This window comes from Ascaphus truei, chromosome 4 (assembly GCF_040206685.1).
Source record: "Ascaphus truei isolate aAscTru1 chromosome 4, aAscTru1.hap1, whole genome shotgun sequence".
Lineage (NCBI taxonomy): Eukaryota > Metazoa > Chordata > Amphibia > Anura > Ascaphidae > Ascaphus > Ascaphus truei.
The window spans coordinates 27,824,834-27,890,780 of NC_134486.1; the positions used below are offsets into that span (position 1 = coordinate 27,824,834).

At 42.4% G+C, this 65,947-nt stretch overlaps 1 protein-coding gene across 1 annotated transcript; it reads right to left on the minus strand.

Moving 5' to 3' along the window:
- Nucleotides 1-25,406: 25,406 nt before the first annotated feature.
- Nucleotides 25,407-60,494, minus strand: CAPN14 (calpain 14). The gene is made up of 22 exons (XM_075595461.1): nt 60,387-60,494; nt 50,998-51,311; nt 50,170-50,239; nt 49,499-49,617; nt 47,822-47,958; nt 46,890-47,064; nt 45,645-45,710; nt 45,445-45,530; nt 44,022-44,096; nt 43,143-43,303; nt 41,964-42,127; nt 41,543-41,554; nt 39,353-39,558; nt 38,707-38,746; nt 35,878-35,940; nt 35,286-35,343; nt 32,862-32,926; nt 31,961-32,029; nt 31,073-31,151; nt 29,764-29,880; nt 27,496-27,551; nt 25,407-25,801 (listed from the first exon to the last, which is right to left on the minus strand). The coding sequence occupies exons 2-22, from the start codon at nt 51,229-51,231 to the stop codon at nt 25,775-25,777; spliced, it is 2,079 nt and encodes a 692-aa protein (XP_075451576.1). The 5' UTR covers nt 51,232-51,311; nt 60,387-60,494; the 3' UTR covers nt 25,407-25,774.
- Nucleotides 60,495-65,947: the final 5,453 nt, after the last annotated feature.

Here is a 65,947-nt window from a genome sequence, read left to right on the forward strand (position 1 = left end):
CCTTATGCAACGCTATTGGGACTGTGTAGTTCCCTTTCAACCAAGGGAACTTCAGTGATTGTGAACACAGGGTGTAACCTGAGAGGAGTTCCTGACATCACCAGCCCCTCTGCTGCAGTCACAGAAAGGATTTTTTATCCTTACATGCCTGTTTATTTCAGCTACATTGTAAGTAGCCATTTTTCTTGCGCTTTATTTATATGATAAAATTTACTTCACTATATTGGCATTTTCTCTTTTATAGATCATATCTCGTCCTGGATTCTTATAAGGATATTCTACGTATTTATCCCACAGGTGTTAGACATTTAACCACCTGTTGTCTCTGATTTGCGCCTTTTATATTTTGTCTTTTTATATATACTTTTCTCCTTCCCACCCCCCCATGGAAGATATGGCGGCTACGGTGTGTGGTTGGTGCATTACCTGTGGCTCACAGGAGGCCTGAACCTCCGCCGCTGGGAGCCTGGGGTATACCTGATACATCTGGTTACAGCGCCTCCACCTGCAAGGGATCCCAACGGGGTGGGATAATCCTCTTACAGGAACAATATCAATAATATACACACTCAAGTATATACTAACAACCTTTACTGAACACAATAATAGTGTTACCCTGTACTACACAGTAATATAGGCCCCAACCTGATACCACCAGTGAGTGTCCCCGAAGTACATTGGGTGCAGGCACCAATACCCTGATCTCCTTTTTCCCAATGTAAAGGCCCACCCAAAGTGTTGGAGATAGCACTATCCCCAGCACCCGGGTGACGCAGAAGAACAAAGAGGATCCGTCTGATCCAACGTTGTCATCCGCGATGGCGTCCGCCACGTGGGGAGAATTTCGAACCTTCCCGATCCTTTCTCATTTACTATTTTTGTATATATATATATATATATATATATATATATATATATATATATATATATATATATATATATATATATATATATATATATATATATAGCAACTGTAAATATTCCTGTATAATCATTTGCATGTCTTAGACAGGTCTGCAACCCTGTCTTTCACCATTATCGCCCAGCACACAGCACTTCCACTGCAGCAAGGGATTCTGGGAAATGACATGCAAATGAGCACACAGTGTCACCTTTTATCTCATGCTCACATTACATGAGCAACCCTTAGCCAATGCTAAGAAAGGTCCCACTGGGGGACCGAAACATCGGTTTTTGTGTCTTCTATCAAAAATAGAAAATTCATGATTTACTTACCTGCGTGCTGTCCCTTGATGTCGTGTTGCAACCGGTATCGTATGGTCTATATATATATATATATATATATATATATCACATTGTTTAGTGAACAGAGTTTTTTCGCAGCACAATTTCTACCACTTCCGATTTTGTTTTACGTGGTACTGCAGCATGTCTACGGTTACTACCCTGACTTCAACTTCTTTTCCTATCTATTATTAACACTGTCTCGTTCTCTAATACGTTCTCTTCCGTTTCCCATTTCTTTTCATGGACTGTACGTGATTAAAATAGTGCTGAAGCAGCACCTCTGTGAGAAGGAGTGAGTGGCACCTTGTGGCGCTTTTACAAATAGCACTAGATTTATTTATTATTTATTTATAAAATATTTTACCAGGAAGTAATACATTGAGAGTTACCTCTCGTTTTCAAGTATGTCCTGGGCACAGAGTAAAACAAATAATACATGGTTACAAATACAGTTACATAAATGAACAGGGTATACATTATGTACAAGACATTGCGTCTTGTAGAACGATTAGAATGAATTGTGATAATGTGGCTACAAATGTTTTACCCGATGAAGTATTTATGTATGTATGTCTTTATTTTTATAGCGTCATCCATGTACATAGCGCTTCCCAGCCGTAATACACGTACCGTGTAATGGGAATAAGCGCCTCATACATAAACTTAGGCATTAGGAAAAGGATCCCCTGACCCAAAGAGCTTACAATCTAAGTGATAAATAGGGAGATCTTACAGAGACAGTAGGAGGGTGTTGGGGTAAGTGTGTCTGCAAGGGGCCATGTAAATATCAGCCAGCAGAGCTACTCGTATGCTTCATTAAAGCGTTGTGTTTTAAGATAGATCTTGAAGGTGGAGAGAGAGGTCGGATATTGAGGAGAAGGACATTCAAGAGGTGTGGGGCACCAATTCCTCTCCCTGCCTAGCTGGACTGGGGAAAAACTAGTTTCCAGAGGTGTGCTTCAGTAAACCAATAAAGCGCCATACAAATCACCTCATGTTCAAACAGGTTTTCTTTTTTTTTAATGAGGTTCTCTACGGTATTGACTGAGCTTTCCATCAATCCGTTTGATTGAAGCAAATTTTGCAAAGAATTTGGGTGACAAAAATCACAATCTCTGGGAAAATTGCCTAAATTCAGCACTAGAAAAAGGAATACTTCACCTGGTATACAGTACCACGTCTGGCCATTCTGCCCTCAATACTAACTTTCACAGATTTGCTGTTAGTATTGCCTAGTGTGTTCCTGGATACGAAGAACAATTATTTGCGATTATTAAATAGTCTTTTGAGTTCCAGGTAAATAAATCAGCACTGGTCCTCTGATTATACGTGGAACAGGGCTCTGCTGTTGTTGCAGATTGTATTTCAAACAATGTCTTGATTAATTTGCAGCCAATACATCACTTGTCCTGCTCTTTTTTGCCCTTTACTCTTAAACCTAATTGACTCTCATGGACCTTTTGCAGCATTTCTTTTTGCAGGAACATTACAGTTGTATTGCCCTTGAAAATTATTTATTTTATCGCTGAAAGTTCTTGTCTGCAGTTCCAGTAGTCTCTTAAATAGCTATTTCCTTTTTTTATCAGGTCACCTGCAAGGACCATTAGTAATTCATCCTTCTCTTTTTCCCGTTTGATTCTTTGCAGTTGGTGGTTAGCTATGGCGATTGACTTTACAATGACCAACATATTTGTTTCCCTGTTTCTGATGTCCGCTTTTTGTTTATTGATGGAGTCACTGCTCAGGAAAGTGCATCTGCTATAAACATGAATTTACCTGGTATGTATGTTGAAAATAAATCATACGGTTGAAATGTTATGATCATTCCTTGAATACTTAAAGTGCAGTCATTTTAGTGGTTTACCAAATAAAGCTACAGGGGGTTGTGATCTGCTTCTATTCCCAGTGTATGGCTATCTATATTAATTAAATTGTTCACAGGCACACAACTTTCCTAACAGCTCCTTCTCAATCTTTACATACCTCGATTATATATCAGTTAATGATCTCGAGGCTTAAGGTTTGGGTTGTAAAGCCACAAAAGAGGAAAGCACAGTATACTGCACTCAGTCAACTGATTGTATAGTGAAAATAGGATAACATTAACTTTTGATTAATAAGGTATAAAGTAAATGCCAAAGTAGAATATAAGTACAATATTTAATGCATACAATTAATCAAAAAATATATACAGGGGTAAAATTGTGACAGGATCCAGGAATAATAAGGAATACGCCATGGTTACCAACAACCATTGTGCTTCTGGACAATTACTGCACACAGCCCGATTGTGATGGATCTGCTTTCCTGGTGTATAAAACTTCAACACTGGCTCCCGCACAAATCACTGTTTCAAAATGTCCTCCTACTCTGGACCCCATAACGATTCATTTTTAGTTTGAGAGTGTCTTCAAGTCATGAAGTCTTTCCAAGGTAGTTCACCACCTAGGAACTACTGAAAATCCTTCTCTGACTGCAGACGAGTCGTCATTTTAATGGCTGAGACTTTTCTTTTAATGGAAAAAGGAGGTAAAAGCCCAACCATGAAAAACAACCACGAAATGGAAAGAGGTTTCATGGTTCTTCCAAAGAGACAAGTAGCCACCCGTCAATATAATGTAGATAATCTGAAGAATCTCCTGGCACTCCAATTATTGATGTCTTAATAACGAATTTTACATAATCAAATAAGTTGTCGTATTGGTTGTGCCTTTAGGGCTTCTTTGTTTACCGTTACATAATTAAAAGATCAATGTTTTGACCTTAAAGGACTTTCATCATGGTAACAAATAAAAGTAAGAAAGACCCCCTATATACCCTACACCCCCTCTCCCAAGTGCAGAGACTGTGATCGTGGTGTTTTAACGTGGTGACAGTCATTGTGACACTCCCAGTGAGTGTGATCTATGCGGCATAACCATGTACTGCACCGACACACTTTATTCGAGCAAATACCCAGTATGTACCTGGCAGATACCTGGAATGCGCCGCTCCTCACCTCTGACAAGCCCCGTTGCGTTTGCCTTCCCAGCCTGGGTTCATGCCTGGCTGACGGGCGGCTGATCTGTTAAATGATAATGATTAGGATTTAATAGGCTGCAATGCTTCGCGTGTCTACCAGATGGCATAAATTCATGAATTGTAATGCAGTATATATATATATATACTGGGCAGTATTGCAGCCAGCGGGAATAAAATGCTTCAATCCCTGCCTGGAAAATAACCCAATGCACTCGGGCAGAAAACAGTCACAAACCTCAATACACCCGGGTATACCCGAATTCGTGGGACTAGCCGAGCTCGAATAAAGTGTGTCGCCAGTGTACTACATTATTCCTATTGTGTAATCACGCTGTGTCGGCATCAAGATGTCATGGAAGGGACCGCCGCTTTATTTGCATCAGAAGTCTACAATCATGTTAATCTTTAGTTGTACCCCCAAATAACTAAGCGATCCATGGAGATGGCAGGAAAATCAAACGCAAATACTGATTAAAATTAAACCATGTGAACACACTGGTGAAAATAAGAATAATACATTTATACAGTCCTCTTAATAAGTGCTGCTCCAGAAGTGCATGTGTGTCAGTCAGTGTGTGCATGTATGTCAGTCAGTGTGTGCATGTGTGTCAGTCAGTGTGTGTGTGTGTGTGTGTGTGTGTGTGTGTGTGTGTGTGTGTGTGTGTGTGTGTGTGTGTGTGTGTGTGTGTGTGTGTGTGTGTGTGTGTGTGTGTGTGTGTGTGTGTGTGTGTGTGTGTGTGTCAGTCAGTGTGTGTGTGTGTGTGTGTGTGTGGCAGTCAGTGTATGTCTCTCTCTCTCTGTGTTGTGTGAATGTCTCTGTGTCGGTCAGTGTGTGTATGTGTGGCAGTCAGTGTGTGTATGTGTGTCAGTCAGTGTGTGTGCGTGTGTGTCAGTCCGTGTGTGTGTGTGTGTGTGTCAGTCAGTGTGTGTGCGTGTGTGTCAGTCAGTGTGTGTGTGTGTCAGTCAGTGTGTGTGCGTGTGTGTCAGTCAGTGTGTATGCATATGTGTGTGTCAGTCAGTGTGTGTGCGTGTGTGTGTCAGTCAGTGTGTGAGTATGAGTCAGTCAGTGTGAGAGTGTGAGTCAGTCAGTATGAGAGTGTGAGTCAGTCAGTGTGAGAATGTGAGTCAGTCAGTGTGTGAGTGTGAGTCAGTCAGTGTGTGAGTGTGAGTCAGTCAGTATGTGAGTGTGAGTCAGTCAGTGTGTGAGTGGGAGTCAGTCAGTGTGAGAGTGTGAGTCAGTCAGTGTGTGTGTGTGTGTCAGTCAGTTTATGTCTCTCTCTCTCTCTCTCTGTGTTGTTTGAATGTCTCTCAGTGTTGTGTGAATGTCTAGTTGTGTTGTGTTGTGTTGTGCCCCCCTCCCCCCTCGCATGCAAATTCTGCCCCCCCTCCCTCCCCTCGCACGCAAATTCTGCCCCACCCCCTCCCACGCAAATTCTGCCCCCCTCTCCCACACAAATGCTGCCCCCCCCTCCCACGCAAATTCTGCCCCCCCCCTCCCACGCAAATTCTGCCCCCCCTCCCCTCGCACGCAAATTCTGCCCTCCCCCCCTCCCCTCGTACGCAAATTCTGCACCCCCCACCGGCACGGGCATGAGTGACTGAGCCCCTGTGCCGCGCGGGTTGCGCCCAGGTTTGTGCCGTGTGCCAGTGGAGGGCTGAAGGACTAGGAGCGTGTGGGGGGAACGACTCCGCTGCCAGCCGCATCTGCGCATGTGTGGCGTCTGTTAGTGGCGCCATCACAACTGCGCATGCGCGGCATGGCAGCGGAACAGCGGCCGTTAGGAGCGGCGGAACAGTGGCCGTTAGGAGCGGCGGCTATCGTCGCCGCATGTCAGCAACCGGGTGTGGGGGTGTGTGTGTGGGGGGGGGGGTGTTTGGGTTTGCGGCGGCGATTAGGTCCCCACATGTGACAGGGGACGTGTGAGCGGAGTGGCGTCCATTACGTGACGTCACTTCCGTTTCACAGATGGTGGAAGATATTAATTATCTGTCAGGACATATTAAAGCCTGTCTTCCTCTAATACAAGGGTGCTCAACACCCATCCTCAGTCTTTGACTGAGCCTCTGATTGAGCCACCTGTGCTGAAGCTGGGATGTCCTGAAAACCTGATCTGTTGGGGGCTTGAGGACTGGAGGTGAGCTCCCTACTCTGATAGATCTCTAAGATCCTTGAAGAATGCTTCAGTTGGATCATAGAGCAACTTATAAGTTGGCTTAATAGGGTCTCACCTATATATATTTAAATAAAGAGCATGGAATGCCAACTGCTGCTTTGTCTTCATACTCGTACCTTCTTTAAACTGAAAGTTATTGTAAATATCCAATACTTCCTTCCCAACAGCATGTAAAAAGGTGGATGATTTCACTTTATCATCTGTCTCCGAAGCTCCAATGGTCACCAAATACTGTTCAAATCTCTCCCTGAACTTTTCCCAGGTCTCTGCAGCTCTGCCAGGCCGCTGCATCACTCCCCGTGCCTCACAGCTACTGTAAGCATTATACCAACATCACCTTTTAATAATGCTGTTCATCATGAGGGGTCTTTTGCCTTATACAATGTACATATCTTAACAGTGGTTAGATTGTAAGCTCTTCGGGGCAGGGACTCCTTTTCCTAAATGTTACTTTTATGTCTGAAAGCGCTTCTTCCCATTATATGTTATTTGTATTATTTGTTATTTATATGATTGTCACGTGTATTACTGCTGTGAAGCGCTAGGTACATGTTCATAACTGGAGCTATATAAATAAAGACATACATACATACATACATACTGTACATACTGTATATACAGTGGTGTGGGTGTGTATCCCTACAGTATGTACTGGTGCTCAATGTTTGTCTCTTTGTGTGCTCTGGCTAAGTAAGTATTTTTGTGCTTTTGTGTGCTATGATTCAGTGGGTTCATGTGTGTATTTGTGTGCTGGCGTTCAGTGTGTGTGAGTGTGTATATTTATGTAATGGGGTTCAGTGTGTGTATAGGGCAATGTGTGTGTGTAATTGTCTGCTGGAGTTCAATGTATATGAATCTATGGTGTTATTCATTAAACTGCATGTGTGTTTTCGATACAAACTTTCCAGTATCACAAACAACCAAAGTACATAAGTATAGTGTGTTCTTCATTAACCTGTGAGTGCTGATCGAGCCACTACACCTCAAAATCTCACCTCGACTTCAATAGGAGTTTCTATGTGAAAGAGCCTAAATGGGCACTGTTGAAGTCTAATGAATAACTTGGATGCTAAAAATACTGTATGTACTGTATGTACTGTATGTACTTGGGTTGTGTCTGTGATATTTGGAAGCTTGGGTCTAAAACACAAGATAATTACAGTAAAGCAAGCAAAAGGGCAGCTGTGTTTTGGTGAATCGTGACGAGTTTCTTTCTTTGGTCTTTTCAAGTGTTGAGAGATATGAAAAACTACATTTATTTCAGTGTACTCTGTCACAAAGTTGAAATGAAAGGCGTAAATTACAGACTATTTCTGTTCCTATGTTACTGTTGTCTGTAGCCTGGGCATGGAAGACACTTTTGTAGAGATCAAAAAGAAAAATATTGATTAATAACAGATTTTTTTCTTCACCTTGTTTGAAGTTCATTAGGGATTAGTACCTGTGACTGTGCAGTCTTGGGGTCCCCTCTGTCACCTCGTTTCACATGGGGCACCACTAATAAAACAGATGTTGAGCACTTTGAGGACATGAGAAAAATATTTTTGCTGAGAATTATTATCAGCAAACAAACAGGCACCTATAGATGGTAGAACCATTTACCGTGATGGAAAAATGGGGGATATTGGGGCAGGTTTAGGGGGAAATATGAGGAGCTCAGTTTTAGCAATATTAACTTTAACGTGCCATCCAAGTATATAGCCAGGAAACAATCAGAGACGTGGGACTGGATTGCAGGTTTGAGGGTCGGGGGTGGATAGATATATCTGCGTTTGGTCTGCATAGAGATGATGAGACCACCAAGTGATAATGTGTAGAGAGAGAAAAGAAGCTCCCAGAACAGAGCCCCGAGGTACCCCAACAGACAGATCAACAGAAGACAAAGACATGTTAGCAACACAGACCGAAAATATGCGATGGGAGAGGTAAGATCAGGAGCAGGATAGCGCTTTGCTGCAGATACACTCTGAAAATCCTGGTCTGCATGTCTTATGTTTTAATCCCAGCTGTGACTCTGCAACATTACCCTATAGTCAATAATCACTGACTGTTCTGCACATTTTGGGTGGCTAATTTGCTAATTCCTCTCTGTTGATTGTTTTATGGCACTAAAGCACATTTTTAGTAAGTGGTTCTATGCCATAAGACTTCTTCCACTGCTGGAAGACATTGAAGACCGTGCCTTCAGTTGCTGGGAAAAGGGGTTATGGAGTAGCACCGCTTACTAAAAATGGCCCTAAATGTTCACAGAGCCATACATTTATGTAATGCATCAAAGAATAGTGTAAAGATGTTTAAAATAAAAGAATTAATATAAACATAATGAAAACCATTCTAGAATGTTACTATTTTATGAAATGCAGCCATTAAATTGTCAAAGGCATTATTTTGCATCCCTAGGGGGTGATACTTCTGCTAAGAAAATCAGTAGCTCAGCTAATTTTGCATTGCACAATGCCAACCAAAGCACAAAGCCGTATGTGCAATGCTGACAGAGGTACAGCGACTCTACATGCTTGTTCATGCTTCATTACCTGTTATCTTTGTTAACTCAATCAGTACTGCCAAATAATTCATGGCATTGCTTTTCAATATGTTCCAGTACCAAATGCATTACGTCTAGAATACATGAATAGATTATGCCTCCATTCTTCATTCATTGCCAAAGGACACGGAAAGCAATCCCCAAACATGATCATTAACTCGTGGGGATATTTCAGTTACGAGCACAGGGATGGTGAGTATATAACGGTAGCATCTGCACAAGGAAACATGTTACATAGTTACATAGTAGATGAGGTTGAAAAAAGACATATGTCCACCGGGTTCAACCTACTGTATGTTAAATTTAAATGACAGATATTTATCCCATATTTGTATGTAGCGCACTTTCCCCCACACTATGGGAGATATGGCGGCTAGTGTGTGTGGTGCGTTACCTGTGGCTCACAGGAGGCCTGAACCTGCGCTGCTGGGAGCCTGGGGTGTGCCTGATCCATCTGGTGACAGCGCCTCCACCCGTGAGGGATCCAATAAGTGTGGGATAACCCCGTCACAGGACACAATATAAGAAATACACACTGGTATGGTATAACAGGTTTACTGAACACATAAGAATAATAATAACAGAACCACTCAGGCCTCGCAGGGCCGTACCTCCCCACAGTGCCCCCAATCACCGTATCCACACCCCGTGCCCTGGGCACCAAACCACTCGGTGTCCACAGGAGTCAACCCACCCAATGTACGTGTGACAGTGCTGCCCACAAGAAGTGTTACTATTGGTGCAATTGTAGATAGGGATACCTGCCAGGTGCTCCAGCACCTGGTATCACCGACAGAAGAGAACAGTCTGTCCCACGCCGTCGACGTCATCGAAGACATCCACTTCCACATGGGGTAGAATCCGGCTGGAGTGTCCCACCGTGATGAGAGTCTCTAGCCTGGTGGTTGTGGTCCGGTCCCAGATCACAGGCCAATGCAGCACTCTCTGGGCACTTGCTTCACGCTTGGTACTATCAGAGCTAAAGGGTAGCATCCCTATCTGGGGCCTTCCCGGTAGCACTACAAGCTGGTAGTGATCGGGGCCTAGCTGGGAACTGAAGGGGGATATTCTGGCCTAGTCCAGCGGAGCACTTCTCCCTGGACTTACCTTTCCCTTTGCCGTCCTGCTCCCGACTGACTAGCATGGTCTAGTGCGCCAAATGTATCCACTTGCCTCTCCGACAATCTAGGGATCCTATTGGCCATAGCAGCCCATGTGCTGTGCAGCCCCTGGGGCTGCTGGAAATTGTAGTCCCTGCTGAGCCTGAGGAGTAATGGCCGCTGCTCGCGCTTGCTACTACGCATGCGCGAGGTGCACCAACATGGCCACCGCAACTCTCGGAGTCACTGCAGATGCGTGAGCCTCCCTAACATGGCGGCGCCCTGCAGCGGCGTTCGCCGCGGATCTCCGGCATTCCGCTCGCCCGGCTTCAACCTCCCTGCATCAGAGGTAAGAGGGGGGAAAGCAGAGGAACCAGAGGGGACCTGGTTACATGTATTACAGTATATTGATCCAGAGGAAGGCAAGCAAAAAAAACTGTGAAACATCATGTAATGATAAATCTCATAAGGGGAACAACTGTATTCCTTCAGGACTCTAGATTTATCACTGAATCAACAACCTTCCCATGTTTACTTATTTCGTACTCTATATCCCTGTATACCTTTCCTTTAAAAAAATGCCCAACCTGTGTTTGAAGAAATCTATTGTATCTGCCATCACAGTCTCCATGGGTGATGAATTCCACATTGTAACTTCCCTTACTGTAAAGAACCCTTTCCTTTGTTGCTGGTTAAATCTCCTTTCCTCCAACCTTAAGGGATCACATAGTGTCGTTTGTACTGTACTTGGGATGGATTTCCGGTACCAAGTTAGCCGCCATTGACGTCATCAGCCCAGCGACCAAAATCGCTGTAGTCAAAAGATTTTGAGATTTACAGAGACAGCCGCACCATGTGACTGGCAGCAGCCAATCACATAGCAGATCTGCCTTCCCCATGCCTCCTTCCTTCCTAAGAGAGGAACGTTGGAAACATTTGTCACCAAATTTTTTTAAATAAGCCATCTTGTGGTGAGCTCATGCGTAGTGTGACAACCCCTTCAGGCTTAAAGCGTTCTGCACCATAAGTAATTACAATACTGTTTGTAGTTTTTATTAGCACATCAACCTGCATTTGAGACAGGATGTTACAGTGGGTGGCAGGATGTTTGCCTCCACTCCAGTGTCAAACTTAAATTGTATTTCTTCCCCGTGTACTATGAGTGTCGTATTACAGTACCTTGAATTTTATGATAGTTGCAACAAACAAAGTCACCACAACCGTGCTATGTTTGCCATTGATTGGGTTGGGGAAATGATTTGTCTTATTGCATTTGTTACACTCTGCACCATATGCATCGGTGGAATATTCTGCCATATCGACTGCATGGACTTTTATGAGTAAGTGGGTCACGTTGCTCACTTACACCTGCACTGTGCTGTGCTGCTTGCTTTGTCTCTTGAGTTTTAATTGGCATAGCATGTATGCAATTTCCTATGGAGGCCGCAGCATTGCTGTGGTCTGAGTCCTCCTGATTTCCTCCTGATTTCTTTTGTCTGGCACATTCCATTGTTTTTTTTTTTTAAAGTTAGATCTCTAGATTCCAACAATTTCTCTGCCAGACCTAGAATATCTACTATTCTAAAAGGGATCTTGTCTCTCAGGCACTCTTCTGGAGCTTTGAACTCACGGTGAGCGGCTCTTTGCTTTAATTCAGTGATAAATTTGCCCGTGCCCTGACTTTTCACATAGGTGCCTGGTGCCTGGTGCCTTTCAAAAACAACATTTATTTTGGGTTCAAAGTAAGCTTTAAATGCCTACATCACTGTTTGAAATAAATGTGCTTCAGTCCCTGGCTGTGCAATCCTTATTATATTATACCCCTTCAGTTCCTCTTCTCCAATAGTGTGTTATGATACATCCATTTTCATCCAGCCCTGCAGCCATGAGGTATTAATGTAATATTTGTGACCATCTGCCCCAATTATCCACTTATTTCCGGTCATACACATAGCCAGGGTTACGATATGTGAAGGGGCGGCTGGTGCAAGGCAGGATCCCAGTGGCCTGAACAGCAGGGCAGGTAACCAGCAAGGATTAAGGCAGGCAGCAAAGGTTTGTAGTGGGGTTCACATGACTACAAAAGCTAAAAACCACTGTCCAAGGCAGGTAGCAATGGTTCGTAGTCAGGGTTACACGCAGAGGTTCAAGGCAGGCGGCAAGAGAAATAGGCATGCTCACAAGCAGAGGTCCAGTAATAGCCACAGAAGATGAAACAAGGACATGGCCTATAGCTGGACTTGAGCACAGACTGCAACAGGGACTGCAATGGGTACAGGTAATAATGACCAGTATAAACTGGCACTGAAGAGACAGAAAGGGGAGGTTTAAATAGCCAGGCTGAGAGACAAGAGACAGGTGCAGGGGGTCAGGTTTCAGAAACAAAAAAAAGATATCCAAATACCAGCTCAAGGTTACTTATAAGTAATGGTATTCAATAAAATCTAGTACTAGATGGCGCACGTGGAATAGTTGGATATAAAATTATAAAAAGGATCTGAAGTAAATGTCTAATATTGTAATCAAGCCATCTGATAAGGGCAAAAATGTTGTCTTCCTTTCCAAGGAGCAATATTTGAAAGAAAATCTGAGGTTATTGAGTGACACCAATGGCTACAGAATTGTACATAATATGAAATATTTAGGAAGAGGCTTAATGATATCTTATCAGTAACTATGAAATCTCAGCTCCTGAATAAAAAGAATATATGGAAGTTAAAATGTTTATTCCATACGAATAGTTCACAAGAACTTGGTCTCACCTTCCGGGTAGGCCAATAGTCTCCGTAATTGGGTCTTTATCTGAACCGATATGCTGCTGTTTAGATAAGGTTTTGCATCAATTAGTGGTTACACTTCCCTCATATGTTCAGGACACGAGGGATGTGTTAAATCGTTTATATTATGTAAATGTGAATGTTAACTGTCTCCTTGTCACCCTAGATTTGGAATCGCTCTAATTAAGCATTATACACGATTGTGGCATCATTGCTGTGGGCTCTTTCCTAAGATGCTTCCATTTGATCCCACATAATCTTCTGGCTTTAGAGTTATTGGAATTTGTCTTGAACCATAGTTATTTTACTTTTAATGGCAAGTTTTACATGCAGATGAGAGGCATGACAATGGGTGCTTTTTGTGAACAAATGTATGCCAACCTTTATTTGGGCTGGTGGGAGCAATATTCTGGTTTTCAAGATACAATGTCAATGTATACTGATCACATACAATTTTGGATTAGATACATTGACGATATTTTGTTACTATGGAATGGAGGACTAGACCTATTACAAGAGTTTGTTGAAAAATGGAATACCAACCAGTTAAATTTAAAGTTAACTATGGATAGAAACTCTCAATATATTAGCTTTCTAGATATATATATATATACTGTATATATATATATATATATATATATATATATATACTGTATATATATATATATATATATATATATATATATATATATATATATATATTGTGACATAGTCCAAAGATGTTAGGCAGCTTTCTGCCCCATTTTAGAGCAGAAAGTGCAGGAATAGTTACAATTGATCCGTTCCACAGCTTCCCATTAACTCAGGCAGCTGGATGGAAAATCCAGACCACAGATTACCATGGCTCTAGTTCTCCCTCACCTGCTCTTCTAATCACATGCACAGGTATTTAGAGCAGAGAGGTTTTGCATTTCTCTCTCTCTCCTTGGAGCCTGGGGGCTGGGGGTGTCGCTGCTCCCCTGCATCCAGTATCGGGGTTGACGGCCCCTCCACGTATCACAGTACCAGAGGATTTGCCTGGACTCCACGAACAGATAAGACAAAACAAATGGTTACTGCTGTTGCTAAAAGACTGTACTGTATCTTGTGACCCTAAATGAGAGAGCATTGTTTTAAGCTGGGGAACCAGTTTAGTTGGCCAGCAGCTGTTAGAGAGACTGATTCTGATGTGTAGTTAGATCCCTGAAAGGGATAGGATTTGCTTATATGATTTTGGTTTTATTTCTTGAAATAACAGTGTGGGAAATATTGTAACACTGAAATGTGTGAACTGCTGAATGAAAGTATCTGAGTACCTCTAACCTACACATGTTAAAGCTGCAGTACCTTAATTGGATGAAAATAAAGCAGGCAGAAGCCTGAGTTAAGCAGCATAATACTTTGCATGATCCTGTTTGTTGTATAATTAACCCTAGAAGACTGTGTCGGGAAGAACCCAGACAGACGTCAGCACTACAAAAGAGGGGCGTTTGTCACATATGGTGGAGAATGCGGGCAGACACTAAAAAGTCTGTGGGTTTGCAAATAAATGCGGGGGTTTAAAATGGCCGCCGAGCTGAACTAAAGTACAGATGCTATGAGTGAAGTCTGTCCCACTGTGTATATCAGTTGTGCTTCTAGCATACACAGAGAATGTGCGAAGTGTGGATGCAATAGCACCCTGAACCCAAACAGAAAACCAAAATGTTTTGCTGAAAAAAAAAAAAATTTGCATCTAGCAAGTGCTGTTTGTAAAGCTAATGCCTTTTGCTGAAGTGAGTGAATTTGCAGCTAGCAAGTGCTGTATGCAAGTTGCTGAAGTGAGTGAAATTGCAGCTAGCAAATTGTCCCTGCCGGGTTTCTAAAATGGCCGACGTGAAATGTTTGTTGTGTAATGTACGTAACCATACAAAACAGTGTCCCTTCAGGCCATACTATGATCACGACCCTGGAGGAGAGCCGTACCCACAGATGAATTTAGTATGCGGGGCCTGTCGTGAAGTAGGTCACATGGAAGATGTGTGCCCCAAAATTTTCAAAGACAAACAGCTGCAAAAGCAAGCAACGCCCTGTGAGTGCAAGCAAGATGTGGAAGCTGATAACAGTGAGTGTGTGCCCAGTACCACTGATATCTCTGGAGCTAATAAAGCAAAAAGAAAGAAAACTGTTCCTCAAGTCACAGGGGAAGTGAACGAGCCACTTGAACCTGCACTGTCAGGACATGCGTCAGAAAGGCGCCGAGATGAGCAACAGCCCATAGGGCCTGGCGCAATCGTCCCAGGAATGACGACACGCCTAGAGATGACAAAGGCTACTGCTACCATCATAGGCAGAGAGCCAAGCGAATCAAAGAAAACAAGAACTGACTGGAAACTATGCTATGAGATGTCCCAGAAAGATGTGCAAAACTTCATCACAGAGTTAGGGGTTTCTCGGCAAGAGGCTAGCGCGCTTAAAGCAGAGCTGGAACTCTCACGCCATGAGGTCTACGCTCGCAGCACAGAGCTGTGTACATTGAAGGAAACCTATGAGAATACCCTGAGTAATTTAGAGACTGTAAAAAGAGAGAATGTAAGTCTGACACAGAAAAATTCAGACTTGACTGACCAGATCAGTGAAGGTGATGAGAAGCTTCACCAAGCAGAAAAAGTGGAGAAGCAATTGATCCAGGAAAAGTTAGAAATGCAGGAAGCACTGCAGAATACAGAATCAGCGGCGATCCAGGCGACACAAACTGCAGAGCTCAAAAAAATGGAGGCGCTGATGCAAACCCAGAGCAAGCACCAGATAGAGGTGAAGACCCTGAGGGAGGTCTGGCACGATCAGGTTGAAGAGCTGCAGAAGCAGATGGCTGAGCGCGAGATACAGTGCGCCAAGAGAGAGGAGATCTCCGTCCGTCAGGTGGTCTGCCTGACATTGCGCTATGAAAGCGAGATGGCCGATATCTACAAGCAGCTGGACCACACGGCAAATGAGGGGGCCCGGCTGCAGCTGGAGCTGGACAAGACCCAGAAGGAGCACCTGCAGCTGCAGGTCAAGAATAGAGAAAATGAAACAGAGTTAAACGTCTCTCTGAAACAGATGACGGACATGGGAGAAGCGGCTAAAGTGGTTCAGTCGGGCTATCAATCCTACCTCCTAACCAAGCAAGCTGTATGTTCCTATACGTGTATCTTCAATGCTGTTGCAATATTACGATTTGCTATAAAGATGAAGTTGGAGAAAGAGATTCCAAGGCTAAAAGAGACACGGTCACAAAAGGAGACCAGGGAACGTAAACTCAATGCCCTCACTGATGACAAAGAGGAAGGAGAAAGAATTGACTTTGATTGTGCTGCTGTTATTCCAGAAACAGATAGGCACCCTCCTGAGAATATTCTCCCTGATCTGGGATTCAAAAATCCAGATCCTCAATTTCATTTACGTTGTCCAGAAGATTATCAAACTAGTGGACACACCCAGGACACCACAGAAGATGTTTTAGCCAAGTGGGTGGCAGTTCCTGAAAACACAAACTTGTTGATAGATCCTGATGACGTGGTTAATATGGACTACGTTTGTACAGAGGCAACTAGGTCTCCAAAACCCAAAGGCCTGGTAATGGCCACAAAAGGGAAATCAAAGATTGAAAAGAAAAAACAACGAAGGTTAACACGGCGCCTGAATAGTTCCATATCTCACCAATCTGGACCACACTGTGGAGCCAAGGAGAATCCGGTCCAAGGGTCTCATCAGAAGCTAAAGAAACAGTCCAGTCATTTGCAGGTTGCAGCGGGCTATGAAATAAAGTCAAAGGATGCAATAGACTGGAAGTCAAAAAAAAAAAAAAAAAATATGTTTGGGGGAACTGACCGATTTTTTTTTTTTTATTACACGTGTGGACTATGTCACGGACACTTAACTATGCAAATAAGCATTTTGTCAATATTACAATGTTATATTGGTTCTCTGTGTTGAAAATGTAGCTAAACTACAAATTAATATACAGGGTTGATGGCCCTTAAGATTACAAGGCTGTAGTATAAGAAAAAAAAAAATATTGGTTGCTTACAATATGAAAAAAAAAAAAATAAAAAAAAAATGCCCTTTTCGGTTGGTAAATTTATAATGAGGTTCATATTCTAGAGTAGAAAAACCCAGGGAGGTAATAGAAATTGTCTGGTTTTGTGAATATATTTAGCAGATCCTGGGTTGTAAGAATGTGTGCTAGACATTTATTTTTCAAAATAGTTCCCTAATAGAGAGCAACAAAAAAATATGTTTGCCAAGTATAGTCTCTTATGACGAAACCTATTGTCCATAATTGCCGTGGAAAAAGTTCATATTCGTGTCATGTGAATACTTAATGTTATACTGAGGAGTTAGCTCAAGTATTTCAGGTAGGACGCTCACCCCAGTGAGGTCCATGGCCGCTCACCCCAGTAGGTGTGAGCTGGGGAGGGGGATATGTGACATAGTCCAAAGATGTTAGGCAGCTTTCTGCCCCATTTTAGAGCAGAAAGTGCAGGAATAGTTACAATTGATCCGTTCCACAGCTTCCCATTAACTCTGGCAGCTGGATGGAAAATCCAGACCACAGATTACCATGGCTCTAGTTCTCCCTCACCTGCTCTTCTAATCACATGAACAGGTATTTAGAGCAGAGAGGTTTTGCATTTCTCTCTCTCTCCTTGGAGCCTGGGGGCTGGGGGTGTCGCTGCTCCCCTGCATCCAGTATCGGGGTTGACGGCCCCTCCACGTATCACAGTACCAGAGGATTTGCCTGGACTCCACGAACAGATAAGACAAAACAAATGGTTACTGCTGTTGCTAAAAGACTGTACTGTATCTTGTGACCCTAAATGAGAGAGCATTGTTTTAAGCTGGGGAACCAGTTTAGTTGGCCAGCAGCTGTTAGAGAGACTGATTCTGATGTGTAGTTAGATCCCTGAAAGGGATAGGATTTGCTTATATGATTTTGGTTTTATTTCTTGAAATAACAGTGTGGGAAATATTGTAACACTGAAATGTGTGAACTGCTGAATGAAAGTATCTGAGTACCTCTAACCTACACATGTTAAAGCTGCAGTACCTTAATTGGATGAAAATAAAGCAGGCAGAAGCCTGAGTTAAGCAGCATAATACTTTGCATGATCCTGTTTGTTGTATAATTAACCCTAGAAGACTGTGTCGGGAAGAACCCAGACAGACGTCAGCACTACAAAAGAGGGGCGTTTGTCACAATATATATTCATTCGGATAGTGGGGGTAATAACCCACCCCACCAAATAAAACGAGTGCCGTTGGACAATTCATGAGGATCAGACAGAATTGTTCAACTGATTAATACTTTGAGACAGAGGCTACTAAAATAAAGGCAAGATTTAAAGAATGTGGGTAGAGCAATAGGTCTATTGATAGAGCCTATAGAAGAACTAAAGCTGCAAAACGTGAATATCTATTATAGGACAGAGTAAGATTGGGAAACAAAAAAATTATGTGGTACATTTCATTGGCACGTATAATTCACAATGGCATCACCTCAGGAATATCTTACAAAAACATTGGCAGCTATTGCAGGAAATAGAGACATCACTCCCTTTTTAGGTGATAGATCAGTTATGACTACTAGAAGATCTGTGAACCTGAAAGACAACCTGGCACATAGTCATTGCTCTGCATCAAGATATCTGTCTTCTACACAAGGAGTCATGGGTACTTTTAAATGCAGTCATTGTAAGGCTTGCCAATTTGTACAAAGGAGGACTTCGTTCAGAAATATTAGTAATGTAACATGGTATGTCCCATTATACCTCTCTATCCCCCACAGTGTATCTGCGATGTAAGTCCCTAGTATGTTCAGGGCCTTCATGGGTTAATCTATGGGCCATTGACCCCCTTTCTGTCCACTTGTAAGTGATGGAAGTAAGGTGGTGACTCATGGCCTGTGTAAGTCTATCAGTGATGGGTACAGTACATGAGCCCACCCCTTTCTGAAGATAACCAGTGGGTGTAGCAAATTTATATCAGTATTGCTCCCCTGCGAAGGTGAGAGCATGGGCTGTCAGACTCTCCCATTGCGTGGATGAGCTGGCCCACCCTAGGCCAAAAGGCCTGGGGACCACCAAGACTCCAGGCCCCATACTATCGGGGCAAGCACCAGCCTGAAGTCCTGGACGTTGGACCTTAACAACTGTGCTGTGTAAAGAGCTGCTGCAGCATGTCCAATAAATCTGTCTGTTCACTATACCTCTGCCTGGGTGTCAGTTCCTGGACAGGAGGGTTAAGGAGTGTTGTGGTAGGAGATGACATCCAGTATCCCAGGAGCCCATCATAGCTGGAGGCGCTGAACCAATGAGCAAGAACCCAGAGACCACCATAAAGCCTGTCCTGTTGCCCCTTACCATCGCGGCTACTCAGCTCTCCTGAACCAGCAGGTATGCCTCAGCACCACAGTAATTCAGTCATTCTCTCGGGGGGGGGGGGGGGCATAAGTTACAGATAGAACATTGAAAGTCTATAATTATATTAATTGTAGAACTAGTGCAGTAATTTAATTGATGTCCTGCAGTTCTGGGAAAAAATACGTAGGAAAAGCTGGACGTGAACTATGAGTCAGGATTTTGGAGCCTGTTAGGGACATTAACAAGAGAATCAATACCCCAATTGCAAGACATGTTACTGAATATCATGAAGGAAATCCAAAGAATATTTCATTTATGGGAATAGATTAACATCACACTAGGGATTAGTCAGGGAGATCTGGATAATGCCCTGCAGAGATATGAAGCAAATCGATTTAGCAACTCGAAAGGCAAACACCCGTAGGTTTAAAGAAGACTTGTCTTCGCTGCCTTTTTGTGATTGAATGTAAATAGTTGCTGTTTTTAATCTGCTAAAGTGTATCTTTTAGTATTTTTTATTCTCATAAATATAGACTCCTCCTGCAAAGACTATAAAGAGTACATCTGGTGTAGTCTACTCACCCCAGAAGGAGTACGCAAGTACAAAACGCACATTGGGTGTACAGCGTGGAGGGACTATGTTGTGGGGCTGCAGTTTGGTTTCGAGAAACCGTCGATGATGCCGTCCTCAGCCTTCATTAAGAAACAGTAGAAGATACTAACATTTATCTACAGACACCAATGGACATGATGTTTTTTCTTGCATTGGACTGAGATATTTTCTGCAAATAGTCCTGAATTGATTGCGTAGTGTTTCCTTGGATAGGCACGGACCGATTTAATCATCGGTATACCCCCATGTTCCCCTATCCAGGCTAAGTATCTGCTTTATTCTGTTTATTTTGATTATTGGGTACACGACGAGTCACAGGTTACCCATCTGTGGTTTGTGCCCTTGTGGCATTATGATTCCTATTTCTCCACAGTTATATAATGGAAATTAGGGTTTACTGTACTGTATATGGAGATATATCCTGCTGTTAGCGCCTTCTCTGCATTAGTATTTAGGGAATAGGTCAGAGATTTAAAGGGAGCGCACGGTCCCTTTTATGGTTTGCAAACCATTAGAATCTTATTTATGGTTTTTCTCTCTGTGCAAGCATTTTATTTCCTTCCAGGCACTTTATACTGGGATATTACTACAGATTTACAGGATGTATAATTTGTAGACCAGAGTTAGGCTGATTTGTGTATTGAGCCAATACAATAGATTTTAAATTATGTTTTGATTTTGTATTGATCAGTCTGCCAAATCTGGTTATTTTTGTCAATTTTTCATATGACTGTTGTACTGTATGTCAATAAATGGTATATCAATGAGTGCGCTGTTTGTAATACTTTTTTCTTTTATTCGAGTAGGTTTCAGAGTCTTCAAGGTTATTTGATAGAACTACCAAGAGGAGCAGCAGTCCCAGTGGCCGAGCCGGGGTACTGCAGGATCGGAACGAAAACACCTACAGTAGACCCTGTCAGGAATGTTCCTTTCAGCCGGGGAGGTCTAAAGTGTTCTATGTTTTCTGCTTGGCTGCTGTAGCAATCAGTAACAGGGTGTTATTACTCACAATTACACAGATGAATACTGACTTCAGCCTGCCTGTCTTGTGCAGAATAAGACTGATCACTTAGCTCATCTGCTTGTTAAGCACTGGAAACTGATAAGTCTTGTCCAGGTCTCTGTAGCACAGAGGACATGCTCCTCACTCTGTACAGGGGAACTTTACTTCTGACACCATGTGGAGTATGTTGTTTAGTATTAAAACCGTTGATCTCTGCAATTGCATCTCTTAAAAACGGCAAAGCTGGAGGCCCAGATGGGTAGCGAAGCAAATTTATAAATGACTATCCTCAAATATGTGTATGTCCTTTATCATGCAGAGTATTTAATGAGGTGTGGGAAGGGGGGCTCACTACCAAGGTCAATGATGGAAGCAAATATTACCTTAATATCAAAGGAGGGAAAGGATAGCAGTTGTGCAAACTATAGCCCAATTTCACTTCTAAATTCTGATCAATTTAAATGTTCGCAACAAAAGTTGATGAATCGCTTGGATCCCATAATGTGTTGCCAAGGGCTTAGAGATCAGTCAGTAGGCAGGGAGCAGATAATATCAGATGACTAAACAACATGATATATTTATCACAGGATGCGGACAACCCTTTTCTTTTAGCTTTGGATGCAGAATAAGCATTAGCCTGTGTCGAAGGGCCGTACTTATGGCCCACTTCACAAAAATGTGACTCCTGTTAAATTGAAACATGTGGAACCAGGACTCGCTGTCTATACCGTATTATCTTCTGGTACTAACTTAATTGTCAGTGCGCACTTGCTATTATTTTATTATAAAAACCTATTTTTTAACGCATACATTTCTCTGTGTTACTATACTTGTTGGGGTGAGGATACACCACATCATGTTTGGAGAGGTCGTCACATCGGTATATACTTGGGCTACATTTCCACTGATCCATTCCGTGAGATCCAGGGGGGACTGAGACAGACGGATACGCATCCTTAAAAGAAACCTTTGCATGCCAGTTATCCTCACTGGACCATGTGAGTTGTGGCATTGGCCACTTAAAAAGACACTACTAATTTATCACTACGGATTCACATACAGATCTGCATTATATGTGTCTATTTTTCTCTCTTTTATTCACATGATTTCGCGCTCCCTGAACAACGTTACCAACATATGGAACCGGCCAGACAGATGTTTGCTGGAAGTTACGTGGACAAACAGCAGATGATTTGCATATCTCGTGGAGTTGCCCCAGAATTAACTTATTTATGATAAGGATCTTTAGAGAGATTCAAAATATTACAGAGCTAGATGACCCCTTCCAGACCGAAAATGCGCTGCTTGGGCCCTGTTTAATTGAAGCAGGTGTGTCTAGACATGAAAACCTTAGTTAGGCCTCTCATTTTTGCCACCACAAATATCTTCACCAGAACGTGCCACCTATGGAAGAATGGTGGGAAAGAAGCGAATTCATTAGAATAACGGAAAAGCTGACGTATTCTCATAAATATCAAATATCAAAACACTACAAAATGTGGTTTCCTTGTCACGAATATGAAAGAGCGGCGAAGTGATCGTTTTAATCTGTTGGGCCAAGAATACCGAGCCCCCTCCTATACGAATAATGTAAAGCATTAAGGTTGTATGGATTAAGATTAAAGAGGAAGTGCAGTGTTTTTGTCAATTTAGCAGTACTCTCGTAAAGTATATTGAACACTCTTGAATAATCTGTAATTGTTTGTTTACCTCTAGTTTTATTTTAATATTACTGTAAATCTCTCTATTGTTATGTCAAGATAACAGCAATTTACCGTGTATAAATCATATTAAGATGAATTGAACGTTCTGTCTCCAATGTCTAATGTACTTTGAAATATTGTATAAGGCAGTGAACTTACAATTAAAATGTGAATACAACAATATATATATATATATCTCCTGTACAGAATTTAAAAATAAAAGCAGCCTTGAAAAGGAGAGTTTATTTTTTGTTCCATTTTTTGTCTCCATATTTTTATGTAAAATTGAAGCAGGGGGTCTCCGGCACTGAACCCCATTAATTTCAGCTCCGGCGACCCCCTGCTTCCGGAGATACATACTTCTATAGTAGGTAGCCACTCCAGGGTTAACATTATGGCGGATTTTCACAGCTCCCATGCCCCGCGGGCCAATAGGAAGCTGTGACATCACACGGCGCGGCTTCTTATTGGCCCATGTGACGCGGGAGCTTTAAACTGCAGAGGGATAGCGGCACCCCCCTTCGGAGGCAAGTATCTCTGAAAGCAGGGGGTCCCGGAGCTGAAATTGATGGGGTTCAGCTTCGGAGACCCCCTTACTTCAATCCTGTATTTAAAAAAAAATTTTTTTAAAACTAATGAAAAGAAAAAAAAGTTTAAAGGGAAAATACAAAATGCAAAAAATGCCGATCAGCACAGACAGCTTTAAATACCCAAACTTGTAAGATAATATCCCACATATCCCACCTTCTATCCCGGCTCGTTCCCTTTTCGGGCTGTTGCGTACTTAAAAATAAGATGCCTCTCTTAATGCGTTCTCCCTGCTAGACAGCTTTAACATACTGTACTGTATGTGAATAAGAGATTTGTCACTGAAAGAATAGCAGATGCATATCTTCTATCGCAAGGTGACATTACAGAGGATGAGAATACAGAATGGAATTGAGTATTTAGTTAGAAGAGACAGACTAGGTTGGTCAAATAGTTTGTTACCAGCAGACACGTTCAATGTTTATATGATGCTAGCGGAGATGGTGGGAATATAAAATGTATCTAATCTTTATCATCTGCTTGAATGTTTAGCCATTTCCAAATACATTTGCTTGTCAGTTCATCTAGCTGCTACCTGTTCAACCAAACAGGAATCAAAAGAGCTCTGTGCAGTAGAGCAATATACCTCGTTCAGCTGCTTGCATCCTGAAACTCGCTAGGGCTGAGAAAGGAGTGGAAACACAGACTCAGGGATATGGGAAGCAGTGTGTGACTAACTGTTCTACCTTTATTACGATGATCTTACTAAGGCACTGTACCACAAGTGTCTCTAATTTAATATACCACATCAGCTGTACTAAGAGAGATGCAAATCAAATCAGTGTTTATTAGGCAACAACAAAAACGTAAAACATTTACGTACAGACAAAAAACATAACGAGTACAACTGAAAATATAACATTTAAAAAAATAATAATTTAACAATATGGCACTTCTTTCACATATAATCAAAAAATACTGTATGCAGCTATACAAGCCTCCAGACAATTAGGATCATGTATAATTGTAAATAAATAAATATATATATATATATAAAAAATACATAAACAATTTGTAATTGTCACACAGTGTAGACAAAACACAATTTATGTTTTAAAACAAGCCGTATCGACAGAAATTAGTGACGTGTGCAAAGCAGTCATTATTTACATCCTAATAATATATTCCCTTTGTGGTTTCGCTCTTCTGATTTCCTGTAGCAGAAGCCAAGAGCTGGAAAATGCAGCCAGTGTTCTTCTGAGACTGTCCTAAAGCCCAGTGCATATCATGTGAGCTCTTCCGCTTGTTCAATTCTTTCATATAATGTGAACATTTGTTCCCCTCTTCTAATCACAAAGTGGTTTTTCTGCAGAAAACAAGCATTAAACGTTAATACTTAAAAAGCCAGTTTTGCTTGGTTCAGCATTGAAAAAACGTCAGGCCTGACAAACACAAAAAGGCCCAGTATGCAAGTATGGCTGGATATGCCAAATGAAGTTCTGATGCGTGTAAGCATCTAATTGCCTCTGTTAGTTCAGTTGTTTGTGTCTGCATTAAACATAAGACATTATTTTAACACGTTTATCTCAGGTGGTAAGATCATAGGCTTATAAATATGTGGCCTGATTCTGGGATTTGCCGAAAACTGGGGTTGTGGTTTAGGGTAACGCTGCCATCGCTGCTTCTTTCCCGGTGATGCTGCAAATTGATTATTTATGCATCAACTTTCATTCATGTAACAATGAGAACCAGGGCAGGTTTTCTGGATATCCCTCCTTCAGCACAGGTGGCTCAATCAGTCCCTGCTTCAGCACAGGTCGCTCAATCAGTCCCTGCTTGAGCACAGGTGGCACAATCTGAGGCTCAATCGACTGAGCCTCAGATTGAGCCATCTATGCTGAAGCTGGGATATCTTAAAAACCTGACCTGTTGAGGGGGTTAAGGAGTGGAGTGGAGTACCCCTAGTTTTCAGCAGAACAAAGGCTCTCTTCCAAATGTAATGACGACATTCACTCAAATAGATCGCACAGCTTCCCTGACATAGAAACGCAGCTAAGCACCACAATAATACATATATATTAGCGCTTATTTACTCAATTGGGTCCGTTTCTTCTTATGGACTCGTGTTGATGACTGATGTCTCCTATATTTAAAATTTTGGGGGGGTTTATTTTCATTTAAAATCATTTCTATTCTTTTTTTTTTTTTTTAACTCATTAAAGCTGCTGTCCCAAAGCTGTAATTAAAAATGTACAGTGTTATGGTTTTTTTTTTTTTAATTTAATTTGGACCAATTAGCAAAAAATGTGCCTTTACGAGGATATTTTCTTACCTTCTTTAATTCTCGGGAGCGGCTTGGACGGAAATGACAATAAAAATAAATATATAAAAAAAAAAAAGAATCGCGTTATTTTAAATGCCACAAAAATGTATACATTCTTCTTCTGTCCACTAAAAAAAATAGCAATATTTCGGAAATGTCATTGGAAGTGCAATATATTCAAGTTAAATACATATAATTTAATACAAAACAATAAAAAAAAAAAAAAAATTCCGTGCAGAAAATGTGCAAACAAATGTAAAATAACTGTCCCAAAATTCTTCTTAGAAGCAAGTTAAATTGTCCCGTTTGATTTTGTCCATCTCATTGATGTCAGACAAGAAAAAGTGCAGTAAGTATAGCAGCTGGTTCAATGTTCCTCAGCAATACAGAGTCAGGATCATCCACTGTAGAAAAAGAAAATGATGTGTTAACCAGATGTGTGGCAAGGCTCAGAAAATGACCATATAGTTATTACTTTGCATACAAAATCCGACAAATCCGATTGAGAACAGAGAAGAGCTCTGCAGCCTTTCCATGTATTGTACACATTAATATACAAGCAGATATCCTGTAACAATGCCTCCTCCTGCTTGGGGTCTCCCATGGTGGGAGCGTCACGGCTCTTAGGCCTCGTCCATAGAGGGGGGAGCAGTGCTGAGGCGCGCTGACGCTGAGGCTCGCCTGCTGAAGCCTGTGCGATTTCATGGACTTGCAGGCGAGCCAGCGTGCGCGATCGGGAGGCGGGGGGAGGCAGAGGGAGGCGGGGCAGTGACGTCGCTGGGCCAATCGCCCGCGACGCACCGACGTCAACGTCACGGTGCCGATGACACGGCACCGTGACGTTGACGCTGCTTCGCGCTGATTAGATGTTTTCAGCCGACAGCGCGCTGAAAAACAGCTTGACTGTCGGCTGAAAAATCCAACTCCTCAGCACGCCTGCGGACGCTCGCGTGAGCCCCCTCTAAAGACATCCTCATTGAGGATGCCGGGGCTCAGCGCGGAGCGTCCGCACGGCTCAGCGTGGCCTGTCCTTCTATGGACGTGGCCTTACCCAGAAACGTAATGGTTACGGGTAGTACAGTGTAATCAAAGTTTCAAATTAAAACAAATACTAGATTTACTATATATGCCATCTACCGACTCAAGGGCAAAATAATTGATATTAAATCTAAGAAGTACAATGCTAAGTAAATATTTATTGCATGTTAAGCATTTGGACAGCTTACAAATGCAGATTTAAAAGACCAAGCTCCCTTTCACCTTCTCTTTAAATTACACAAAAATGAATAGTGAGAATAGTCAGAACACAACGGGTTGTACAGATGTAATAAGACGTACTGTCCCCGGCACCGCGGATCAACAAGCAAAAGTCTGCGGTGCTGGGGACAGTGTCAGCCACGACAGAAATGCAGGGGGGGGGAGTGATTCTGACCTCCCACAGCGTTAAACCGTCAGTGTTGCGACCACCGCGGCCTTGTGAACGACTGCACCTGAGACAGTAAGTCCTGATACATCTGCAATACGATTTGAGATTTGTCTCTTTCAGTACCACAGCGAAAACACTTGTGGCACATCTGATACAGACAGTGCCCCATGGAAATACATTGTGCCAGGGACCCTTAAGATGTGCCCTGTACATCATGCCACTATGCTAGTCTTCTAGCGGATCACTGGAATGACTTCAAGATCATGTGATCTCTCAAGAGCAGTCACATGGTCAGTGTTGGAGAAGGCCGTGGCAACCGGGGTGGCAGGGCCCTCCAGCACTGAAGGGGTTACATAACCAGGGTTGGGGGAAATGCCACCTCACATAAATGACAGTTCTAGTAAAGAGTAGCATCATTAGCAAAAACAGAAACGGTATTCTCTCCCCGCAGATGGCCCAAAAGGATTGACAATGCGGGGTCCCTTTCAGAAGCATGGATCCCCGCAGAGATAATCCTCCCGGGCAGCTCACTGTTCTCGGGGCCGCGAGAGCGGCAGCCACACCAGCGCAGTGAGAATTGCGGCACCGAGGGCAGCAAGTCTGGCTACATCTGTACTTTCATCTTTCAATGTTCTAGCATCACACTCGGAAAAGAAGAAGTGTTAAACCAACCTCAGCCATGGGCAGATAAATTCCTTCTCCATCTTGACTTAGGTTGTGAAAAACCTCTGGAGGAAAAAAACAGAAGGAAGAAAATGTCATGTATTTTCCAAACGTGTGCACTGTAGCTGAGTCGAAGTTCAGCAGTTTTTAGAAATAGGGGGCTAAGTTTTAGCATTCAGACGAATGCGAGGAAAGGCATGCTCAAGCTTAGTCCCCTTTTGTGTATCTGGGTCTTGGGCCATAAGACACCATTCTGTGCCGGAAGGTAAGTGGGCTAGAACGTGTCGTCCGGCACCGCATCACTTAGTGAATATGGGCCTGATTGGCTTGTTTGATCTTTCAGATCTACATAAGACAGTTATTTTATCTCTGAAACAATCGTGCTTTATAAAGTAGAATGCAGGGATGTGCGTTTTAGTTCACAAATATTTTTAGGGAATTTTGCGTGGATTTCATAAATTCACGAAAATGTTGCCGGGTTTTTAAAATGAAAAAAAAAAAAAAAGTATGACTGACAACCTTTCTCTTTTTTTCAATTTTTCCTTAACAATTCGCCATTTTCACGCATTGTTAATGTGTAATCCGCACATCTGTCTGTGCTCATCGCATGCGCATTTTTATTGGTGAAACTCGCCGTTTATTCACCACATTTTTGTCACGTCCGTGCACTTTCGCAAACAATTTGCACGTCTCTAGGAGGGCCGTGTTTTTAGAATTGAATGATTAAAGTCGCACCATTGTTACTTAAGAAAAAATAACTGTTGTTACGTGTCCTTATGGATACAATTATGGGGCAAAAAAACTGCACAAGATGCATTGCTGAAACCAATGAGATATGTTTCTTGGATACATGGTGTGCAATGTATTGTGTCGGAATTGCACCAGTTCTGCCTAGATGCATAAAGCCAGTGTTACTATGACATGTTTATATGTTTCCCCTCCTATGGGCACACATCCCAAACCATGCAAAAGTGTCACACAGCGCAACTTCATACACACTTAAAATAAGTAATGAGCCACTTTAAACACATAATGCATACAGCACTGTACCTCCTCCGGACAAGGAGGATTAGTACTGATTGAGCACTCCCACAATTTAACCCTTCATTTCACCTTATTTACTTTCCCACTTCTCTTTCTCTCACTCTCACTCTCGCTCTCTTCCCCACTTCTCTCTCCCTCGCTCGCTTCCCCACTTTTTTTCTCTCTCTCACTCCACTTCTCTTTCCCTTCCATTCTTCCATCTCTCTTGCTACCCATGCCCTGATTCGCCCTCTTTTTTTGTGTGTGTGTATTTCATTTTTCCCCTTCCCCACGTCATACCTGTCCCGCTGGTCGGCGGTGACGGTGGCAGGACGGGGGGAAGTGGCGAGAAGAGGCATGGCGCAATAAAGATGGTGCAGGCGGCAGAGACTTTGAACGATGCAGTCTAGTAACTAATAGAGAGAGGAAGGAGGAGCACAGCAAGCATTAGTAAACAATGCAGTGCTGCAACCAGGAGGGGGCAGAAGACTGATCCCTGTTGACTCCTTTCCGCTCTCTATAAGTCCTGTTCCTGCCTGCTGCAGAATTGTGCCGGCATTGGCAGTATATTGTACAGTATGTGGTGCTCCTGTAATTACTATTTCAAAACGAAGTTGTCATTTCAATGTCATAAGCAGATCACAGCACAATTGTGCGGAATATTTTGAGGTCCAAGAACCAGGGACTGTAAAGTTGTGTGAGCTCTCCAATTGTCATTTCCGGAGTACAGCTCTAACCTGACGATGCTCTCTAACTCTATATGTTCACAGTTGTATGGATATGTATGTTTCAAAGGGATGATTTCAGAGGATATTGTTCTCATTCCCAGCCACGGCAAGTTCAAATGGGTATGCAAAAACATGTTTTGGGTGGAGAGGGGGTTTAAAAATGATGCCAAAAATATTTACAAAAGTTTTCATCATCATAGTTTGTCCCATCAAACCAAAGGAGTAATTCCCTAAAGAACAGGAGTTGCCAAACAGAATACTGATTCAATGGAGTATCTGATATTGCACAGAAATGCCTACCATACAGTACGTGAGCGAATGATACCCTATGTGATTGCAAGGGTTGATTTTGAATTGTTTCTATTGGTGACTCATAGATCAATACATTCAAACTTGGGTATCGCTTGCAACTCTATATTTACCAGGGATGTTTTGGGTCATAGAAGAAGAGAATGCCCTTCTAGTAAGAATCAAATCAATGTAAGCCCTTTATTGGGTCTCATTAGCCTCTGATGGTCGGACTTACCCCCATTGATCTCCATCCTCAGCATGAGGCTAACGAAATTCTCAAAATCGATGTTCCGGGATGAGTTGCCGTATCGCAGACTTATGAGGTTGTAGCATTGATTGCTCAATGTAATTCCTGAAGGAGTCAAACAGAAATGTATGCTTCAATAGCGCAATCAGAAATTTGGTCGCGCCCATCTCGCTGTGACTAAGTTTGGCCGCCGATGGTCCATTCACCGTAGCCGCTCCACTGCTGGACACTCAGCCACTGGCGCATTTCGCCAATAGGGTAAGATAATGTAAGGGGTTTTTAGGGATATTTAGGGTAGGGGTTTAAGAATAGGGTATTAGGGTAAGGGGCTTAGGGTAAGGGCTGAGGTTAAGGGGTTAAGGTTTTTAGGGTAGGGGGTAACGTTAGTATTAGTGTTTAAGATTAGGGTTTTTTAGGGTAAGATCAGGGGGACACCTTGGCGGGGAAGAGGCTGGCAGAGAGATGTCCCTGCGGACGGGTGAGCGGCGGCTAAAAGCCGGCGGAGATTTAATTGCGGCAAAATGGCCGAGACCAAATGTCCTAGACCAGTCAAATAGTACAGCTCAACCCCGTTATAACGCGATCCGCTACAACGCGAATCCGCTTATAACACGATGCAAGCGTGGCTCCTAATTTTCATATTTATGAATACTTTACAACACCATTATTGGTATCTTAAATACTTTATTGTACATTGCATACAATTGTACATTATTTCTAACGCGATCCGCATATAACACGTTGTGTTTTTTGGACCCCAAGCACAGCGTTACAAGGGGGTTGAGCTGTACTAGGTTTAAAAGATATCTCTATTTACCACACGTGCCTATATCTTCCAACATAGATCTTATCTGTACAAGGCAAAGATCTCATTAACTGAATGCATGTCCTGTGCTGCTGAGACTGCAGTGTTTGCCCTTCCAATCAATAGCTAAAACATAGTTCAGATCCAGCCTGCCTTCAACTAGACACAGTGTGTTGTAGGGAAACACTGCATGGCTCAAGAGCAGAGCACAGAGATCCGTGATTGCTAAACATATCAGTTATTTTGTGCATGAGAACATAAGGGGTTATTCATTCAACTGCAATAGTGCCGATCATGGCCCATTAAAGTCAATGTGAGTTTCCAATCTATAGTGCCCTGATCGGCGTTACTGTAATTCAAGGAATAACCCTGCAGTCTTGTATATTCTGTTGTGGAAAGAAATAAAGCGACAAGTCTTTGATGTAACAATATATCCTTTTTCTTACATTTCTATATACAATGGGGAAAATGTCACATCTTTCCCGCATTTACCTTTTTCTTGTATTATCGCCTGCAGGTCATTTAATTTGAGATACCCAGATTTATCACTGTCTCTCCTTTGGAATATGTCCTGCGGAAACAATGAGAGATTACAAGGTTACTTTTTTTCCCCAGGCGTTTAAAAATAGAAATGGTTTCGTTCAAGTACGGACCGAATCACATAAATCTCTATCTGAGTCTGTTTGAGTTTGCGTAAATGGACAGTTATATAATGCATCGGAAAAGATTACACTGTACAAGTACGATTGACCTTTCTTGTGCTGTAGAAGGTCGCACGCAAGTTGGCATTCTCCATTATTCATGCGGCTGTTATGACTTGCCACCAGATACAGATGTAGCCAGGCTCACTGTGCCGGGCGCCGCGGTCGAAGAGGCAAAATTCCGCCGTGCCGGAGACTGTCTGCCGCGATCGCGCCGGGGGAGCTCCATGCTTCCAATTGGAGACCCCCTGCAGCGCTACGCCACCGGTGCTGCGGCCACCGCGGTCATGTGACAGCGGCACCCGGAGACAGTCAGGTAAACTACATCTGTAGAGTCGGATAGCAAAACTCCGATGGGATTGAATGCAACTGTGTTGTTCATTTCAGAATGGGAACATTTAAATACCCCACTATCACTGTTTGAAATGACTTTGCACCAATGGTAACATGGGATCCCCTCAGTCTTTTCCCTTGGAATGAACCCCTTGGACAATTAATTACATTTTAACACTCTCCGACCATGTCCAACAATATAAGTTCTAGAGCAGGGGTGCTCAGCTGCAGGCCTTAAGACCCTCCCCATCCCTCCCAACAGGTCAGGTTTTAAGGATATCGCTGCTTCAGCACAGGTAGCTTAATCAGCGGCTCAGTCTCCATAACAAACTTGAAGTCCCCTCACCTGATAAGAGACAAGCCGCTTCCACAGGCCTCGGAATTCTTGTGTGTTTAATGTACCAGAAGTGTTCATCTGTTTCTTGAATTAAGGTTCATCAAATGACTAATATTATCTCATGATATCCCTCACTCACACAGTAAAGCTGCACGATGGGACTAGGAATTACAGTGTGTCTGCTATTAACTTGTACACAAGAAGAGACACAGTGGAAACCATTCAAATGATGTCTGTTTTGTAAATTGCTCATTATAACAGGGCTGAGACAGACTCTATAAGTCAGTGGCAGCCCCGCCGTGGCTCACGCTAACAGTATTCACTATAAAAGTGATGTACTTTATTCATTAATTGTAATCAGTCGGTATAATATAACCAACAGAAGTAACAGAATCTCCAACCTTAAAATGCTATTCCTGATACAGACCCATAATAAAGAGAAGGCATTCCATTTATATCAAAATCCACACATTTATCTTTACACATGCTTATTTTTCTCTTGTATAGTACTGCGATATACACAATTTCCTTTTTTTTAATTGACAGGTAAATTTCTCCTGTGTACAATGAACTGATTCTGGAATATTCATACCACTCACTCCCACTGATGTCCCTCCCGCTGGACTAATTGTTCTGCTGCGCCTCCTATAAATATGATCTCCTTATCTCTTTTGCTAGCATGCGTTTGTAAATACAGGCGCCTTTAACCAGAGACGAAATAGTTATAATGCAGGTCGTCAAACAGAAAATGTTACCCAATGAATACCCAAGGACGAAGCGCTGCTCTGATAAAGAAACGCTGTGCAAAGAAAGCATAGAAGTGTTGCTAATTCAGCATCATTCAGATTAAATGCACTGAGACATTTTCTAAAGTTCACATATCTGTCTTTTCACAGAACAGAAAGGATACATCCAACTGTGCCATGATAACTTTGCAAGTGTCGAGGCTGAATTTCACTGGCGTTTGCTTCACACCTGTAAAAGAATGAGGCATATTGAGAAAAAGAATACAAGTGATTCATAGAAATACATAACCATTCTGCAGGTGTTCGTGCAGCTGGGGGGAGAAATGATCGCTGAATTAAAGTCATCCGATCCCAGCAAATACAGCTGTAACATTACAAGAATCCCCACTAGTAGAACATTCATTATAAAGGAATTCATCTTCCTTAAACATGTAGTTATTAGCCGTGTACGCCTGCCTGCAGCACATTGATTAATAGCCTGGCCACACAGAAAACAAGAACTCAATCATAATGAAAACAATTAGTGCGGATTGAATTGTCACTGTGATTTAAAGCAGCAGTTCCCATCACAGGTGAGCTATTTAATATTAAAAAGAAATCAAGTCCGGGAAAAATTATCGGCGTCCCGTGTAGATGACACGAAGGCCTGGAACGTTTGGGAAACCCCCGTCCCTTGTAACCCTGTCCCCCGTGTGTACACTCCTCCCTTATACATGGGCATACCAATTACACGCCTCCCTTATACATGGGTATACCACTTACACGCCTCCCTTATACATGGGTATACCACTTACACGCCTCCCTTATACATGGGTATACCACTTACACGCCTCCCTTATACATGGGCATACCACTTACACGCCTCCCTTATACATGGGCATACCACTTACACGCCTCCCTTATACATGGGTATACCACTTACACGCCTCCCTTATACATGGGCATACCACTTACACGCCTCCCTTATACATGGGCATACCACTTACACGCCTCCCTTATACATGGGCATACCACTTACACGCCTCCCTTATACATGGGCATACCACTTACATGCCTCCCTTATACATGGGTATACCACTTACACGCCTCCCTTATACATGGGCATACCACTTACATGCCTCCCTTATACATGGGCATACCACTTACACACCTCCCTTATACATGGGCATACCACTTACACGCCTCCCTTATACATGGGTATACCACTTACACGCCTCCCTTATACATGGGCATACCACTTACACGCCTCCCTTATACATGGGCATACCACTTACACGCCTCCCTTATACATGGGCATACCACTTACATGCCTTCCTTATACATGGGCATACCACTTACACGCCTCCCTTATACATGGGCATACCACTTACACGCCTCCCTTATACATGGGCATACCACTTACACGCCTCCCTTATACATGGGCACACCACTTACATGCCTTCCTTATACATGGGCATACCACTTACACGCCTCCCTTATACATGGGCATACCACTTACACGCCTCCCTTATACATGGGCATACCACTTACACGCCTCCCTTATACATGGGCATACCACTTACACGCCTCCCTTATACATGGGCATACCACTTACACGCCTCCCTTATACATGGGCATACCACTTACATGCCTCCCTTATACATGGGCATACCACTTACATGCCTCCCTTATACATGGATAAACCATTTACACTCCTCCCTTATACATGGGTAAACCATTGGAATAAACTCCAAAATGCAGCAAACTTTTATTGCTACGGACGTTTCACCCCCAAGACATTTGATCAAAAACCGTAACCCCTTACCCTAAAATCCCTATCCTTAACCCATTACCCTAAAAACCGTAACCTTAACCGCTTACCTTAAAAACCTTAACCGCTTACCCTAAAACCCCTAACCTTAACCCCTTACCCTAACAACCCTAACCTTAACCCCTTACCCTAAAACCCTAACCTTAACCCCTTAACCTAAAAACCCTAACCTTAACCCCTTACCCTAAAAACCCTAACCTTAACCCCTTACCCTAAAACCCTAACCTTAACCCCTTAACCTAAAAACCTTAACCTTAACCCCTTACCCTAAAACCCTAACCTTAACCCCTTACCCTAAAAACCCTAACCTTAACCCCTTACCCTAAAAACCCTAACCTTAACCCCTTACCCTAAAACCCTAACCTTAACCCCTTAGCAGAAAAGAAAGATCGACGTGACTGCCGCTCTTAGTGAAAAAATGTTGGAAACTCACCAGCTGATTTAGAAGTTAAAAGCCATTTTTTCAGCTACATAAAAACAGACAAAGATAGGACATAACTCCTCCCACGCGTTTCACGCCCACTGTGGCGCTTTTTCTTGGAGGGTTAACCCCTTACCCTAAAAACCTTAACCCATAACCCTGACACTAATTACTTACCTCTCAGTGAGAACCCTTTGCTTAGCACAGAAGACTTTTTATTTAGGCAGTGTAGAACCCTGTAGCACTTTGTAACAAGCATTGTACTGTAATACTACAAGTGCTGTATACTTATTCTATAGCATCTAGAAGTATCAACGTCTTGATATACATCGCCAAATTATAAAGAAAGATACTTACATGTCCATGTCACTTTATTTAAGAGTAACTGCAACTGGGCGCCATTGATTTCCGGATGCTTTAAGGAAAAGATAGAAATGTAGTTAGAACTTTATAATTAAAAGTTCTGCATTTAAGTCATTGTTCTTCTAAATGAATTCTGTATGTTACATGATAGGGTATACAGAAGCCCTGGCTACCTAATAACAGGTGCATATGTTAGAGGCTTATCGCAAATGGAAAGGACAACAAAACAATTGACTAATTCAAAGTACTCCCGCATATTGTCACTTCAAGTCAAATATTCTAGCTGCTGTCCACCGAGGATAGGTAGGTAGGGTCACTGCTCCCGACACACACCTGTACCTGTAGGTGACAGCTAACCCATATAGGCCTATCACAGTTCCCTATGGAACAAGACCCACAGTTCTGTGAGGCTATTGGTCTGCTTTCTCATTTCTGTCCTGCATTACCCACAATCCTACATTTCCTCCACATTACCCACAATCCTACATTTCCTCCACATTACCCACAATCCTAAATTTCCTCCACATTACCCACAATCCGGCTGTTACCTTGACATTGTTCCCTACAAGGAATTTTATGCTCTTACTTTTTCAAAGTACTTGCTGAAGACGTTTTCCCAGATCTTGTCATCCTGCTTGTCAACAATTTTCTGTCAGGAAAGAAAATATTAAGAATATCATGTTTTAGAATAGAATAATACCAACATCGCGTGCCGAGTGCGCACAATGTATGCGGACTGTAGTATGCAAACCGAATTGGCTCGTGGTAACATAGCATACACCTGCCGGGCACAACATTAAACATATTTAATGAGGAAACAGATTATACCTCTGCCGATATAGGGGTCACACATAGACCGCAAATCAGTACACTGTATGCGTGTATACACCAATCAGTGCTAAGCCGTACTTCAAGTGAATGCCTTATTCTAGTGTATGTCTTTATTTTTATAGCGCCAAAAGTGTACTCAGCGCTTCACAAAGAATACAGTATGGGGAATTATAATAATACAATAAGTGTAGCAAAATCAGACAATAGGAAAGGAAATCCCTGCCCTGAAGAGCTTACAATCTAAGTGGTATGTTGGGAGATTTACAGAGACAGCAGGTGAGGGAATAAGTGCTGTAAATGGCAGTGCTTGGTCACAATGGGTTGTAAGCGTAACTGAGGGTGTGGGACAATAGCCATGAGTGCAGGCTGTTGGGATGCCTGATTTGTGATGCGAGTTTTAAAGGTTAGTCTGTAGTAAATCAGATAGGTTAGCAGGGGAAGAGATGGCAGGGAGGCATGGGTGAGAGCAGGTGTGTATGTCTGGGATATTACAGGGGAAGAGGTGGCAGGGAGGCCCGAGTGAGAGCAGCTGTGCATGTCTGGGTTCAGGATTTAGGCACGGATGAGAGCAGCTGTGTATGTCTGGTTTCAGGATTCAGGCCCAGATGAGAGCAGCTGGGTATGTCTGGGATATTACAGTGGAAGAGGTGGCAGGGAGGCCCGGGTGAGAGCAGCTGTGTATGTCTGGGATATTACAGGGGAAGAGGTGGCAGGGAGGCCTGGGTGAGAGCAGCTGTGTCTGTCTGGGTTCAGGATTCAGGTCTGGTTGAGAGCAACTGTGTATGTCTGGATTCAGGATTCAGGCCCGGGTGAGAGCAGCTGTGTATGTCTGGGTTCAGGATTCAGGCTCGGGTGAGAGCAGCTGTGTATGTCTGGGTTTAGGATTCAGGCCCGGGTGAGAGCAGCTGGGTATGTCTGGGTTTAGAATTTAGGTCCGGGTGAGAGCAGCTGTGTAAGTCTTGGTTTAGGATTCAGGCCCGGGTGAGAGCAGCTGTGTATGTCTGGGTTCAGGATTCAGGCCCGGGTGAGAGCAGCTGTGTATGTCTGGGTTCAGGATTCAGGCCCGGGTGAGAGCAGCTGTGTATGTCTGGGTTTAGGATTCAGGCCTGGGTGAGAGCAGCTGTGTATGTCTGGGTTTAGGATTCAGGCCTGGGTGAGAGCAGCTGTGTATGGCTGGGTTTAGGATTCAGGCCTGGGTGAGAGCAGCTGTGTATGTCTGGGTTTAGGATTCAGGCCCGGGTGAGAGCAGCTGTGTATGTCTGGGTTTAGGATTCAGGCCCAGATGAGAGCAGCTGTGTATGACTGGGTTTAGGATTCAGGCCCGGGTGAGAGCAGCTGTGTATGTCTGGGTTTAGGATTCAGGCCCGGGGGAGAGCAGCTGTGTATGTCTGGGTTTAGGATTCAGGCCTGGGTGAGAGCAGCTGTGTATGTCTGGGTTTAGGATTCAGGCCCGGGTGAGAGCAGCTGTGTATGTCTGGGTTTAGGATTCAGGCCCAGGTGAGAGCAGCTGTGTATGTCTGGGTTTAGGATTCAGGCCTGGGTGAGAGCAGCTGTGTATGTCTGGGTTTAGGATTCAGGCCTGGGTGAGAGCAGCTGTGTATGTCTGGGTTTAGGATTCAGGCCTGGGTGAGAGCAGCCGTGTATGTCTTGAATAGCATCGCTTTGTAATTATGGGCCCCAGTTTATTTGTATGTCTTATGGCAGAGGTTCCCAACTCCTGCCCTCAAGCACCACTAACAGTGCAGGTTAAGGATATCCTCACATTAGCACAGGGGGGCAATCACTGAACCCCCCTGTGCGAATAAGAGGAGAGCCACAACACTGCACTGTTAGTGGTCCGTGAGGGCTGGAGTTAGGAACCTCTGCCTTATAGCTTAGAACTGCCTAGTAAACATGGGCCTAAACCCATGTGTTCATTGAAACTGCTTCAACATGTATTTATTTATTTATTTATTTATAGGGATGCCGGAAGCCATTTGTGTGTCTTCGGGTATAATAAGTAAATCTGTGATGAGAGGTAAACGAAATCATGTATATGGTTAACATATACTCCTAATAACCCACAGTTTCAAGCAAATGTATATTATCCTGCATTTACTAACAAGGCCACATCAGGGCACATATAGAGAATCCATGAAGATCTAGGCCACATGGGAAAAGGAAACACACAGAGGCAGCCATCTTTAGATGTCTTCTGCTGACTGGAGGTGACTTCTGGAATAGGGAGAAGGAGCGTCTCAGTGAGTAACGACACTGACTGGCACTGGGTGTGAAGCAGGGGAACCTGGTTCTATTCCTGGTGTCAGCTCCTTGTGACCTTGGGCAAATCCCTTTATCTCCCTGTGCCTCAGGCACCAAAAACATAGATTGTAAGCTCCACGGGGCAGGTATATGTGCCTGCAAAATATCTCTGAAACGCGCTAGGTAAAACTAGCAGCACTATACAAGAACATATTATTATTTGTATAGCATCACTTTGTAATTATGGGCCCCAGTTTATTTGTCCAAACAATGTACTATTAAACATGGGTGCTCTTACAGAAAATAAAAGTAGGTTTTATTCAGACCCATTTGGATTTCTTACCTTACACATAACCATATTTGGATTATTCTCACCCAGCTCCCTGAAAATAAAAATTCATTAGTAAAGATTACAACATTTAAAGTATGTGAAGAATAAGAATATTTCGCTCTCCCACACATTCCATTTCTAGCATACTACAATGCAATTTTGCCTTGCTAGGGCCATCTAACTGCGGACCGTTGTTATATGGATCAACGTAGCGTGTCTTGCCACAATACTCATCCAATTTTCTTGGTCTATATAAACATGTAGATGTGATGGACAACACATTAATCAGCAATCCTACCATTTTGATTCCACCCCCTTCCTACCCCTGTTAAAGGACGGGGAACCAAGGGGTCCCACAGAGCTGAACCACATTATTTTCCGCTCTGGGGACCCCTGGTTTATGAGATAGTTACTGGTGAAGCTATCAGCATTATCTCCTGGCTTCCAATTAGCTTGTGAAACTCGTAAGGTTTGACCAGTAAGTATCTCGGGAATTGGGACATAGGCGGTGAATATTGAATATCTACGATGTGGGCCTGGCTGTATAGACAGTGACTTCCTATTAGTAACTGTATCCGTCAATAAGAACAGAAGAAGATCTCCATTGAGGTATGAGAAATACCCAATAAATATTAGAAGGAAAGAGTTGTGTACTTACTCTAGTATATGCTTCCTGGAAAACACTCGCAGGATAAATTCACATTCATGATCCCGTTCGGCCGTGGACGCGACGATGACGTACGACCCGGGCAGCAGGTGAAAATCTTGAGTCACCTCACGCTCGTTGATATAGACACATTTATTGTTGACTGGGCGATTGTTAGTGAAGAATATCGGCGGTAACCTACTTTTCATGCCTTGGTACTGCACAGAATAGAAAACATATTGAGCCAATTAGGTATAGTCCAGGGGTGAGCCACTCAAGTCCTCAAGCGCCACCCACCGGTCAGGTTTTCAGGATATCACTGGTTCAGCACCAGTGGCTCAAAACCGGTGCTGAAGCATGGATATTCTGCAAATCTGACCATTCTATGACCCTTAAGTACTGGAGTGGCCCATCCATGGTAACGACTATAGTTTCAGTGCATGTGATAATTGTGAGAAAGAGGGAGTTGATTCCCTAACCTCTTTGTTGACATTGGGCACTTTCCTTAACATTGATACAAGCTCCGTTAGGCTACTAATTCCCTGTAAGTCCCAGTAAGGAGTGGGCAGTGTTGGGAGCAAATCATACATGGCCTGTTTGCATTATTATATGTGTGTTACTTAATAAAGTTCAGGAGTAGCCTTGTATTACAAGTGGGGGCCTATGACTGTAGGAGGCCAGCTTACAAGGCACTCCCCTTGGGAAGGAGGGTTTTTTTCCTCCAGAGTTTAGAGAAAGTGTTTCTGGGAGTAGTTCTGGGCTGCCCTACATGTTATGAGGATGCAGCAGTGAGCCTCTCCTGTTAGGGGGTGAGGTTTGCTGAGGAGGGGTATTCAAGGCCTCAAGCCTGGGTACTGCCTTCAGGGACTGTAACCTGTACTGCCATGCTGTGTTCAATAAACTCCAGTTATACCCTCTCTGGTGTGATGCTTGGAGTATGAACAATCGCTAAAGAAGAATGCCCCGGAGGTTCATCCTGGCTGTACCAGGATCCTCTGGGGCTGGAGGCGCTGCCACTGACTGACGAGCCATCCATGCTAGCCTGTCCTGATGTCTCCCTACAACATCGCAGAGATCTCAGGCCTTCTGTTCTACCTCACAGGTATGCACCAGCACCAGAATACACGGTAGCCACATGATCTCACATAGGGTGGGGGAAAAGGTACTGCAAATAGGTCCTGCATTTACACAGCATTGTTTTAAGTCTAATCTAGAGTAGTTCATTGGTTACAAACACATAACAATACACAGTGGTTTCAGGCCATTTCATAAAGTGTATTGTTGGGCTTGTCTACTTGCCATAACCTTCAACTTGTGACGAGCAGCTCTTCCCGGGCACCAAACACAATACTCCACTGCCACTTACCGGATCCTTGTTTACTTTGTAGTGCTTTACAGTGAACTCAGGATTAACCCTTTGCCATTCATCAATGGAGAAGGATTGCAAGAATACTATACAATTGACAAATACCACACTGCATCTAATGTCATTAGAGTGTCCTATTAAGGTTTTTTAAAAGCCATAAAAGTGTATATCTATTTTTTTCCCTTCTCATATACGTATCTATGTCTATAGCTTGTAAAATAAATTAATACGAGTGAGACGTTTTTTAGTCAATATCAAGATTTATTATCCTTCAAATCCCGAGACTGGCTGTGGTTTTACAACCTTCCGCATTAATCTTCCCACTCAATAAAACCTGCATTTGACCTCCCAGAATCCCGTGATTCTTCCTAGCAGTTATACCAACATTCATCAAACCCCGCTGCCCTCATCCTTCTCCCCATGGCCGAGCATGCAATTATGGCTAATAATAATTATTATTAAATTACGACAAAGCTTTAAAAATCTAGTCTATAAAGAGCAATTTTATGCTAACATCTCCACCCTGGGCAGAGTAATGTTTTGTTTATAACTACTGCTCAAGGGCATCAATTTTTTGGCATTACAAATTCATTGTGCCATTGATTTTGACATTACTGCAAGTGCTTGGCTAACACAGCTATGTTTTATAGGATCTCTGCACGCTGATAGAATAAGAGGCTGAATTTATTGTCCTGTGCACAGACCTAGCACTAATATTATACCGTGCCTGTAGCTTTCTCGCATTGACATAGCAAAGACTGTGGCTCAATACACCTTGTTGGCAGCAAGTTCCAACATTACAGTGAAAGAATGGATAAAGAATGCATGGTACTCACCTCAAGTGGCACCTGTAGGGGAGCACAGAAGAGAAAGGACGTGTTAGAGGGTTTGTAACAGAAGAGGGCTCTACTTCATTGGCATCCACAACTTCACATTTGACAAAATCCTGACTCAAGTGATTCAGCGGATCTGGTAAAGTCTTTTTACGCTGCTGCCGCCATTCGCGGCTTCATGAGTCACCGCCGTAGCACTTCAGACTAAATGCATAAAATGCAATAATGTACACATTGCAAAAGCCAATGGTTTGGGTGTACAGTATATAACCATCTTCCTCGGTGGCCTGTTTGCACCTAAAGCTTTTTTATTTATGCTCCTTCTTGACAGTATGGCCATTACCTACATGGTGACTCATCGATGTTTAAACATTGACATCAATTTCCTACTACTGTACTGTACATGTAGAGAGATTCCACTCACTTGGAAAATGCACAGTCCAATGTATAGAGGAGGAGATTGGTTCCTGTGCCTGTGGTTCTGTTTTTGTAGAAGCGACACCATCACGTTGCAGGAATTGGTGCACTTTTCCATATCGTCTCCTTTCAGAATCTTCAGCCGGTACTGGGGATTTTTCCAAAATGACTCTGGAGAAAGGAACATTGTATTCTTGTGAGATGACCTTGACCTTTACATTTAACCTTGTAAATTGAAAAGAAGTGACATTTCCAGGTCCCAACAGACAGGGACAGTTCATGTCTCTGTTGGAGACAGGTTCATGGGCTTGAAGGACAATTTGGTCTGACCATGCACTGGCAATTCTTATTTTCCTATGTTAGGGGCAAAGAAGAACTGATAAACAGTGTACTCGCTTTATCTTTACCGCGGCACCAACTCTGTACACTAATCAGTACGGTCGCTCTCCATCTTTGGTCCTTTAACCACTTTGGTCTCTTTGCCCTGTCACAGACTGGTGACTAACGAAGAGACACGGTGCAGACCGTTCTTTCTTTTAACGCAAAGATAAACATTGTGCTGTTTTCATGCGACTGAACCAAATACCAGCAACGTATAGTGTGGTCCTATGCAGTGGTTGTAATGTGACGTATGAGATATCCCACAGTACCACTGCCTAGAGACTTCATCTCCCACTTATTTTTGGAAGAAAATATCTCTTTCCAATACACTTTATACCATGTAAATATTGCATACCATAAAAAACAATGTTCTATAAACTTTGTCAACACAATATATTGGATGCTCTTCTACAATAAAGCAAAGGACCGCTTGTTCTTTATGGCAATTTTACCATTTGTTTCATTCCCTACAGAAATTATTTTCACATCTCTGATCTCCTAGTGAAAAAGGCTTTGTTGTATATACTCTGCATTACATATGCAATGTGTTTATAGACAGTTAGAGTCCCGGATATTCTACCTTAATAAAAAGTCCCAGAAATTGTGAAAGATTTTAGTTTATTCCCACATGGAACCAATCAGAAGAAAATATATGAGACTTCTATAGCTAAGAGTTCCCCTTGAAAGGGAAGATAACAAATGCCCAATCCACCAAATACTTGAATGAAATGTTATGTCTAAGTAAATATTAATATTAGTACACAGTATAAAGCACTTGATTTGCAAGGAAAGCATAGGTATTTACCTTTAAAAGTCATCCTTCCACCTGCTGTGTCTCCTGCAATCCATCTTCCACTCTGCATGGATAATGTCCACTGTTTGCCATTTTCTCGACTCATCAGATCCGGAGTCAACTTGCAGATAACCAACTCAACAAAGTGTGCTGTAAAATCTTCCACTGACATCCTGTGAAGATAGCGAAGTAAAGCAATTAGGTGGGAAGACAGAGAAACACAATCCCACAGAGGCAAGTGTATCCATTGCTATATGCTAATGCGTTTGAATGAATTCCGCAAGGGTGAGTTATTATCTGAACATTAGTGGTGAATCTCCAATGACACTTGAATCTGGAACATTTTAGACTACAATTAAAACTGGCCTTTGTGACAACGGAATTTCATGTAGGTTATTAAACTCTACAACCTGTTTGCAATCTAACATGCTTACATTGTAATCCATAGATTCCTCTGTTATACTCCACTTATTCACTATAGTGCGGAGCGGGGTAACATACAGTTAATAATTCTTCACCTTCTATACACTTGAATGGAAGCTAATGCATTAACTACACATTACTCACCTCGCAGTACATTGAAGATACACCAGTGCTTCCATGTATTATATCTATAGCACTTGAGGCCATATGTGCTAAGAATTGCTACACCCTAAGACATGTCCCAGCGCCAGAAGACATTTTATGGATTATTGGGTTGTAAGGATTTCTCGGCACTTAAAGGCGACATATGAAGTAGCACTGCTTAGTGAATAGGTCCCATACTGTTGCATAAGTGTTATATTTAAAGCTTTAACAATATTCTAGCCCATACAGTCAAATAATGGGGACACCCTCAGCATTATACAAGAGTAAAGTTACCCCCCTGCCCCCCAAAAAAAATATTATTACCAAAATTCTCCATCTTCTCTGGTTTTTCGTAGCAGAAGCCTTTCCTTCAGGGACAGCTCTTCCCATTTTGTGGAGCTAACAAAAGTCATGAAAAGAAAGTGACTCAATGATGTAAAATGGCACCAAACACTAATATAACGGTGCGATAGGCAGTTGTACTACATGTTGCAATCAAATCTTAACTCGTCGTGCACATAGGAAGCTGTCTCTGTTGCAGCCCTTACTAAACATGGCTTTCCCTATCACCGGAGGCAGTTCCCTACATGCAGTGTGTGTGTACATGAGTTTATCCACTTTACGCAGGTGCAAATTGGCCCCATCTTAATCTGTGACACTTTTAGGCTTTCACCATTAAGATGCGATAGTGTCAGTCACAGGCACACTGGAATTCAAGTCAATGGCGCTTTGCGGTGATCATGGGAGCATTGTGCAATGTGTATCCCTGATTTTCCTTTGAAGAATGGGTGTTAAAAGACAGCGGCTGCCTGGCAGAACTCTATTGTAGCTACGGGGCTATAATATATATATATATATATATATATATATATATATATATATATATATATAGTCAATGATAAAATAGTTTGCACTCATGGTTTCTCAAATGAAGGCAAATGCTCGTCCCATATAGAAACATGTACAGGGTGACAAGGGAAATCCAGGTAACAAAGAGACAGCACACCGCAATATAATGAAGTAAATAAAGTGTATTAAGAACACTAGGCAGCCTGTGTTGTTAATATACTTTATTTACTTCATTATTGACACACACACACACACACACACACACACACACACACACATATTGTCAGTGCTCTATAAGATTGAAACAATATATTTTTTCCATCAAACCTACTTGACTTCTGCAGTGAGTGACTTGGGGAGCGGTGTCTCGATTGTTTAAGAACAGAGCTGCTTAGTGCAATATTTTAATAGGTAACCAAGATTGCATTTGTAAATGATGCAGTTTCCCTATTTTTTTGTGTCATTTAGATCTACTGCAGGGTGGTGTGAGATGGTGTCAACCTCTTTTTTTCAAGAAATTAGGATCAGCTGCAAGTAACTCAGAATGTTTTATATGTTTCCAGCTGACACGAGTTGAAGAAAAGCTTTGCACGGAGTTATAGAGAAATCAATGTAATCTTTATATATTCTTCCTGCTGCTTTCGGGGTAAATTCTATATAGTCCAAAGCAGCCGTTCGGGCCATTTTATGACGGAAATCTCCTCGGATGTTCGCTTTGCACTATATAGAATTTATCTCTTAACCATTTAGGTACCAAAGGAAACGGCAATACAGTACCTGCAATAAAGGGATTAAATTGTCAGCTTACAATACCAAATGATGACTCTAGAGGGCAGCAACATGCCACCTATAGACCATAAATACTGTAATTATGTCACTTTTTCGTTTACTACCTTACCTGTCACTCCACTTTCCTTTCCATTCAATCTTTCCCCATGGATTCCTCAGCCTCACTAGGTTTTCTGTTCTAGATTTGCAGGTCACCTGATGAAAAAGAATGATTGAGTTGACTAACTCGTGCTACAATAATAGAGAGTGAACTTGCAAACTATGTTTTACAGAGAAAAATATTCATTAGGACAGCCAGGTGCATCTTACCTTTCTGATACCTGTCACAGTATACGCATGCCCTGCCACAAGTCCATTTTCCAGAACCCTTTCAGGCTAAAAAGAAAGAAAACACACACAAAATGAGGAATTAATTCACTCTGCTCAGTGGTGATGTCACTGCCTTAGAAGCAGGTGGGGCTGTTTGAATCCCATTGTCAGGTCTCCTTGTGTGACCTTGGGCAAGTCACTTTACCTCCCAGCTTTGCATACACCATCTGCACGCCATAATACATTGCGATTGCTATTCTCTGTAGCAAAGGAGCAGATTTAACCACTTTTCAGCCCCTTGAACCACATTTCTGTGAATTCTGTTTTGCAGCTCTCACTGACAGTAAATTAGTTGATATTTTATGTCCAGTATAGACATTCAGTAAAACTGATCTTAAATGCAGTGCCTGGAATTTTCTCCCTTTTCCCCAATTGATTCTTTCATAAGTTGCAATGTTCTAAATGAGAATGTGTAGCTCACCCAGCCAGGATTCCCAAATGGCACAGTGAGGCATAACCTCCAATGTATCATACTCCAAAATGATGGATGAAGATTGACTTCCCAAGTGCTGCTACTAGTTCCTAACCTTTTCTCTGCTGGGGAAACTTCAGTGCGTTTTCTTGGCCATTAGTAAAGATACTGAGCACCAAATACACAGCAGAACTACAACGATTTCACTCATAACTACCAATTTGCGCTGCTAGATAGGGCCAGGAATGCATTGATTTGCATATGGAGCTGAAAGTTGATTGCTTTGTTGTGATCATGTTACCTATTGCTTTGTTATACGTAGCAGGCTCTTTCAGCACCAACAGTCTTAAAGAGAGTTATAAAACCCCAATGTTTTAATCTGTAGATAGCCACGTTTGAGTATATACTGTAGTGCCGACAGTTATTCTAACACAAACCAGTGGCAATCGCCAAAAAGACCCAGGTACATGCTGGGTACATGCTGGGTCTAGTTTAAGGCAAGTTTAAGGCATTTCTGCATTGACTAATGGCCCATCAGATTAACAGCGGACCTGCCAGGGACCCCTGCTGTGTTGATCCGATGGGTCATTAGTCAATGCAGAAATGCCTTAAACTTGCCTTAAACTAGCCAGGTTACACCCAGCACATACGCAGAATGTAACCGGGCTAGTTTAAGGCAAGCTTTAGAATACTCGGTGTCTCGTCTGTACAAGAAGTTGGATCATCCTCCTAATAATATTTCCTAAAGGATTAATGACGGGGAAAGTACGTACTCCTGACCGTGTCTGGCATCCCATTAGGGATCCACTGTATGCTGCCCTTAACATGATTTGCCACAGGTCCGGAGGAGCCTGAGCCAACTTGACGGTCATGTTCACGCCACCAGTGAAATCCACCAAAGCCTCCGACACTTGGCCAATCTGCATATCTTCATAGGAGCCGCAAAGTCTGTGAGATATACAAAGGCAGAAACCTTAACATACAGTAAATATTCATTGTTACAGTATTCCTCAGGTTTTTACTGGCTGTTGTGAAAGACAAGGGCATTGACCTTGTCCATAAGCAAGTGAGGATCATGGGCTGCAATCAACTTTGTGGATGGGTTGCCTAGAGACATACTGTAGATGGATGCAGATTGCTATAGACCATTGGCCCCATCATTAGGACTGTTTGGGGTTCTTAGGTTCTATTTTTGCTTTTGCTGTTTTTTCCCCATTTTTTGGCAGGGGACAACAAATGTCAAAGACAGGATTATATTTATATATTAATTATTCTTTGTTTCTGGGCTTCTTTAATGGTTAGCCACCCGCCCACTGGATTAACAAATTGGATTAGTTAATTCTAAATTGACCCTAATGACAGTGACGGACTTCGACAAGAATGCGGAGTAAGAATTAACCCCATTTGCTGCCATAGGACTCAATGGAAGTACAGGGGTTAATGAGGGATTATCTAATATTAAAACTGGTTCTCCAACTTGCTATGACTCCAGGGCATTAAAGAAGCTCCACTGAACTTCTGCACTTCCGGGTAAAAAGACAATGTATCCATATAAATGTATAAATCTTTGTATTCCGGTGCCACTGATCTCCTCAGTCAGCAGCAAAGGGGCTAAAGTCCATGGGTGTTTAAATAAAAATACAGTAAGCAAAATAAATCCAATACATTGTGAACATCGGCCACAAAAAATAAAAGATTTACTTACTTGGCATATGCTTTCTCCAGGAGCGCCCCCCAAAACGAGTTCTTCCGGATAGAGGATACAAAGAGGAGCTTCCCGTCCTCATTCACTGGCAGACGGTCATCGACCACCACGTCAACCCACTCACCAAAGCGCCAGAACTGAAAAATAACCGTGCTGGTGTTACCGCCCGGCACCCACACTCTCAGCTGGTGGGCAGTAAATGCAGTATGAACCTTGATCAACAGTGGCTGCATTTAGTATGTCTGCTTAGCTATTTAGAGGGTGATATACCCTTCCCACTCGTGTACTGTTATGGTTCCTGTAGTTACAGCTAGAATATTGGCCTGTACAGAATCAAGATAGAGGATGCACCACAAGGTGGTTGAACAGACACTTTGACTTGGGAGTTAGGCCCAAGATTCTCCTTTTTCTTCTCATTCTCAAGCGATAATTAGGGACCGGGATGGTGCTTGTCTGCGGTCTGTTCTGCACAGCAAAGAGAAGCCTAAGTAACTTAACAGTAACTAGAGTATTGAGTCTCTTATGAGCATTCACCTGCACTCCCACTGGTCTCTAATCACCACGACGGAAACAGGGGCAAGACTCGAGTACACCCGATGTGCAGTAATATGGCTCAGGTGTTAATAATTGATAATCTAGGATACTTTTTATCAGTATCTGACTGCTGAAAAAACTAGTGCAATGTTGGTACAAGATGTAGTCATGTAAAATATTTTAAAGAGTTAAAAGTAGATGATTGGATTGTTAACAAACAGATTAATACTGTATAATGTATATAAATATAACTGCTTTTCAAGACACTATGGGGCCTATGCAGAGAGCAGCGCTTTTTAAAATTGGAGAGGGGAATAAAAAGTAGGTTTAATGGAGAGTTTTATTCTCCATATGCAGAAATGGGCGAAATCCGCTATTTTTAGCATTACTGCATGTGGAGAATTGTAAATGAGGAGATGCGCGCAGCTGAAAGGGAGAAAAAAAATCGCGCATTTTTTTTTTCCCCTATAGCCGGCGAGCTCCTGCTTCTTGCCAACTTTAGTTGTCGGAGAAAATTGAAGAAAATCGCGCCAAAAACAGCCGCTAGATGGCGAGCGCGCCTTTCTGAATTCGGATATTTTTCAGACTGGCGAGATGTAGTTTCTCGCCAGCCGCGCGGCGAGATTTTCAAATAGAAAAAAAAATGGCGGGTTTTTCCTACCTCGCCATTTTCAGCTGTTTTTTGCGCGATTTTCTCCGGAAAATGGCGAGATTGTAAATAGCGCTGCTCTCTGCATGAGGCCCTAAGTGCTTATGTGCATGTCATTTCCCAGAATCCCTGGCTGCAGTGGAAGCACTGTTTGCCACGAGATAACGGTGAGATGCAGGGTTGCAGACATGTGTGAGACGTGCGAATGTGCTCACAAGTGATGTTTTCATATGATTTTTATAGAAACTGATCAAAATAGTTTTTCATAGGACACAACTAAATTAAAATGTCACTTGAGCGTCAACCTTTATGGGGAAGCCAATTACATGAATAGGTTGTTTGCTATCTTCGACTGCCTTTTAAATTGGATGTTTCTATTACAAAACAACAAAGTTACGCACATGGATGAAATGTGCTATTCCTTAAGCAGGCGACGAGTCACTGAGATTTGGATGCCAATTCCCCATTGAGATAGTGCAGCGCGTGATACTTACACGAAAGTGGAAGATGCCGGCGTAATTTTTCTGAAAGCTCTGGCTCGGAGGCACAACATTAGCTAGTATGTCTTGATGGAAGGTCACAGAGGCGAGGGCAGCCAGAAACCAGCAGTTTTCTGCAACAAAGGGAATGGATTATTTTCGGTTTCACAAGACGGACCAGTGAACGCTGGGGTAGCTACGGGAGAGGTCCGCACCGGGGATTCACTTAACCAGCGGGTCTCAGACTGCTTTCTCTCTCCCTCACCCTTATGGTGTTGATTATACCAGATGCCGCTGGGCAGCAGCGCGATCTGGTGACGTCATCCGCACGCTGCCGCCGAGCGGTATCTTGAACAAGCAGAGGAGACAGGGGAGGAGATAAGCAGAGGAGACGCGGAGGCGTGGCCGTGAGCGGTCCGCCCTCATTGGCTGAACAACTCATGTGACGCGTCCGTCGCCTGCCAAGAGCAAATTCCTCGGTCTCCTCTCCAGTCTGCCGCCCTGCAGTTCCAGGCGGCACGCAGGTCGCTCAAGGTATGTTTACCTCAATTGGATGAATGCATTTTGTTTTGCGCAGTGCGGCATCACAGCACTTTGTTCTGTATTGTACAGGCACAGAGCAGCTGAGAGAGACGCAAACATGAGCCTGTAAGACGTTTCGTTCCCCGTAAGGTCACTATTAGTACCTGTAAGTCCCTGATGTAAATCAAATCGACTCGCATTTTCAACAAAGAACTTAGGATTCTTTATCAACTCCTGTGAAAAGAAAAAATAAGATCTTGATTTTATATCTTATCTTAAATATCGATATTTCATCTTTTTTTTTTCATAGAAAGGGTACAGACTTATTTATTTATGTTGATAACACATTCATGGCGATGATGTCCTTTTTTTCTGTCCCATGGAAAAATGAATATAAAATCATAATTGTATTGCTTAAAAATAGTAACTTTACAATGTCTGATTATTAGTGCTTTTTTGTAATCACGGTAACATTTTGTCCTTAATAAGGTGAAAGCAGCAAGCACAGTACTACATATTCTGCTGTAGTCATTGTTCCATAAAACTACGTTTAACTTGTGTAAAATTAGGAAAAAACAACACAAATGGTACACTGTCTGTTACATAGCTGGGACCTTACTTTATTTTATTGTAGCCCGTTTATCAGAGCTTCACTTTTTGGCATGTGTGTGCATCGATGGCATGTCTCCTTGGTAAAAAAGTATTACATATTTACTGAGAAGAAAACACAAACTCTCCTAAAATTCCTATATAATCACTATAACGCAAAGGTTGCCCACTCCGGTTCTCCAAGGCCACCAACAGGCCAGATATTAAGGATATCCCTGCTTCAGCACAGGTGGCTCGATCAGTGGATCAGTCTGATTGAGCCACCTGTGCTATATCATGGATGTCCTTAAAAACTGACCTGTTGGTGGACCTTGAGGATGGGAGCGGGCCATCCCTGCTATATGGCCCAAAGACATAATTAATAGAAACAGATAATTACTTACATGTGGTCTTTTCCACTCTACATGAGGGGGGAGCTTCTGTAAAAGATCTCCGATACCGATGCTGCTTAGGTCAGCCGGAAAAACATCATCCACAAACAGCTGTTTACTCCGCAAACACCTCTCTAACAGAATCTGGTAGTCCTGACTTTGAAGCCTTCGAGGCTTCTTAAGTGTCCCAGTGCGTAAGATCTGTTTTGCCTTCTTTGGGCCGATGATGAAGGAAAGGTTGGGCATGGTGAAATGCAGGCTGAAGGTCTCCCAGCAGAAGACACAATACCCCTCTCTCAAGGGAACTTCTCAATCAAAGGCCCTGTCTGCCAACACAAATATTGAAAAGTTATTAACATGTCCTCTGTTTAAACGATGGTCCGCCTCAACACTAAGACTCCCATTCAATATGCTTCTAGGGCAGAGGATCCAAACTCCAGTCCTGAGGGACCACTACCAGTGCTGGTTTTAAGGATAACCCTGCCTGAGCACAGGTGGTTCCGTCAACATGATTGGGCCACCTGTGCTAATGAGAAGATAGCATTAATACCAGCACTGTTAGTTGTGCTTGAGGACTGGTGTTGAGAACCTCTGTTCTACGGTATACAACCTCATTTGATGAATGAGGCTAACATTTTCTACAGAAAGGGGAAGTGGCTTCAGATAATATTGCATACGGCCCTAAACGAGGCACTGCATGATCGCAGAAGACCGCTGCTGTTTGTATTTTATTTTCTTTCAATACCATTAAAAGCACAGCGGTCATATACACAGGAACCCCTGTTTTCTGTGCCACAGATGCAGCGGCCGTTATTCGAACATTTCACGCGTTATATACCTCGGAATACCCATGTCATGGCGCGTGATTTCTTCCAACCGTACCGCGTACGTGTTGATTCGTTTTTATTGAGTGCAGAAAATGGCATTTTAGTGTTCTGGTTTTTAAACACCTGAAAGTGACACAGTAGCACAGTACAGTACACATTACAATTCATTCATTTTTGCCACGGAAACGCAAAGAATTGCACCCAAAGAAATCAGAATCCATGAAATTCAAACAAAGCAACTGCGGGAAACACAGGCGCGGGAAACACAGGAGTACAGCAGAGCACACAAAAACAGCTCCGTGAAATGTTCGAATAACGTCCGCTGCATCTGCACATATAAAATACCATTTTAGGGTTCAAATTGGTACCATTCCATGCACACTGATCAATGAAACATAGGCATGTTATCGACATGGGACATCTTATTGACAATATATTTTTTCCATTCCCATTGGTTTAAAGACAGTGGAAACATAGGTAAATAATGGGGTGTTCTGTGGGTCTAACAGGTGAGGGCATTTATTAGAAGAACCCCAGTTTCTGTTGATATTAAAAAGTGAAATGTCGAGGAATGCTGCATTAAATGGTGCAAAGGTACGACCATTCTTGCATCCTACGTGTGAAGGAGAATGATGAATTTGAAGAATTGCCCATGAGAACCGTAACACTTTCACAGCGGGACCAACGTCCCTCAGTAATGTAACGTGTCGTAGAACAACTCAGCAGACAAGTGGTAAACCTGAGGGGCTTCCCTTGATCAGGAACATTCATTAGCCTGTCAAATGGCAGAATGTATCAGTATCAATGATGTCATCAATTAACATAACATAGGTTAATTCCACATGTAAGTTGCTTGTCAATAAATAACGTTGTGTGAAAGTGTGATGGCTAAATTCAGAAATTCCAAGTTCTTTGTGACCTCACACCTTTAATTTATAACAACCTCTTATTAGTATAACCTGTATTTCTAATACAGTGCTGGCAGGGTATTCAGAGAAATATATAAAACTGCATTAACACGAGTACACAATTCAAATTGAGCAACAGTGATACAAGTGGAGCAACAGTGATACAAGTGGAGCAACAGTGATGTTATGTACAGTACTACCTGAAGGGAGCCTGTGCCCTTAATTACATTAACATGACCAATGTTCTCTCTCGTTCTCGTTCATTCTCTCTCTCTCATTCTCGCTCATTCTCTCTCTTTCTCTCTCGCTCATTCTCTCTCTTTCTCTCTCGCTCATTCTCTCTTTCGTTCTCTCTCCCGTTCTCGCTCATTCTCTCTCTTTCTCTCTCGCTTGTTCTCTCTCTTGTACTCGCTCATTCTCTCTTGTTCTCGCTCATTCTCTCTCTTTCTCTCTCGCTTGTTCTCTCTCTTGTTCTCGCTCATTCTCTCTCTTTCTCTCTCGCTCATTCTCTCTCTTTCTCTCTCGCTCATTCTCTCTTTCGTTCTCTCTCCCGTTCTCGCTCATTCTCTCTCCCGTTCTCACTCATTCTCTCTTTCTCTCTCGCTTGTTCTCCCTCTTGTTCTCGCTCGTTCTCTCTCTTGTTCTCGCTCGTTCTCTCTCTTGTTCTCGCTTGTTCTCTCTCTCGTTCTCGCTCATTCTCTCTCTCATTCTCTCTTTCGTTCTCTCTCTTGTTCTCGCTCATTCTCTCTCTTGTTCTCGCTCATTCTCTCTTGTTCTCGCTCATTCTCTCTCTTGTTCTCGCTCATTCTCTCATGTTATCGCTCATTCTCTCTCTTGTTCTCGCTCATTCTCTCTCGTTCTCTCTCTCTCGTTCTCTCTCTCTCGTTCTCTCTCTCGTTCTCGTTCACCCTCTCTCTTGTTCTCTCTCTTGTTCTCGTTCACCCTCTCTCTTGTTCACCCTCTCTCTCGTTCACCCTCTCTCTCGTTCACCCTCTCTCTCGTTCACCCTCTCTCTCGTTCACCCTCTCTCTCGTTCACCCTCTCTCTCGTTCACTCTCTCTCGTTCACTCTCTCTCGTTCACTCACTCTCGTTCATTCTCTCTCCATCCCGCTCATTCTCTCTCATTCTCTCTCTCATTCTCTTTCTCATTCTCTCTCTCATTATCTCTCTCATTCTCTCTCTCATTCTCTCTCTCATTCTCTCTCATTCTCTCTCATTCTCTCTCATTCTCTCTCTCATTCTCTCTTTGGGAAATGTGTGATTTTTGAAAATTATTTCCCCATTTAAGACTCAATGAAACATTTCTCAAGGCAGAAAATTGAGGAAGAAACACAGAAAATCCTATTAACTGCATTTTTAATCATTTTTCACATCTTTAGTTGCTACTATTCATGTGCAGCGCAAGAATTCCTAATAATGACATTCCTAATAATTACTACTGAATGACACACACACATTTACACGTTGTAATTCCAATAATTGGACCAGCATGAAAAAGTATTTATAGATGTTATTGTGCAAAAGCTTTGTTGGCTTGAAACATCATGAGTAACAACACCTCTGAATAATTTTTATATCTGTCAACGTAAAGGAGTCCCTGGTAATAAAAAAATACCTGCTCTTGTGCTGAGTTCTATTAACACATTTTACATCAATTTTTTTTTTTTAATTCCTATTTGAGCACCTAATTCAGTTTTTGTTACAAGGCAAAATGGTACGTTTTTAACTTTAATCAAAGGAAGAAGGATCATTCTCTGGTAAGGTGTCTAATAAGTAAGTAAAGGATCCAGGGCACTTCGGACTTGCAAAAAAGAATTTATTCTCTTAGTGGCACACACAACGTTTCGAACTTCAGTAAGTTCTTTATCAGTAATTTTATAAAGAACTGATTGAAGTTCGAAACGTTGTGTGTGCCACTTAGAGAATAAATTATTTTTTGCAAATCCGAAGTGCCCTGGACCCTCTACTTACTTTCATGTATCCTGAGAATACACCAGACAGGCTTTTTCCTGAACCACGGAGCACCGGTACCTTAAACGCAAGTATATTGCTAACATTATAGCATTTAAGGTGTGCAAGACTAAAACCTCTGACCATAAGGTGTCTAATAAGCAATGAGCGTAGTCACTGGTTAGAACGATTTCACAGATATTTTGCCAGATTGCTAACACATTAGTCATAGTTCAGCGCTCTGCCTCCCTGCAAGTCTAGCGTTCCCAGGAAGACATTCCTCACATGCTCGGGACAGTCGCCTCCCAAACAATTATTACACATCAAGTCACATGAGTTTTTCCGCTTCACATTGGCTCGTTGGTTTGGCATTAAATAGCCAACGTTGCGTAATCGACATCAATTACACATGAAATTATATAAGCATCTTTTAACGGTGCTGTTCCATTTAACATGTCTCCGCTGTTTGTACAGCTTGCCCTTACTTTACATTTTTTACCCTAACTGCATAAAAACACCCAATTGTTTTGTAGTTTGAAGAAATATTTTTAAAAAATTATTATAATTATTATTATTAACAGGTAGCTATGAATTGGGCTTTAACTCTTAAAATTAATTCTTTCACCGCGAAAAGGGGTTATCAACACATTTTTTTTTTCAATGTGTTCCTGGCCGCTCTGGCAGCTAAAGGGTTAAAGCTATTACGCATGTTTTAAATGACGAATCAACTATAAGAAGTGGTGAAGAAGAGGTTACATAACTCTGTGCTTTTTACTTTACGACCCCAATATATTGCCAAGTTGATCTGCAGCTTTAAATTAAATTCTTGATTTTTAAAGTATAATGACCAGAACATAAAGTAATGTTTCTGCTTCCCTTTCTGTGTCCTATTTTTTTTTATCACTGGTGGAACAAATGCCTGATTTATGTATTGTTTTTACCATGGAACCATAAAGTCACTGCTGCCTATTGACATTGATAAGCAGCTCTCCACTGCGAAATGGGCTCTGGTTATAAATAATATTGGCATAGGGTTACCCTTCTATACAACTGGGGAGAGGCACAAGCGTTTATAAAAGCCTGTGTTACTCAGGTCAATGGACACAAACTTCACATGGCATCAATTAATATGTCACTTCAATCCCATATGAGTTTTCCCACTAAACCTCTTCAGATAACGGACCTTCATTCATATCATCATCAGGCAGCTCCTTTGGACCTATAAACACCCATGTCATCAAAATCTGAGACACAGGTTAAATAAAATTATTTTGTCAATTTTCTCTCGATAAAAATCCAAAATACGAAACTGAAAAAAATAGCATTTCAAAAGTGAATATAAAAGCCGTCTTCCTCAATCTTTCCATTTACACTCATTGGGGCGTCTGAATAATAATGAATAATTCTCTGCAGTTATTAGATTGCAGTGTGTATTACTTATGGAAGCAGAATGCAAGTATACACATATACAGTATATTGGGGAGAGGAATGAAAGCTGAAGGTTAGAGAGGGGGGGGGGGAATGAATAAAATAAATAAATGTTTTAGTGTGTGTGTGTTTGTGTGTTATATTTTCTGTTAGGGTACATACTACCAAGTAATAACCTGGTCGCGATCAAGACTGGCAGCAAAGGGTTAACTTTCTTGACTTGAGCTGTAGCACATTGCTAACCAAACGCTCATCAGCTTCTTGCCATATTTCTTACACACACGGACTGTGATCGGCACACTGTGTTCACTTTCACGTTTTCCATTCATTTCCCTTCCCCAAAGTTCTGAACATTGTATTCGAGCAGGAAGCTGACTCAAAACCATGCAGAATATTATGCAACAGCCGAGGCGAACCATTCTGAAGTTACATCGTTACATCGTTAGATTGTTACATCGTTACATCGTTACATGGTAGATGAGGTTAAACAAAAGACATATTTCCATGAAGTCCAACCTATGCTCAATTTAGACGACAGATACTCATCCTATTTTGTACTTTGTATATTTATCCAGAGGAAGGCACACAAAATATCCCAGTGAAACATCATCCAATGCTGCCTCATAACGGGGGAATTTCCTTCCTTCCTGGCTCCCAATAATGTTATAATGTAATCATGTTTTTAGGTTGAATGACTTCATTCTCTTTTGTTCTTATTACTACACGGAGTGAACTCTCATACAGTCCTGTACCTGTTATTTGCAAGATATTCAAGTTAGTTTTGGCAGCCTTGTTAAAGGATTACAAAAATAAAGGGCGGATCTGCATTTCCAAAGAGTTATTCTGAAGAATTTGAGGAGTTGGAATTATTCATTGCTGCTGCTGTTTCTCTCCTGGGTTTCTGTGGCTCTCAATGCATTACTTGCATAAATAAATCAGTATCAGACTGATCAGTCTCAGCAAAAGAGATATAACATAATAACTACTAGTGAATTAATAACAGCTTATAGCATGAACAGGAGGGGATTTTGTCAGTCTGTCTCACGGCCCACAGGTACCTTCAAGGGAACAATGTACTCACAGAGATTCCCAAACCCAGATACCTCAAGGACCACTGAAATGCAGGTTTTAAGGATACCCCTGCTTGAGCACAGGGGATCAGTCAATGATTGGGCCACCTGTGCTAATGGGAGGAGAGCCTTAAACCCTGACTGTTAGTGGTCCTTCCGGACTGAAGTGCCGAACCTCTGCTCTATAAGATTCTTATCCACATCAATAAGACACTGATGTAAATTCATTGGCTAAGGTTGGGCGGGTTCCGTGGGCTCAGAACCTGAACTACGCAAACTTCGAAGCGCGTTGGGAAGTTTGCGTTGAACTTTTAGAACGTACTTTCCAATCCAGGCGAAATTCAAACCAAAACCTGAGAAAAGCTCATCCTCTGGTTTATTTGTCTTCTGTTTGTGGGAGGGGGTTAAAACGAGTAGAACTTCGAATTTCGCCAACAAAAAAAAAACACGTAAACTTTAGCAAAAAAACTTGAAGTTTCAAAAATGTGCAAAAAATTTGTAAAAAAAACGTTTCCATGCTTATTTTGAGCTTTTTTTCCCATCATTCTTTAAAAATCCAAGAGAAATCACGTTTCAGGAAAACCCAATCTCTGCCCCTGTCTCAGAGCAGGACAGTAAATAAGGAGGCATGGAGGCATGGAGGCCTTGCTGATAGAGGGTATTGGAATTCATTGCAATGCAAAGGCATTTCAGGCTCTTCTACCAGTGAAAGAGATGCCCCAGAAAAAGGAACATACTGTATGGACATATTATTTATACCCTTCAAGTCCCCCACAGCCCTTTCTCCTTACATAAATTGTATCTTAATCCGTTGGTGGCCAGACCATGTACTTTATGCGAATGTGAACACTTCAGTTCTGCGTAGCTCAGCTCAGGGACATGACGATGAACTTAAATATATCATATTAATATCTCCTTATAACAGATCACTTATTGACATAACCCCCTCCAGGTTATTTATTACATGTTCCCAAACCATGATGATCACTGCTATTTCCCAGGGGGACTCCCTGACACTTAGTTGAACCATATACACAGTATATGTTCTGTTTTATGTCTAAAATAGGTGCCCGCAAGTCTGTACTCTTCTTCACACCACGTAGCAAAGGAAAACAATTTAGAAAAAGACCAGTATGGAAATACAGTTGTATTAATTAAACAACAATGACATTTACTAGTCAGGTAAGGAGCTGCTGTAGCAGTGGTTTCAACCCTTTCTTTGGTTAAGGAACCCTATGTGAAATTCTGAGGGACCGCCAACCCTCTCTAATAGCGCGTCTGAGATCAGATGCATTGTAAGGAACCCCAACCCTCTCTAATAGCGCGTCTGAGATCAGATGCATTGTAAGGAACCCCAACCCTCTCTAACAGCGCGTCTGAGATCAGATGCATTGTAAGGAACCCCAACCCTCTCTAATAGCGCGTCTGAGATCAGATGCATTGTAAGGAACCCCAACCCTCTCTAATAGCGCGTCTGAGATCAGATGCATTGTAAATTCTTCTGTAGTTGGTACAATTTTAAAATGACCTGAAACCCTTTAGGGATGCCTGGGGAACCCAAGGGTTTCTAGGAACCCTGGTTAAAAAAAACATTGTGCTGGAGCAACCAGACCAGTGTTTTGTCAGCCTGGACGCCATGTCACCCAGGTGTGCCCAGATTAACCCTAAGGGTGCACTATGGAAAAAACGAATTACAATGTTACCTTAATGTAGGAACCTGAATGCTGCCATGGTTTGCTGCCCCACTTATAGTAAAGAAATACATTGGTGATAAAAAAAAATGTTTGCATTTAATTTAAAAAGAAAAGCTGAATTTTCCAATTGGCATTAACAACTGAATAATTACATTAACACTGTAATTTTGGGTGTAACACTATATTGTAATTAATTACTTATTTGGTACCCAGTTTTTTTGCAACCTAAATAAATGTGACAATTCATAAAACGATGGAACCCCCCAGAAATTGGATCATCGCAATTGGGGTACCATGTATATAAAAAAAAAGGTAGAGGAAAACACTGAACAAGACACTAAGGAGCCCAAGCAAAGCCAAAGGCACATAAAAGTCCAGCATGCCCTTACTTGACAGGTAATGACAAGCTAACATGGTATTATTGCTATCCCGAAACCGGTTTAATTAATATACACCGTATTAATGTGCCATTAACCATTAACTAGGATCTTATTTGCTGTGCTGACTGTCATTACCATTCCCAAACCAACATGAAGGCATTACCAGCCACGGTCACACACACGGTTTACAAATGAACAAATACATTCATAACCCTTGAAAGCATGTTGCCTATAACTTGAGGAGAGACAGCAAAGCAGTAGCACTGCCTAAACTCTACCACTTCGGGTTATCCCCTATCAGAGCAATGAATTGAATGTACAGTACAGTATCTCTGGCAGTGAAGCTGCAAGGCAGCATGGGATTACTTTGCAGGTAGCTTTCCACATACCTCTTACTTTCTGTGAGCCTAAATTGGCAGGGCTGGGACTGAAAAAAAAAAGTAATTTTCTCTTCAATGCACCTAGTAACAGTCTGGAATACAGCCTCCAGCCAAGGAAGCACCTTTAAATAACCTATTATTGACATTTTTAATGCTATACTAAGAAAGCCAGGTGACAAAGAAACCTATTTAAGTATGTCGCTCATCAACAGAGCAATTGGAAATGCCTGCAGCCAGTCTCACATGTAGCAACTTAACTCAAGCACGTCAGCGCTTTAACTCCATCACGGCCAGAGGGGACAGTAATAATAACACAATGCACTTCAGGCCCCGCCGGCTGCAAAAGGAGCTTAAAAAGAGGATGGCGTAAAGGAATTCAATTGTACTTTTGTATATTTCCAAGGTCACAACATTGAGTTTTCCCGTTCTATTATTCAGCATAAAAAGTTCTTACTTTAACCGCTTGATGCGCATTACAAGTTCCTCTGGCACTAAAGAGATTCCCAATGCTTTATCCAATCTGTATCACAATAGTCTCCGGCCCAGCATTGCCATTGATGGATAGAAGCCCCCAAGACCATCCGGCAGTTGTGTCTCTATTCACACTCAACGCAAGATCTACTTTTAAGATACTATGGACTCCGTATAACACAGGAGCTCTTCCAATCAGATCCAAAATCCAGGACTCGCTGATCTCGGAACACACAGCCTGTGTCTAGCTGGCGAGATCCCAAACCAAACACAATGTAGCAGCATACAATACCTAATAAAAGGAATCTCGGAGAAGAAGTCAGCTTACAAGCCGTTCTTTGTTCCAGTCATGTAGTCCCATGTAAATCTCCCAATAGCTTCTACCACAAGTTATACTTCATCCTAACTGAATCACATCTATATAGCCTTGTCGCACAGCTTCTGTGACGTTTAGTAATTACTGTACACATATGCAAATTTGACTAACTGACTCCACCCACATGCTCAGCAGAAGAAAGACAATACAGTCTGTACATGAAAGGTGTCCAGCAACACTACGTTCAGATTTAAATATACCCCAAAGGGCAACAGCATCTATGAGGTCTCTATATCCCACTTCTCCTAAAACTCCTTAAACCCCCTTGTGTTCAAAACATATATTGGACATTTGGGTGATTATAACAAACAGACATCTACAGAAGACACTTGTGATATTACAAACATTCTCCCCCCACACTGCCCCCTACCCCCACTGAATACCCCCAAAAACTGCCTTGTGTATGTCACCACATTTAGATTTAATATTTCCAATTAAACATGTGAACAAACTTTTGCATGTCCCATCCTGATCCCATGTCAGCCTTACGTGGTGCTGGGAATACTGAGATACACAGATGTTGGGGACGTTATTACCCCCGTTAACACGCGTTAACTCACAAAATAACGCGTTATATAACGTGTTTTATCTCCTCAACCATCATTGCAGTGTCAATCCTTAGTGTGGGAATTATAAACATTCACTGGAGCGATAAAGACCTAGCAAAGCGTTCATCATACTACATTTGTCAGGAAATGGCATGGAAAGACTAAGGGCAAAACAAAAAGAAATAGACATGGGAAACAAGAACCCCCAGTTTTGGTTTTACCATGTTAGAGCAATATACGTACAGTCAAAACAGGATCACATAATAACCTCATCACACTGACATATATTATATCAACATTCCCGTACAGAAGCAATGTGCGTACCCATCACAAGCGGGAAATGTGGTCAGTAAGTAAAATTGGCTGCCATATCTAGTATGTATGTATGTATACCTTTATTTATACAGCGCCATCCATGTAGATAGCGCTTCCCAGCAGTACTATACGTGACATCATAATATACTACATTAGGCAGCCCCTGTTGCGGTCTAAGGAACTGCATAAGTTCAAATATGGGCATTTATGTCATCAATCTAAGTCCCAATATGGACATCTGATACACAACAAAGCAGATCCCCGGTGCAAAATGATACTGTATTACCAGTCCCAAGAGTCCATGATATAATAAATAGCCAAACAAGGAAATATAGATCCTGGTGTGTCCTTTCAAAGGTGATTCTCTTATGATTTAAAACAGACCATTGTCACATTGACCTACCAATGTAGTCCCTCACACCAGTCACCAGCGAGTATAACCCCAAAATAATGAAAATTCCCCTGAGGAAGTGACACTCTAAGTCACGAAACGCGTAGGGTGGAGCTTAAGTCCGCCTGCAGGCATTGATGAGGAGTCTCTGAGGAGATGGTGATGTCATCGGCAGAGGTGTTTGAAGGAGGAGAGAGACGCCAACCCCTGCTGCCCACGTCAAGCTCCAGTAACTCAAGCTGCGGTCGGCAATTGTTATTATGCGACAAGATCTGGCACATTGAAGTGTTAAATTACTGTGTTAAAGTGCAAGTGTTAAATTACTGTGTTAAAGTGCAAGTGTTAAATTACTGTGTTAAAGTGCAAGTGTTAAATTAATTGCGTTTTTTATTAAAGTTGTCCCCACTGTACCACGCTATGTTTATGTAATTATGTTGGGGTAATACTCACTGGTGACTGGTGTGAGGGACCACATTGCTGTGAACTACGTGGGATACGTGGATTCAGCCAGACGACCGGAGGTTAAAGCACAGATTATATCCACTGACTGCACATGCTGTAAGTCGCATTTCAAAACCGTATGGGAGGTTTTTTTTGCTGAGAGTGATTACAGGCATACCCCGCATTAACGTACGCAATGGGACCGGAGCATGTATGTAACTATGTAACACAGGCATACCCCGCATTAACGTACGCAATGGAACCGGAGCATGTATATAAAGCGAAAATGTACTTAAAGTGAAGCACTACCTTTTCCCCACGTATCAATGCATGTGCTGTACTGCAATCGTTATATACGTGCATAACTGATGTAAATAACACATGTGTAACAGGCTCTATAGTCTCCCCACTTGCACACAGCTTCGGTACAGGTAGGGAGCCGGATATAGGAGCCGGTATTGCTGTTCAGGACGTGGTGACAGGCGCATGCGTGAGCTGCCGTTTGCCTATTGGGCGATATATCCTTACTCGCGAGTGCACCTAAAGTGAGTGTCCTTAAAGCGGGGTATGCCTGTACTGTGCAATGGTCTGTTTTCTCTGTTTTAAATCATAGGAGAATCACCTCTGAAAGGACACACCAGGATCCGTGTTTCCTTGTTTGGCTACGAATTATTTCATGGACTCCTGGGACTGGTAATACAGTATCATTTTGCGCCGGGGATCTGCTTTGTTGTGTATCCGTTGTTGTAACAAGTTTGGGAAAACTTATATATCCTTTCCCCTGGGCTGCCATTCCTATTAAGAGTTTTACAGAAAGGGAGAGGGAAAAGAACGGAGCACCATCTCCAGTGCTGTAAAAAACAGCCAATAAACCACAGGGTATGCGTTCCCAAAATAAAGCTATTTAATGGATCAAAAAATCAGTAACAAAGCACACCAACGCGTTTCAGACCTTAATGGTCCTTTATCAAGGTGAATACACAATTTCTAAAAAGAGTGTGATTTATACTTACCCCAAAGCCGCGCGGACCAGTCGCGAAGACTTCCGGGTGCGTCACGTGTCACGGGTGCTGACCCCTCTATGGCAGGGGTGGCCAACTCCAGTCTTCCAGGGCAGGGGTGCGCAAACTTCCTGCACTGCACCCCCCCCCCCCCCTGCCTGCTCTCCTACTTGGTCACGCCCGCCTTACCTCCAATGAAGCGTCAAATGACGCTGCGGGGTCATGTGATGTCACATGACCCACGGCGTCATTTGACGTCATGTCTCTATGGTAACGGGCGTCATTTGAGGCTGCGTTGCCATGGAGTTGCGTGGACCGAAGCCGGTAAGTAAATATTCAGAGGCCTCGCGCTCTCAGCGCGGGGCCTCTGTAGCTGCTGCGCCCCACCCCCCCCCCCAAATAAAGTCTTGCGCCCCCCAGTTTGTGCACCGCTGTTCTAGGGCCACCAACAGGTCAGCTTTTCAGGATATCCCTGCTTCAGCACACGTGGCTCAATTGATTGAGCCACCTGTGCTGAAGCAGGGATACCCTGAAAATCTGACCTGTTGGTGGCCCAAGAGGACTGGAGTTCGCCACCTGTGCTCTATGTGCACATTGTCCCAGTCCAGATATGGGCAACTACATCATCCATTAAGGCCCCCAGCAGTAGGGACCTGCACCAGTAGATCCCTATTCCACAATAGCCAAACGTTTGAATGTAAAGAACTGCGAGAAGACATCACGCCCAACCTGAAGCATGGCGAGAAGGGAAGCCCCAATGCAGCATAACTGCGAGAAGACATCACGCCCAACCTGAAGCCATGGCGGGAAGGGAAGAGCCAATGCAGCATAACTGCGAGAAGACATCACGCCCAACCTGAAGCCATGGCGGGAAGGGAAGCCCCAATGCAGCATAACTGCGAGAAGACATCACGCCCAACCTGAAGCCATGGCGGGAAGGGAAGCCCCAATGCAGCTACAATTAAAATCCCCCTAGTTGAAATCGAGAATGAGAACAATGAGCTCTGTTCCATCTTTTGCTTTGATCCCTTATTATATATTTCACCACAAGCGGTCAGCGACACATAGCGCTTTCTATCTGCTGAATTTCAATTATGAAATAATTCAATGATAAAATGTCAAAATAGCAATAATAAAGTCGTTGTTTTATTTTATACATAAACACATAAATATCCTCTCCAGCTGACGAAAGGACTGCCTCTCCCGAAAGGTTGTGCCACTTTCAGTAAAAGGAAAAGAGGAGATTGATATGTCCATGTGACAGCAGCATCTTTATTACTGAGTGCAAACTACTTTCTAAATGTCATTGTATGCACTTATATATTTATATACACGAGGGGGCCATTAGTACTTTCATGTAATATGGATTTTTCTAATGTACTCAGAACTTTCAAGTCACAAATGGGATTGTGCTAATAAATGTCGTTGACAGAAATATAAAGAAGTAATGATAAAAAAAATAATAATAACTCATTTGGAACATTGTTGGTGCACGTGACAAGCTTGGAAATGTACAGGTATTGATACAGTACTGTATGTCCCATAACCCTGCCTCCTTAATCAGGGTGCAAATTACTTCCTGCAGAGGATTCCAGTCTGTGATGTGTAACTTCAAGATAAAGCACAGGGGGGCAGCATTTAGTAAGAGATAGCTATAGGTCTGACATTAAAACTTTTGTTTGGGGGGTAAAACAATTAGAGCAGACGTGTCAAACTCTAATTGCTGAAATCAGTGCGATTTGTGAGTTCTGGTCCCAAAAATTTAATTTTGATGGAAAAGTGCTGACTTTTACCTATCAGATTCCACTGAAAACTACGGCAGGAAAGAGGAATAATTGACAGCCCAGTACTGTTTAATACAGTTGGTTTGGCACCTAGGGGATAGCAAAGCTTTCAAAGCAGCCATCCATACTCCTCATTTATTCATATTAATTGGTTCATTAGAATGCACCATTAGGACACATTCCAAGCATTCCAAACTTTAACATGTAGAACAGATCTCTCCCAAAGTACAAACAACAGCCAGATATTGTACATTCCCGGTACACTCATTCTAAGGAAATGTTCAAGGATTGGCCTGTCTTTGGCCTGTCTTTGGCTTGTTGTCACTCGCAGAGCACATGTGTTTTTTGCCCTGCCCTTTATGAGAGATGCCAATAGACTCAGAGCTTTCTCTACAATTCATGCCAGGGTGTGTATTAATATTCACACAACAAATAAGGGGGTCAACAGTTCAGCCCTCACAATGTAAGTTTATAAAATATTTATTGCAATAATTATATATTAGAAAAAACTGCATTTCTATCCATTTCAATTTTGTTTCTCGTTATATATAAATGTACAGAAAATAAGTACAGTAAATACACATTAATATCCAACAAAAGTCAGAAGAAAATGAAGAATAGGATAGGATGCGAGAAAATAACTACCAAAATCAAAAGGCGTACAAAAAAAGGGACATCAATAAAGCAAATTATATATATATATATATATATATATATATATATATATATATATACTGTATATATATATATATATATATATACTGTATATATATATACATAAAATGTACTTGAAAAAAATAATAATAATAAATGCCCTTGAAAAAACATGAATGTCTTCTAACACAAATAAATGTCTTTTGCAGAATAATCCAAATATTGCATTAGTATAGTGCAGCTCGGCATTTCCCCTACACTTATATTCCAATGTAGGTGCCCAGAGTAATAGGTCTCAAACGAGACATTGGAAGGTCTTTCAATTCAACTTCTCTTAATGTCC

What these genes read in the sequence shown, in the direction of transcription:
- CAPN14 (XM_075595461.1), bottom strand. Translation starts at nt 51,231, where the DNA reads ATGCCCAACCTTTCCTTCATCATCGGCCCAAAGAAGGCAAAACAGATC. An exon ending in TAGAGTGGAAAAGACCACAT is followed by an intron (nt 50,240 to 50,997) that starts GTAAGTAATTAT and finishes TTCTTTTCACAG; the next exon opens with GAGTTGATAAAGAATCCTAA. An exon ending in AAAGGAAAGTGGAGTGACAG is followed by an intron (nt 44,097 to 45,444) that starts GTAAGGTAGTAA and finishes GACTTTTGTTAG; the next exon opens with CTCCACAAAATGGGAAGAGC.